This window comes from Microcebus murinus, chromosome 2, assembly GCF_040939455.1.
Source record: "Microcebus murinus isolate Inina chromosome 2, M.murinus_Inina_mat1.0, whole genome shotgun sequence".
In the NCBI taxonomy this organism is placed as follows: Eukaryota; Metazoa; Chordata; class Mammalia; order Primates; family Cheirogaleidae; genus Microcebus; species Microcebus murinus.
In genome coordinates, this window is record NC_134105.1 from 69,826,752 (window position 1) to 69,895,000 (window position 68,249).

The 68,249-nt window shown below is 41.6% G+C and overlaps 1 protein-coding gene and 1 long non-coding RNA gene across 3 annotated transcripts; both read left to right on the forward strand.

Moving 5' to 3' along the window:
- The first annotated feature begins 28,800 nt into the window (after positions 1 to 28,800).
- LOC142876857 (uncharacterized) lies at positions 28,801 to 33,284 on the forward strand. The gene is made up of 2 exons (XR_012923686.1): positions 28,801 to 28,898; positions 33,059 to 33,284. It is a non-coding gene; the product is annotated as an uncharacterized LOC142876857 (long non-coding RNA).
- A 9,969-nt stretch (positions 33,285 to 43,253) lies between these two features.
- On the forward strand, positions 43,254 to 60,099 carry LMO4 (LIM domain only 4). 2 transcript variants are annotated; one of them, XM_012749244.3, is made up of 5 exons: positions 43,254 to 43,897; positions 46,649 to 46,887; positions 54,154 to 54,250; positions 54,638 to 54,793; positions 59,394 to 60,099. In XM_012749244.3, the coding sequence occupies exons 2-5, from the start codon at positions 46,652 to 46,654 to the stop codon at positions 59,400 to 59,402; spliced, it is 498 nt and encodes a 165-aa protein (XP_012604698.1). In that variant the 5' UTR covers positions 43,254 to 43,897; positions 46,649 to 46,651; the 3' UTR covers positions 59,403 to 60,099. The 2 variants fall into 2 exon arrangements, with proteins under 2 accessions (XP_012604698.1, XP_012604699.1); XM_012749245.2 differs by lacking the exon at positions 43,254 to 43,897 and adding an exon at positions 46,288 to 46,440.
- The last annotated feature ends 8,150 nt before the right edge of the window (positions 60,100 to 68,249 follow it).

Genomic DNA, 68,249 nt, shown 5'->3' on the forward strand with positions numbered 1-68,249 from the left:
CCTTAGGCAAGTTACCTCAGTCACTCCAAGCCTAATTTCTTCATTTGTAAAATGGGTATAATAATATTATCTATTTTCCTAGCATTGTTGTAAGGATTAAAGTCACAGCCAAAGCCAGATTAAGAGCTGGGCCATCAGGGCAGCCCCCAGGGGGTCAATGATTAAGGGATGCCAAACACCCCAGGAATAAATGATAAACACGGTGCCAGGAACTCAGGTTTCTACACAGGAACCTGATGTATGTGGCAAGATGGAATGGGCCCAGTCCTGCCAGAGTGGACAGCCCCCTTCAGAGGAAGAGAAAAAAATCCCTACTGGCCAGCGTTGCTGGGTTGCACGGTGCCAATGGAGGTCCTGCCGCCACCCATGCTGAGACCAGAAGTTATCACTTGGTGAAAATCTGAAACCAAACGATGCCTGGCCCATGGCTGTGTTCTGTAGAACTACGCTGTTATCTAAATTAGAATCCTGATACCAGGCTTCCCAAGCAGTTGTCTGATTTAGAGAATCATAACAGAAAACAAGAACAAAAAATCACGGGAAACATTCTGTCAACATGAAAGTCAGAGAAATTAGATTTTTTAAGCAAAATCCGAACAAGATTTTACAACTCTATCAGTATGTTATCTCTATGCTTTGAAAAGAACACTATTCAGTTATGAGAGTAAAATAAGTGAAATGGAAGGCAATTCTAATTAAGTCAAAATGTTTCAGTGCACAAAATAATTCTCTTATTTTGAACATCAAGAAAGACATATGTGAATTACATTTGTAGCAAATTGGTTTCTCCCATCCTCAGCAAATGGCTGTTGGTCCATAGGACATTGGCTTGTAGTGGCACTAAAACGCGAGGCAACCCAAGCTGCCCAGCTTCTGTCTGGCCTTGAGCACAGCGCCCACCACACGGTAAACTCTCCATGAGCATTTGTGGTTAGAGTGTAAGCATTTGCAATGAGAACAACCTATTTTAAAGCATCTGGTTGTGAATTTCTGAGAAAATGTTGAGTCTGTGACTTCAGGACTTCAAACCTGTGACACAAAGACAAAGGAAGAAACAGCTGTTTTAGGTGTGATTTGGGGGACTTCTTGTCTGGTGTGGCCTCTGCATCTCCCATCCATCTTTCACCTACTCCTTTTTCCTTTGCATCTTTCCTTTTCTCCTCCTTTCTCAGTTCATGCTCACCTGCACAGGCCAACCCCCCGACACATGCTTGGTGCATGGCCTCAGGTATTGTGTTAGTCTGTTTTGCACTGTTACAAAGAAATGCCCAAGGCTTGATAATTTCTAAAGAGAAGAGGTTTATTTGGCTCACAGTTCTGCAGAGCGTACAAGACACGTGGTAGCAGCATCTGCTTCTGGTGATGACTTCAGGGAGCTTCCAATCAAAGCAGAAGGAAGGGCAGGCATGTCACACGGTGAGAGAAGGAGCAAAGAGATGGAGGAGGTGGCGCCAGACTCCTTTAAACAGCCAGCTCTCACACGAACTAGTAAGCGAGAACTTACTCTTTATCACGGGGAGGGCACCAAGCCATTCATGAGGGATCTGCCCCCATTACCCAAACACTTCCCACCAGGCCCCACCTCCAACACTGGGGATCAAATTTCAACATGAGATTTGGAGGGGCCAAACATCCAAACCACATCAGGTGTGCTAGCTTTTCTCTCCCCTTTTCTCTTCCACCTCTCCCACCTTCCACGTAGGATACTACTCAATACCCTGTGGAAAAGTGAATTATTCAAGAGAATGATCTCTGCATCTCCACACAAGACCTCTTGGTTGTGGTTTTATCTGGCTGTTTCATGCAAGTGAAATGAGGGTTGGTGGCAGAACAGTGGTCTGGGGGTCAGCAGGAGAGAGCTCCAGACCCATGTTTGCCTACGCCACCCAGATTTTAGCACAGTTACTAGGATTAAATGCATGCAATAGGCAGATCTCCTGGGCATTGAAATCTCTAGGAGCAAAACAAGGGAGCTGGACTATAATCTGTAGTGTTCAAACATTTTTGAAGGAGTAAAAACCTTTCCCACAAGCACTATTTTATGTGAAGTGCCAATATACAGAGCAGATGCAGCAGGAGACGTTCCAGAAGAAGGAGCCCAGGAGCCCAGAGCTTGCCTGCTCAGCCTCTTAGGACCTGTCCTCCCACCATTCCCACTCCCAGCTCTTTGGGGCTTTCTGGAATTTACCGGGGAATATCTGTGGACTATACGATCTCCAAGATCCACTTTTGATCCAAGGTAATTCCAATAGTGGATAAGCTTCTTGAGGGCAGGCATTGAAACTTATTTCTTAAAATTTATATTCTCACTTCATCTCCTTAATGCTTAGCAAAATGCTAGATATATGTAAGCAGTTTATATTTATTTACTGTAGTCAACTTCCTGGTGCCTAGAAAATGATTAGGGAAGTACTACTGTGTGCTTGTAGTTTTACAGATTTAGCCTGTTTATGCCAGTATTTCTCCTTCCACGCCTGGGTGATGTGAGCACTGGGTCAGCAGGAGATGCCTGTTGGGGGTGGTTCTTGGCTTACAGTTCCCCCTTCTCTGGGATTGACACAAACAAGGATTGCCACGGCTTGTTCTGGGCAGCATGACCCCATCATGACCTCCCTATCTCCTCTCTAGTCCTGGACTAGAGCACCTATCCAAACCTGGCAAATCAGAATCTTTCCGTGGGGATCTGTGAATTGGAACCAAGGTGGTTCTCTGGTGGTGGCAGCCACTGGATGCTGGACTTGGGGGGTTCCTGGGCCGTGTTCCCCACTGCATGGAGGCTGTCAGTCTGTGGGAGAGAGTGAAGCCTCCCTTAGAGAGGATGGATGGAGGGTCATGGTGGTGCTCAAACTCTAATTTCAAGTTGCTTTTGGGTCCCTGCCCTTATTCCCAATTATGGTCCAGGATCTTTCTAATTCCTGGTTTGACCTAAACTAGTTGGTTTGAGTTTCTGTCATTTTCAAGTAAGAGAATACAGACTAATACAAGATGCTTTCATTTTTTGGTGGTTCTTACCTGATTTCATATTAAGATTTCCACACTTTCTTCTGTGTCTCTACCTGAAACCCAGCTCATTATCCGTGCCCAGAAGTGCCACCTTCACAAGGAGATGCTCAAAGACCTAGACTAGTTGTGGGTGGCTCTTTACTGTGAGACTGGTTGGGGCCTCTTTTGTGTTAGCATAATGTCCTCTAGTAGCCCCTTGTCATACTTAGGGTCATCATGGCCATCATCCGTTTGTCTCCTCCCCTAGGATGGAACTTCTTTGAGGGCAAAGACACTGATCAATTTCTATGAGCAATTTCTAGAAATTTGATCAATTACTGATTGATTTCCTATGCCAAAAATGACACCTGGGACATTGTAGGCACTCAATTTCATGTTTTGTTTGTTTATAGCGAAATGCCTTGCCAGATGTTACAATCAGCTGTCCACCACTTCTTTTCTGCATGGAGGGGTCACCCCTTCAGTCACAAGGAGCAGCACCGTCTCCCTCCGAGGGTTGGGGAGAATCACCCAGGAGTCTCCCTGTGTGGCTAAAATGTCTTAGAGTCACTGAAAGTTGTTTCTCTTTAAAGGGTGGGTGTAAGGTACCCTAGAGGTGCTGAGCTCAGCTTACTGTAGAGGAGCATGAGTGAGTGAGTAACTCCAACATCCAGAAAAGGGGGTAGAATACTTTGGATGTTTAAAGTTTAAGAGACAAAACAAAGCAACTGAACTGCAAAGCGTAGAGCCCTGGGAAGGAGGGGAGAAGGTGGTTCTGGACCCCCGAGGCAGTAGACACTGGAACCAAGACCAGCTCAGTGCCTCTGAGGCCCAGGGATGTGCGTGGAGAGCGCTGGGCGCTGGCAGCCACAGGTGGGAGCAGAGGTCAGCACTGAGGAAAGGCGCCGTCTCCCTTGGAGGAGGCTGGCAGGCCTGTGCTGAGATGGGGACCTGAGAGGCACTGCTACCCGGGGAATCAGGTTCCCGTGCCAGACTATGCAGTACTGCTACTCCACTGGAGACTGTATTGCAATGGGAGGCTGAGGAAAGAGCTGTCTTTCATATTCTTCCAGAGCAGGTGGCTGGGGGAGCAGGGCGTGCAGGAGAGGCGCTGGAGGGTCCTACTAGTAAAGAGCTTCCAGCAATTGATTAGAAGCATAAAATGCTGTGGTCGGATTTTGGATCCCATTTTGGAAAGACAGATAATCCTGCCTACATGTTGAATAAACAAATGGGGTGTTTGGGTCCACTCTGTTGGATTGTATCACGAAATTTCAGTATAGCCAGAGGTCCCCATGGGTTTATTACAACGTAGAAATACCAGGCGTTTAAAAAGGTTTTGTGTCTCATAACAGTCCTGTTAAGATAAGCAGGGCAGTTGGCATTATCTCCATTTTAAAGGTGAAGCAATTATTGCTCAGAGAGACAGAGTGACTCGCCATCGCTGAGAGAACAGCGCGCCCTCCACCATGCTGAAGCATCTTCTTCCCCGGCCCCTAACGGCATCCTCTGCCTCCTTTCTTCCCTCGACTCTGGGGAACTGGGCGGTCGTGTGGAAGGGTGGGGAGGGCACTTGGCCCCTTGTCAAATAATCCGGCTTCTGGTTCTGCACGCCAGCTGGCTGGGCAACAGTAGGCAAACCCTTTTCCGTGGTTCTTTTATTATTATTATTTTAGCGTATTATGGGGGTACAAGTGTTAAGGTTACATATATTGCCCATGCTCCCCTCCCCCCTCGAGTAAGAGCTTCAAGCGTGTCCATTCCCTAATTCCGTGGTTCTTTAAACTTTCTTTCCCTCATTTTTGGGGACAAGCCAAATGGCCTCGAAGGTCCTTTCTAGCATGAACAGCTCCTGGATTTGGGGGTACAAAGAGAAAAAATGGCTCTAAGGTGGGGTGAGGGGAAAGACTGCCAGTTGTCCTCCAATATCTAGTCTCCTTTTATTTTTTTAAATAAACTTTAAATTTTAGAACAGTCTTAGATTTACAGAATTATTGGAAAAATAGTACACAGTTCTCATATATCCCACACTCAGTTTCCCATATTATTATAATAACACCTCATATTAGAATAGTACACTTGTCACTATTAATAAACCAGTACTATCTAAAGTCCACACTTCATTCAGATTTCCTTAGTTTTCTCCTAATGTCCTTTCTGGTGGTTGTTCCAGGATCCCATCCAAGATACCTCATTATGTTTATTAGTCACAGCTCCTTCTGCTACTCCTGGCTGTGCTGATTTCTCAGACTTTCCTTGTTTTTGATGACCTTGACAGTTTTGAGGAGCACCGGTCAAGTATTTTGTAGAATGACCTTCAATTGAGATTTGTATGATATTTTCCTCATGATTAGACTGAAGAAATGTGTTTTGGGGAAGAAGCCACAGAGGTAAAGTGACATTCTAATCATATCATATCAAGGGTACATACTAACAACATGATTTATCACTGTTGATGTTAACCTTGATTACCTGGCTTGAGGTAGTGTTTGTCAGGTTTCTCCACTGTAAAGTCACTCATTTTTTTTTTCTCCTTTTCCACACTCTACTTTTGGAAGAAAGTCACTTTCATAATTACGTGCTCCTTATGTGTAGCCCACACTCAAGGAGTAGAGAATTAGGCTCCACCTCCTTAAGGGTGGAGTATGCAAATGAATTACAGTATTTGGAATTTTTCTGCATGGTGGATTTGTCTATTCTCTTCTATTTATTTATTTAATCATTTATTTATACCAATACGGACTCATAGACATTTGTTGTGTACTTTGAGTTATAATCCAATACTGCTTCAGTTTATTTTGTTGCTCCCTTCTTTTATAGCAATAACCCCTAGAGTTTAGCTGAGTATGTGGCTGTGATGAATAAGAAGAACACATTTCCCAAAGTCCCTTGCAGCTAGGTATAACCACGTGATTAAGTTCTAGCCAGTGGGATGTGAGTGAGAGTGATAAGTACAACTTCCATTCTTCTTATGTGTTTGCTGAAATGTAGCATTAAGGCTGGAACTGGAGTAGCTGTCTTGGACAAGAAGATGACTTTGGAAATGGAAGCCACAGATAGTGGTGCACTAACGTAAAAGAGCCTTGGTCCCTGACCCTGTGGAGCTCCATACAAACCCTGGATGATGTGACTGTATGTTTCCTGAGATAGCAAAGAAATTCTATCTTGTTTAAGCTTCATAGTTTTGGATTTTCTGTTACCCACAGAAGACACTGGTCTTAACTAACACAGCGTGCACAGGGCTTGTGTATTCCTGCAAGTGTGTGCATATGTGTACGAGATGGCTCCAAGCAATGAAATTAATTTTTCGAAAGAAAATGTACTGGAATATTCTAGTTAGTTTTTAGAGAAGAGGATTTTTGTTTTATTATTAGTAGAATTATTAAACTTTTAGAAAGGATGTGGCTATGGGTAGCAGGATATTGTTTGCTAGCTATTTGGTTCTCTGACTTCCTCTAAGATTGGTTCTTTTATCACAAATAAAAGGCAAGTTCCACCCATTATCCTTTGAGTAAACCCTGTGGGCATCTGAAATCTCTTGGTAGATGATGCAGAATGTTCTATTTAGTAATTTAAATTGGATGAGTCTTTTGCTGTGTTTTTGAAGAAAGAGGAGAAGAGATTTTCTAAGAAAGATCTAGTTAGAGAAGTCTGCTGTGTCCCTGATGTGGGGTTAAACTGGTGCACATGGGATCGCTGTGGACTTTGGGCAAGGAAGAATGGTGTCTGTCTTTAAAGTAGGGGGGCGTTGTGGTTGAATTGTGCCCTCCTCAAAATTCCTATGTTGACGTCCTAAGCTCTGGTACTTCAGAATGTAACTGTGTTTGGAGACGGGGCCCTCAAAGAGGGAAAGATAAAATGAGGTCATTAGGGTGGACCCTAATCCAATGTTACTGGTGTCCTTATAAGAAGAGAAAGTTAGGACCTGGCTAATGGGGGTAGAATAGGGTAAACAGGGTTGGATTGTGAGCTCTTTATTAAGAGCTGGATTTGTCTCTGCCTCTCCAGTGGCTGGCAAGGAGTTGTAAGAATGAATGAATGAGTGTTCGAAGGAAAACCAGAATGAGATGAGTTACTGTGACATCAGGTGTCCAGGAATAGTTCTCAGCCCCACCTTCCTGCGGGTTTTCATGTTTAGCTGAGGGGTTGGGAATGGGAAGGCAGGGGAGGGACATTTAAGACGAAGGAAGAGAGTTAGCAAAGGCACAGGTTATAAAATAACCTGATGTAGCTCTGTGTTTTACAACTCTGATAATAAACACTAAACCACACATGGCTATTTAAATTTAAATTAGGATTAAAAAAAATTCAGTTCCTTAGTGACACCAGCCACATTTCAAGTGCCCAGTGGCCGCGTATACCTAGTGACTACCATACAGGACAGCACAGACATGGAACGCTTCCCTCGTTACAGGGAGTCCTGTTGGACAGCGCCCTTTCTGTGTGACAGGAGACGTGGCGGGGTTGGGTCAAAAAGGACATCTTATAGCAGGCCCGGGAGCCCAGGCTCATCCGCAAAGGGATGGGGAGCTGTGGAAAGTTGTTTTTTTGTTTTTTTTTTAATTGCGATAAAATATACAGAGCATTAATTTCACCATTTTAACCCTTTGCAGGTGTACAATCTTGTAGCATTAAGTACATTCACATTGTTGTGCAACCATCACCACTACCCATTTCCAGAACATTTCCATCACCCCAAAGGAAACTCCGTAGTCATTAAGCAATAACTTTCCATTCCCCCCTCCCCCTCCCCCTGGTAGCCACTGTTCTACTTTCTTTCTCAACGAATTTGACTATACGATGGACCTTAGAAATATAGAATAGTACAATACTTGTGCCTTTAGGTCTGGCTTATTTCACTTAGCATAACATTTTCAAGGTGCATCTATGTTGTAGCATGGATCACAATTTCATTTTCTTTTGAGGTTGAATAATATTCCATTGTATGTATTAATATAGACCATATTTTGTTTTTCCATTCATATGTTAATGGGCATTTGGGTTACTTTTACCTTTTGGATATTATAAATAATGCTAACATTGAACATTGGTATACAAATGTCTTTTTGAGTTTCTGTTTCCAATTCTTTTGAATGTATACCCAGAAGTGGGGTTGCTGGATTATATGGTAATTTTATGCCTAATTTCTTTGAGGGACCACCATACTGTCTTGCACAGCAGCTGCACTATTTTAGATTCCCACCAGTAATGTACAAGAGTTCTAATTTCTTCACATCCTCACTAACATTTGTTATTTTTCTGGTGTTTTTTTTTTTTTTTTTTTTTTTTTTAATAATAGCCATCCTAGTGTTGAAAGATTTTAAAGAGGAGGTTTGTGGATGTCCAGAATCCATCTTCCCTTGTGTGGTCACAGCTCCTGGTTTGCTTCAGAGGATTCTGCTTCTGCCTTCTCAGTCCCCATGGCCCAGGTGCAGTGCAGTGGTGGGGGGCGTGTACCAGGCACCTGAGCAAACAGTATTTCATCCCTTGGCCACAGCGATTGGCTCATAGGTTAACATGTGATTCCAGGACGGACCATACTAGAGTTACTCTGATATTATGCTGAAACTCTTGTGAACAAGGTTCTCTGCTGAGGTTGCTAAGTTGCTAGAATATACACCTGGAGCTGCTAGTCACCATCTTGCCACTGCAAGGAGAGACTTCCTGAGAATGAACCAACACCAAACCAGAGGATAGCAGAGCTGACAGTTGAAGACAGATGGACTCCTGTCTTCATGTGAGCAACCTGGTTCTGCTTTCCTAGTTACAAGAACTGATAAATTCCCTCTTTTGCATAAGTCAGTTTGGAATTGTTTTCTGACACTAGCAATCAGGAGAGTCCTGAGAAATACAGACTTATATAGAAAGATTTGCATTTTAAAAATATTTATTTGATGATTCCGTAGAGAAAAGATTTGAGAAGGCAAATCTGGAGGCAGAGCTCTAGTTAGGACGCGATGACAATAGACAGAGAAAGAGAAGTCTACGGTATGAAGCAGGGCAGTGCCTGCATGGGCAGAGACGAGGGCATGGGGTCAGGGACAGAGCCAGTGCTGCCAAACAGCGGGCCATTGGTGGCCTGTCGAGACAGACCCCTATTCAAAGCAGAAGGCCATTCAGGAAAGCAGAACCCTGGCAGGGAAATTCTGGAACCAAAGGGGACTATTTGGAGGATTGAGGAGGATTGAGGAGGATTTCAGGGGCAGGTGATTCTCCCTAGTAGGAAGCTTTCCATGCTGTTTTCTATTTTCACAGGACATAGGAGCCCCGAAGAAGATGGACTTGGGGTAATTCATTCACACACACACACACACACACACACACACACACACACACCCCTACTATGCAGGTAACCCACATGGCAATCTGGCAGCCGTAGCCGGGGTAACTTCTCCTCAGTTGCTTGAAGCAATCCCATCGGAAGAGCCTATCTGAGTCCTACCTCACAGAAAGGGCAGAAGCAATACAAGTTTACTCCAATTTTGTTAATAACATTTTTATTCACAATAACCTCTAAATGATATCCTATAAAAATGTAAATTATTTTCTCTGGTATCTGTTACTTACGAGAAATATTATAACAACATAAAGGAATTTTTTAAATGATCTAATTTCACATTTTATACCAAAATGTGGCCAGGGAGAAAGGTCGCAGTGACTGTGGTGTCTGAAAAATGTAGATTTCAATTTGCAAGTACTGGTGGCCTCAGAAGGATTGATTTAGTTGGTCAGGCTGCAAGAGATAGAGATTCCTTGCAGAAGTTGGGATAATGGATAGAGTTTCTTTTTTTTTTTCTTTTTGAGGATTTGAATTTTAAAAGGTGTTACTCAAAGGTTATTGCACATATATTTTTGTTCAATGATTTGTATAAATGGGTTCAGTTAATCAATACAGATCATTTATATTAAAATAATGTTATTTCGTTGGTTTCACACCAGCCCCTGAGAGGTCTGAAGAGTGAGGAATTTCATATTCAGGCAGCAGAGACACAAACAACAAAAAGCAAGGTGGGAGTAGAGATAAAGAAACTAACATGGCAGAGAAGGACCAGGGAAATGACAGTTATGGTGTCACAGAATCCGCAAGAGGAAGTACAACATAGCTTCCCTGAATCCGGTGGTCGTCTGAGGTACAGCAATCCAGGATTTCAGGGTTCAAAGGCATCAGGTAATAGCAGCCTCTCAAATAAATGTGCACTTTTTTTTGTTATTATGCCATGTTGCCTTTAAGGATCTGGCTGTGATCCATCTGCATGCACTTCAAAGACAGCTCAACTCATATTGCCTCTTAAGAGACCAGAACGGCTAGCAATCTCCCCCAAGGACGTCTTGCCCAAACCTGGATGATGCTTTTAGAGTTAAGCTCTAACTTTGTCGTTCTTACAGAGCTATGCCTTGTTTAATCATATGAAAGTATCAGTAGGTACAGAGTTTATCACACTTTGTTTTTTGGACATCCTAAGAACCGCTCTGACAACGGGGCTCTGAATTAAGTGTTTAACTTGGTGACCAGCAGATGGCGCCATTTGTCATTTATTGACGCTATTACCCATGTATAAAGCGAGTGGAATGGCTTCCTGCCTCTTTAATTTGGGTAGTATTATAAGTGTTTTCAACTGTTTATTATGCATGAGCCAAAATTCTATGAATGTGTAACATTTTCTCCCATATTTCCCTTTTTTATAACATCGCTTAAATTCCTTATTAATAATTTAAAAATGTTCTGGATTTTAATCACTTTTCTCATCACTAAAATATCTGATGAAGAGATGTTTTTTTCCCCTGCTGAAGGTGAGATAGAGGAAACCACCAGCAAGGAAGGAAGAAGAAAATCCCGCTCTTAAACTGGGCTCACCACCCCCCCCTCGTGCATCGCCCCATCTTTTCAGTTTAATTGAATAGTATTTATTTAATTAATAAAAATATCTGTCTAGTGCAGGTCTCAGAAATCCAAGGCTAGAATACACTGCCATTAATAAAACAAGTTTTTTTATATCCAAGTTTAATTATGGTGGTGTGTGTTTGATAGCTTGTTACTGTAAATAAAAGAGATAAAGGCAGCCCTTCACTGGAGTAGCTCGAGAGCTGTGAAATATGTACCTAATTAAAACTATTGGTGTAAGAGGCTAATAAAGTACATGTGCCTACTAGATGTCTTATTCTAATGAATCTTGGCTAATTTGCTTTGACTGATGAATTTCGGTGTTAGTGGTAGGGGCTGAATAATTATGAAATTTATCACAAGATACAAGGACTCATTAAGGATTACTCAGGTTGAGTTAGAGGAATGTTTTCTTTGTCAAGAACACAGGCCTTGACCAACATAATTATGGCAATGCCAAAGAGTAGCCGGATTCCAATCCAAACCCAAATGAATGTTCAAGGCCAGGAAGGGTGCGTATTTATGCATGGGGTGAGGTGGGGTGGGGGTGGGGGGGAGAGGAGACTGTGTGTCAGCTCTGGAAGAGACACCTGTGTGGTACTCACGCCTGAATTTTAAATAGAAACATTCAGCACCCACAGACCTCCTCCTAGATGGTTCTAATGACAATGACTCCCTTCTCGCCCTTTTATTGAAAACATTTCCCCACCCTTCATGTAGAAAAATGGATGAAGTTAGCATTATTTAGCAAGGACTCAGCTGCAGGAAGCCATGTTCAGCCCCTAATTCTTCTTTCCACCTCTACTGCCAGTGCCCCCCCCCAGCCCCCACCCCCACCCCCGGCCCACCTCCCTGGGACGCTTTTACGAGTTTTAGCTCTCTTGAGTCTCCAGGCTTATTAATTAATCTGATTTCATTACCTCCTGGGTGGTAGACTACAAAAGTGGGGCAATGATTGGAGTCCATTCAGCCAGTCTCACATAACCGCTCGCAGAATGCCCAAAAGGTAAAAAAAAAAATCTGTTTATCTTGAAATGGAAATTCTAATTGTTACAATGTGTGCCGCTGGCAATTTAGAGGAGAGCTGTCTTCCCAGGGAAGAACTGGACGTCCTGCTTCTCACCGCCCAGGAACCAGAGCAGAAGGCGAGGACACACTTGGACACTCCTCTGAGAACAACAGGACACAACTGTCCTTCTGTGGGCTGGTAGGACCCCAGCTCCGAGGATGTGAGTGACGGAGGGAGTGAATGAAGGTCCACTGTGAGCCTGGCTGGTTTCAGTCTCTTGCCCTGGGGACCAGGCAGGGGTGGAGCTGGGGGTGGGGTGGGGAGGGAGAGCAATGCCCCAGCAGGTGACACTTGATGACACCCCAGCTGGAAGTCTTGTCAAACAAATGGAGAGTTATTTACCCCCCTACCACCAGAGATGGCTGTTCGGGGGGCTTTTGACCCTGAACCCAGGGCAATTGCAGTGTGAGAGGATTTCCCTTCCTGTTCGGTATTGGCATTTGTATGAACAAAGACCCTTAAACTCTATGCCATCAAACTAGATATACAGACATATAGGGATGTGTATATATATATAGAAATGTACACATAAATATATGTTTCTAAATGTGACTTAAAACTAAAACGACCAGAAATTTAACTTGTAGGTGTCTTATCACTAAAGCTTTCAAATCAATTAGCCCTCTGCTTTGTTTTTCTTTCCCAAAACAACTTTGAAACAAACTTTTAGAATTTAATTTCCTTTAAGAGAAGCGTCAGACACGTTAAGTAGAATCTCAACCTTTACGCCAAAGACCAAAACTTATTAGATAACTTGGTGAATTTTAAAATCATTGTTATCTTTATCTTCTTACTCAGAAAGGCATCTCTATCAGAAAAAAAAGTGCCTCTGTGATTCAGGACAAGGCAAAGAGTAATGAGGGTCTGAGGTTTTCCTTTCTCGCTCCCCCCTTCCTTTTTACCCTTTTGCCTAAAATAAGTAATAATAATAATATTAAAAGCTCACCATGTGCCAGGCAAGTGCTTTACAGTGTTACAGTAATCCTCACAACAACCCTGAGAGGTAGGAACTATTATTACTTTTTTCATCTCACAAAAGAAGGAACTTTTGCACACTGGTTCAGAGAGCTGAGGGAGTTTTCCACACCCAGCCAGGAGGCAGGGAGTCATCTCCACCCTGGGTTTGTCTGTCTGTCCAGCTGCTAGGTGATGTTGTCTTCTGATTGAAATATGCTCTGTGTTACCTTGAGAATCTTCTAGAACTTCACCACAGTTTTGACATTCGTACCACTTAAGCAAAAATGACCCATCGCGCTAACACAAACTAATGCCAGATCTGTAGGTTCAAAGGAAGGCATGTAATTGGCGTCTGCGTGGAGGGCTTTGCTCAAGTGTGCTCAGACAGGAGGCTGGGCACCAAATTGGACAGTGAGGGTGTGGACATTGGCGGCCACTATATTGCACTTTTGTCTTCCTTCTGCCTCAGATCCACTATCTATAAACTGGGGCTGTTTGGACAGTTCAAATGTCAAAGGGTTGAGAAGCTATAATGAGAGGCCTGATAGAAATCCCCAAATAGATCTACCTGCCTCCCAAACCTTGCCTCTTCCCAAGCCATGATTTAGGTACACTGCTTTGTCTTTTATGGTTTCCTGAGTTAGTTGTTTCATACTAAAATCTGTGTGTTATAAGCCTCAGCGTGCATGATTTCTTAGGTTTTTAATTACAAAATGTAGTTCTGACCTATTAAATCATGTGTGAGGTAAATTTACCATAATATAGCCTTATTAATCCCCTACAATTAAGAATTTACAGTTCTTTTGCTGAACTTTTTATTGACTTTCCCATGAGGACACTTGCACAAATGATTGTGAAGAAACTTTTGAGCCCATAACCAGAAAGCCAGCAGAGTAGAAGTGCGAATATGGTTTAGAAAGTCACTTCGTACGTAGAGCTGGACTTCCTGTTTTCGAAAACAGTGTTTCATCAAAGCCTTACAACAACTCTGCGAGATAGGGACTGTAGTTCCTATTTTATAGATGAGGAAACTGAGGTACAAAAATGTGATGTCATTTGAGCAAGGTCACACAGCCACTAAGTGACAGAGCCAGGGTTGGAGCCAGGCCTTCCAGCTCCAAAATGGATGCTCTGAGCCAGAGTCTACACTGCCTCTTTCAATAATAATAATAATGATAACACATATACCATTTCCTATGCTCCCAGCACTGTCCTATGAGAATACATATTTATTATTTATTTATTTATTAGCTCATTTATTCTCATAACTCTATGAGGAGGGTACTATTCATTATCCTCCTTTTATAGATGAGGAAACTGAGGCATAGAAAGTTTACACAACTTGCTTGACGTTCCACAGCTGGGGAGTGGTAGACCTGGGACACATGCCCACGCAGTGGGCTGCAGAGTCCCTGCTCACAGCCCCACGCCGAGAACTTCCACCACCACTAATCTGCACCCCTTCCATTCTCCAAACCCTCCCTGGACTTTCCAACTGAGGGGCCTTTGCTACCTCTGTTCTCTTGGGCTGTGTGAGTCTCTCGGGCTCTGGAAGAAGACAGGCCTCAGCTTTCTGCATCTGTAAAGTAGGGGAAATTCCCTCCTCACAGTGCTGTGATGATTTTCTGGTATGATGTATATCCAAAGCTGGGTATGTATCGGCTGTTCGGAGAGTGGCAAGGCTTTTGCGTTTCTTATTTTCAAAGCTCGGTTCAGGTCCCTTCCTCTGCACATTCCTTCCATGGACAGTATAACAAGCTGACCTAAGAGTCCCCACAGCCCTCTGTGCACATCTCTACTTAGCACTAATCACCACTTGCTTTGTATCTCAGCTACTTCTCTGTGTGTCTGTGTCTCCCACCAGGCTCTGAGGTTCTTAGGGTCAGAAACTATGTCTTATTCATCTCCATGTCTCCAGATGCAAGACCAGGATCTTATGCATGCAAGCTGTTAAAATTTTTTTTGTGAATTGAATTGAAAAACAATATGTGGGAATTGTGGGCTCCGTTAATAACATGCTATTTGCTCCAAGTAGATCTCTCAGGAAGGCAGGAGGTCACCCCCACTATGGCGATTTAGAAACAGATCCTGGCTACCTGCTGCTTCATCTGTCCCTACTGCTCAAACCACCAGCAGCTTGCCTGACCGAAGCTTTCTTTTCTCGGTGTGTTTCCGGTGCTGCAACATCCCCTGTTGTCCCAGAAGTCCCTGGGCTGGGTCGTGTGAGTCCCCTGAGTGACTGGAGTAGCCCTCTGCTATAATCTGAATGTTGAGTCTCCCCAGAACTCCTATGTTGAACCTAATTCCCAATGTGATGGTGTTAGCCTTTGGGAGCTGATAAGGTTGTGAGGGTGGAGCCTTATGAATGGGATTCGTGCCCTTATAAAAGAGGCCCCAGAGAGCCCCCTTGCTCCCTCCACCATGCGAAGACACGTAGAAAACTGGGCCTTCATCAGACACCGGATCTGTAGGTACCTTCATCTTGGGCTTCTCAGCATCCAGAACTGTGAGAAATAAATTTTGGTTGTTTATAAGCCACCTGTTTACGGTATTTTGTTACTGAGACACCCTCTGTCACTGATCCGAGCATTGGCAGACAGAGCAGACTTGCTTCTCTAAGTCTCCTTCAATCGCGTTTTCCTGAGGCCCAGGAATTCTGATCTCTAATTTTGCATTAAGAGCGTTGCCTTCCAGAGTGTTCCAAGTGAGTGGAGGTGTGGGATACATTGTCAAAGTCTCTGCCCCTGAGCCCAGCACCCCTTGGCATGCCTGCTCTGGCAGCCTCCTAGCAGAGAGCAAGGCCCGGAACAGCTGGGACCTGGTACTAGGATCTTTTGACCTGGGGGAGGGGGTGTGGGGAGGGGACTATGCCAGCAGACAGGGCCAGGCCGTGGCTGACAGGGATGAGGATGAGGGTCCCAGGCCAAGCCCAGGGAATGGAAGGCCGAGGATGGGGAGTGAGGAGGGATGTCCCTGGAGTCTTCTGCTTCTTATTGTGCCTGGAGTAAACTTGGCTGAGGCCCCTCCTGGATTTCCAGCTGGTGACTGAGGGTCACCCTGCAATAGAAGAACCTTAACTCCTCCCTGTTGCCGCAGAGAGGAGCAGAGAGGGAGACAGGCAGTGCACTGTGGCTGGGAAAGACTCCGACTCGGGCCACACAGACCCAGATCGCCATTCTGGCTCTGTAAGGAGCTGGGCCAGTGACCTTTTGCAGTTACTTAATTCCTTTGTACCTCACTTTCCTCATCTATAAAATGGAGACATAAATAATAATGCCTCTTGAGATTCCAAGGAGGGTTTAACGAGATCTTTCATGGCAAGCACTCTAAATAAAGACAAGCAGTCTTAATGGTAGTCCCAGGAGGGTTCGATTTGAAGTGTTATCTGATTCAGGCTCCCTTTTAAAGAGCAGGAAATAGGCCCCCCAAGATCAGATGGCTCAGAGGAGGAAATGGGCCTATAAAGATCCTGTGGCTTGACACAGCCACATGGCTATGGCCGCACAGCTAAGCAAGTGCCACAGTTGGGCTTCCAACTCGGCCTGTGACTCGAGGCCGTGCTCTGTAAGACAGAGGACAGGGAGCAGCAGGCGTTGTGGGCTATTTCCCAGCCATCGTCATCACTGTGCTCAGACCAAGGGGCTGGGAATTCCATGAGGAGGTGGCTCTCAGATGGCAGACCGCCTGCCTTTTGGCTGCCTTAGGTGAGAATGACTCCTAGGCACTTACCCGCTGAACGTAGCCCAGTCCTCATCTCCTTACGGTGGTGTTTTCCTTGTTTTCTTTACAGGCTGGGCTTAGCCCTGCCTCTCTGCTCTGGGCTTGTGGGTTTTCCCTCCCCCCATCCTCCTCTGCCCTCCCTGGTTTCTATCAGGGATAGGCAGTGATTGAAATTATTGATTCAATCAGTTTATCCTCCTGCCGAGATGCATCTTGGCTGGATTGCTAATTCCGGGCCGAGCTGGCTTCGCCAGCTTAGCGCCAGGGGCAATTGGAGCTGCAGAACCTCCTGGGGTGTCATCAGTGAAGACCGGAGGACCCGACTGGTAATGGGCTCCCGGTTCCCAGTCTGGCTGCTGCTCCTGAATCCGGGGAAATTGAGACCCTTCCAGTTTCCCGAAGGCAAAGCCCATTAGCCTGGTCCATCGCAAAAGAGGCAAACTTTCAAGCTCCCAGTTAAAGTTCCAACAAATGGTTGGAAGAAACCTCTCTGACAATATTCCTTCCTATGGTATGGGATAATTTGGAACCACAAGAATGAAGACATTGCTGTTTCTTAAGTGATAATAAAAGCATCATTGTGGGGGCAATTTTGGCAGCCAAGTGACTGGACTTATTGTAAATGCCTTCCTATTTTACTAGGTTTTTAAAGTTTTTTTTGCCCGCCCTCATTTATTTTATAGGGATTCTGTGTAGCTGAAGTAATGTGCATGAATATTGCGTAACATTCTGTGGACGGATACAATATTGTAGAAATAATTTAATTGACGACCAGTAATGAAAAGAGCACTGGGTAAGTCGCTTGGGTTGCAATTTCTCTATATATTTTTACATTGCCAGGGATAGTGCTGTTGACATGAATAGGCCGGTATTGATTTCATTTAAAATTTTCAACATCTGAATGATGTGAGCAGTGATCTGTGGGAAGATACTGTGGAGTTGTCGGCATATCCCCTGCTAACAAAATGCCATTTAAAAAGGATTTTTCTATTAGCATTCACAAAGAGAAGACAGAATAAAAAGGGTTGTGAGAATGTTAAAATTTTCACTGACCAAAGAAATATGAAGTCACCATCTTCAATTTACTCTTAATTAATTGAGTTATTGGACCTTATATAAGCCTCTGTTAAATTCCTAAAAGAAAGCAGGCAGGGACCTTGAGGTGGCTGTATAGAATACTTTGTTTTCTAAAGGTAGCGACTTCAATCACCCCATGAGAAAGTCCCTGGCGGCACTCAGACTCCCCCTAGAAACGGATTTCAAATGCGGCAGCGACTCCTTAATGCTGCCCTGTTAATGAGTTCCAATTCAGTGGTTATGAGTTACCATCATTTAACAACAGTAGCACAAATTAGATTTTCAAACTTCCAGAGATGCCTGAGTCTACCGGTCACATCACAGAAGGTTGAGGAGAGACACACGCTGGGCAGGTGGCCTGAGCAGCGAGTTTTAAAAGGCAATCCCATGGTAACCTGGGGGCACCGAGTAGGGTCCATTTCTGGGGCATGAGGGTTTGAGGTGCTCTGCTTGCCCATCTTGGAGATAGGTTTCTCGTGAAAATGGGGACAATATGTAAGTTAGCAGTCCTTGCCTTCCTCTTTTTTGTTGGCCTGGAAGTAAGAAAGACAGGTAGGTGGACAGGGCTGGCTGTGAGCAGCCGTCTACGTCCCTGGAGAGGCAAAAAAGTCCCTCTCGAGCATCGTCAGCCTTCCTGCCTCTCTAATGACTGGCCTACCTTCAGCTTGGGTGCAGCAAAGAGATTTGAAGGGAAAATACAGAAAAGGAGCTTTGCAGAGTCACTGGTGACAGGTCTGATAGAAGAGCTATCTGAATGTAGTGCTCACCCTAGTTATGGATTCTTCTAGAAAACCGTTCTCCCCTGGGCTGCTTGGGGTGGTTGGGCTGCTGGGCTGCTCCCTTGCCTGCCCAGCTGGGCAGAGAGGGTTCTTCAACCTTGGATGAGGAGGCCCATGATGGAGAACCCAGCCGGTGCAGAAATGGAGGGGCTATCACTGCTGTCACTTTGTGGGGAATGAGCTAAGCCTGGCTTCAGTTCTGCCAGCAACAGGGGTGGGGGTGGCGGGGGGGGGGAGCAGTGAGGCTGCAGTGTCGGGGGTATGAGGCTGGAGAGGAAGGTACAGCATGGATTCTAGCCTTTACCTCAAGAACAACAGGACATCATGAAAATGTTCTAAAATCAGCAGAGACACATTGTTCTAAAATACATCCCTACGTGTCCAATATTTTTATTATACAACCTAGATTGTAAGACCATATATTATTTCCACGGAACTTAATAAAGCTATTCTCATTTAGAATAGAAAAAATATTTCTTTATTTTTTTTAAAAGCTGCATTGCATTCACATTGCTGACAGAGACTTTCAAACAGGCTGCTCTGATGCTGTCAGGCACTGGCCAGGTGTGTGCCTAGGCCTGGTACTTGTGTCAGACTGTGGTCTGTTCTAGTTTTGATTGTCCTCCCATCAGAGTCACAGAATGGGTCACGAAAGCAAAGATCTACCACACATGCTTCCTCAGGAAGCTTCCCTCCAAAGTCACACTGCAAGCTTATACTCTGGAATAAAGCCATCCCTTAAAATCATGGCTTGCCACTTGTACCCAAGAGTCTCCTCCAGCAGCTACCATCAGGCCTGATGTCCCCACAGTCAGACGCACTGCCTCTGCAAGGTCCCCTGAGAGTACCAGTAGGTGAGAGACGGGGGTGGTACTACATAATATTATGTTCAGGGACCCAGGAATCCAGAAATCCTTCCTCATCTCAGCAGAGATAGAGAACGAGAGAGAACAAGAACTGAATGGAAGTTAATACTAGCCAGGATTTTGGCCTCCAGCCCCAGTGGAGATCTGGAAATGCTGGGCTGGACCACATGGCAGGTGGACCCCCTCTGGTCTTCGTAGCTGTGTGCAGCCTGAGGCTTCAGCGTGCCCAGAGGTTTGCTCTCTTTCCTCCCTTGGCACTCAAGGTCCTGTTTAGGATGCTGGGAAAGGTTGAACCATTGCACAGCAGACAATAACAAGGCACCAGAGAGACAAAGCAAGTTTTTCCCAGTGCTAGCAGGGAGCTGGCTCACCTCGTCCTGGGCATTAGCTTCATGGGAAGCAGAGAGAACATTGAAGGAGAGGCAGAAGGTGAGGAGAAGAGAGTAACTATTCCATGTATATCCCATACCTTGCCACAGTGCAAGATTATACCCAAATGTCGGAATTTTTTTAGCCCCTTGAAACCAGAAGAATGAGATCCAGCATCCTATACCTGACTAATCAACTACCGTAAGTACTCATGTCCTTGAAACTACCCACACAGCATCCTGTTAATCCAGTTTCCATATTAACCAGGAACAGTTTATCAGTGTGGCCTAAGGTTGGGACAACATATTTAAAGTGATTTTGGGTATTTTGTGGACACAGGTATTAACATATATTGCTTACTTTAGAAAGAAAATTATTTTGTTTAAAATTCTTTCAGTCCATATTAATTTAAAGAGACTGTTTTAGTTGGTGCTATGTGTCTTTAATACCTTTTTAATAATTTAGTCTCCCTTTTTAAAAGAAAGGTAGGCCTCATCTTCCAAGCTTTCAACTGGCCACAGTGTATAGCATTAATTTTATAACGTGTTTTTATTTTTATTAATACATTGTTATATTTTTATTAATAAGTCATTATACTTTTATTTTAGATAAATAAAACAGATTGTTATCTTATGTTAATAATAGTAACAATAACCAAGAGTCATGTAATACTAGGTGCCAGGAACTGTTTTACATGTTTAATTATATTAACCCCTTTAATTCTCAAAACAACCTTGTAAGATAGACTTCTTATTATCCTCATTTTATAGATGCACAAATCGGGGCAAAGAAAGTATAAATATCTTGACCAAGTTCACCCAGTTAGTAAGCGGTGAAGCCAAGATTCCAATCCTATCATTTTGGCCCTAGAGTATGGGGGGTCTGTGGGGGTTAATCACATGCCACCCCAACCCTCTAATCAGTGGCTGCGTGTGAAATGCCCTGGTGTCTTACCTGCAGTCATCCCACTTAGGCAAGAGGATGAGTTCTAGGCCCAGAATCCGAGCTCTGGTTAAGTCCAGCTTGGCCAATTGCAGCTGTAAGACCACCATCACATCATTCTCTGTTTCTGAGCTATTGTTTCTTCTTTGTTAACACAGAGGTTAATAGTAATACCTAGCTTGATGAGCTATTGGAAAGATGAGTACAACTTTGACAAATGGTAGACTGTTATCCAGATCTTCTTCTAAATAGAGGAAAGAACATCTGCAGATGGAATACCTAGTTCACGCATGTCTCCTTCATTTACTGTCGTGAGAAACCAAGGGGGTCACCACAATTCTTATTGTGAAACAGGAATCAAATGGTACTGATCTCAAGGCCATCTATTTTATATGCTATTCAAGAACCTTTAGGATCAGTAAACTGTGTCCTTGAATGACACAACTATTTTCAGAGGTGAAACTGAATGATGTCATATCATTGATTTTTAAAAATCTCCACATTTGAAGAATATTTAAAAATATTATAAATGTAATTCATGTTTTATTATAGAAAAGCACTAAATATAGTTAATGAAAAGGGACTATCATTAGCACCTTGTTCTATAAACTTTCTGATTTTTTATACATATAGGTTATTATCCTTTATTTGAAATGTTGGGACAAGAAGTGTTTCAAATTTTGGATTTTTTTTTTGAAATTGTAGAATATTTGGTAAGCATATATAATGCAAATATTCCAAAATCCAAATTCAAAAGTTTGAAATCTGAAATGATCCAATGAGATTTTCCTTTGAGTGATAAATTAGCACTCAAAAAGTTTCCCTTGCCTTGGTCCATGTCTCTGAGAGGCAGACTTGCTTATTTCTGATGGGGAGACATTGAGGTTTCAATGGCAGACTCTAGCTTCTCTACTTCTGAAGATTGTAAATGAAGGGTCTTATGATAGCTGTCAAGAGCCGTTAGTGTAACAAGATATCACTCCAAAGTCAGGGGGGAAATTCTTTTGTCTATATGGAGTTCGATCCCTTTGTATATTTGGGGCCTCATCAAAGGGAAGGTTTGAGATAGTCTTGCTTGTTTTCCACATAAAACTCAGAAAATTGCTTGATCTAAAATGCAACTTGCATCTACTCCTTTCCATTCGTCATTTCTGAAACATTTTTTTAAGTGTTAAAGCTAGTGGAGTCACAAACTGCAATGTAGTAATAATATTTTAGGTGGACAACAAAGCATCCTGATCCAGAAACAAAGACAGAGCTGCAGTCCATGAAAATGGAAGAGAGGAATAAATGTTGCTTCTGTTCTCAATCAATCTGATCTTATCTAATTTAACAAGTTAAGCAGTTTTGAATTTTATAATTGTTCTAATGGGAACCAGTGGAGACATTATGTTATTCTAAGCATGTTCTGTTATGACAACAACATGGGCCTTTAAAGATTTTTTTATGTCTTTTATTCTGGGAGGTTTTTTCCGTATTTGAAGTCTTGCCTGGTGGCCAAACCCTAGTGTTCTGTGGCTCTGTGGAAACATGGGCTCACCTCCTGCTCCTGGGATCCCACTCCCTCCGGCTTTAATTAATACCGTACAATAAAATTCCTACTCTCCAGCCAAACCACCATCGGCTGTAATCTTGTCAGTTCTCATAAGCCAAACAGAAACACACACTTTTTCTTGTTGTTGTTCAATTGTCTGCATCTGCTATTTAATTTCCAGAGGAACCTCATCTTGCTGTTTTGTGCTCCCCTTTCCTCCCTTCTGTTCATTTATTTGCTTTTCATATTTTTTTCCAAAGAAAACCATAGGTAACAAGCCCTGTGAATCTAATACTGAAGATTCTAAAGGCAGATGCCTCAGTTCACTACAATCTAAATACTCTTTCCATATTGCAGCATATGAGAGGAATAAAGAATTTAAAAAGCTACGCTAGCATAACAGAGAGGGACTTTAGCTTTAACTAAAGCAATAATTGAGAACCAGCACATTCTCAACCATTCTCACATGTACATGGCAGGTTGCATTGCTTCAAAGTATCAGGGTTGCATTGTAATGCTGTTCTTCCTCTTAAAGTGTGCAAAAGATTGTGTGTCATGGACTGCTAAATTTGGCAATATCCTCTGTTTAAGGACTGAAACAGTCATATTTACATGCAAATATCTCTATTTATGGACCACATTGTACCTACCTGCCTTTTTTTATGGATCAGAACATCCTTGTACTTGTGGAAGGGATACTAAAACGTGCATTCAAATTATCCACAGCATCATAACCATCACCTAAGTCCTGCTAGCGAAGCCTCCTAGCTTCACTGACACCACCAGCAGCAGCCTCCAAATACAAAGCAACACGGCTCATGTGCTCTTTATGTTATTGGTATTATATTAGGGTATCATTCCTTAGGGTATATTAGGGTATCCTGCAAACATTTTTGGTACTTTAGTGCTAGAGTTTTTCCCTCACTCCCTCCCTCCCTTCCTCCCTCCCTTCCTCCCTCCCTTCCTTTCTTTCTTTTTCTTTCTTCTTTTGTTTTACTCAACGCAAATTCTGTGTACTGTGTTAAAGTAATGGAAAGAAACTCTGTATTGCTCTTGAGCTGGAAGAAGTAAACTTGCTGTTGAAAACCTCTAACTGTAAATTCCCTGGCTTTCGTGTGAATGGAATTTCACCTCTGATGCAGCATTAGTGGGGTTTTGCACTGAACTGCCTTTTGGGGTTTGATTTGCCTTTTAGAGAAGCTGGTGTTTGACTGCATGTTCAAACACAGCATGTATTCTTATGAGCGATGTGAGATTCAAATAAACACAACGAGTGTGTTCATTTTGATGACCTCCCCATCACACATTCAAATAAACACAAATGTTCTCAAATGTATAAAAGCAGCTGTGTTTATGTCAACGTGCAAAGCACCAGATATATACATTCAGATTCACTCGTCTATCTGGAACCATGTACCTCCGCTCATCATTAAAATTTAGTGGAAAATCATGCATGGGGCATGTGTAATGTGCAATTTTCAACCATACACACATCTCTAAACAAATTTTCTTCAAGCATGTTACTGACATTTGTTCTAATTGAGGATGAAGCCTGGAGAAACTTTGAAGTTTTTGAAAACAAAACAAAGCAAAATGCAAGTTGCTACCAGAGGGCATAGCGTTTCTAAAGCGTTCTGGCAGCACCGGTAAGTCACCTTTCTTGATATTCAGAACTTCAGAACAACCTTCTCTGCCTTTTTTCCCCCCTTTCCTTCCCTTTTTCTTCCTTCTTTCCCTCCCTCCCTTCCTCCCTTCCTTCTTTAGGTTAAACTAAACTAAGAAAAGTTCTTCCCTGCCCCACCTTCTCTTTCCTCTCCTTATTCTTTCCTTCCTTCTAGCAAAGCCATGCAAAATGCCAGCTCAAGAGTTTTAGGTTTTTTTCTTGTTTGCTTTAACCATCATAAATGTGAGACATGACAAATCTTTTCTTCAGAACCTCAGCTGGAACAGCTCAGCATTAATGCCGGGTTAAGCTGCACTTTCTGCCTAAGAACCAACTTTGGCTTTGTATGTCAGACTAAAACAACACTTCCATTTTGTATTTCTTCAAATACAAGTACAGTCTGTGGGTCTCTGGGAAACTCTCCAGCCTCCATTTTGCTGGCAGATAGCAGTAAATAGAATAAAAATAACACCTAAAGTTGATTGAGTGCTACCTATGTGTCAGGGACTGTTCTAAACATTTTGAATGTTTTATCTTATTTAATTCTCAACCTCTCTCTAAGGTGGCTACTCTTACTACCCTCATTGTACCCCTGAGGGAGAGCAAACAGGTAGTTTTCTCAAGGTCACAGGACCAACAGGTGAGGGAGCCATGTGGGTATACAGGTTTCAGACCTCTTGGTTTTTAAAAGAATCTGTAAATTCAAATATTTATAAGTGATTTCCCAATTTTTAAACGTTAGCAAAAAAATTTAAATTTTTAAGTAACGGTCAGCTAAACAAAATACATTTGATGGCTGGATTAAGCCCCTGGGCTACCAGTTTGCCTCCTTTGACTTAAGGGATACTGTCTCTGGTTTTTCAGTGTTACAAGACCTACTATTAATAACCCGATAAGTAGAAAGAAAGTAGGATTTTGAGGCAGAGAACTCACAGTCACTATCTGAATTCTGTCAATTTCTATTTAAATAACCTTGAGTAAGTCACTTCTATTCTCTGAGCTTTAGTTTCCTCACCTGCAAAATAAAGATAATTCCTGCCTTAGGAGAAGTATTATAAGAATCGTGTAATCCTCATAGCTCTTATGTAATATTTGTATTAAAGCATTTTGTAAACTCTAAGCTTTATATAATTAGAAACTGTTGTTATCATATCTTTACATCTGAATATGAATGGTAGGACATGCATATTTACTGAATTTGAGGAATTGTGCCAACACATCAGCCCTGCAAAGTTCACCAACAATTAGCCCCATTTTATACATGAAGACTCTATGACTCAGAGAGATTAAGGGAATTTCCTAAGGGTGCAAAATTAGTAAGAAGTGGAACTGAAATTCACAAGTTTGTTTGATTCCAAAACCTACGGGTTCCTCCCACCCTACAGTAATATAAAAACGTCTGTCAGTCATTACAAATTTTAGTGGGAACCAGTTTATACTTGTTGAAGTGCCAGCTTAGGGTTCTTCTAGCTCAAGTTTAGTATCTATTGATTAGGAAAGGAAAATGCACGCAATCTAGGGAACAGAGGCAAGGACAGAGCTGGGCTGACTGCATGGTGGACACTTCTCCATGCTGGGGATGGGGATGGCAGATGCCCGAGAAGACAAAGCCAGTTCTGACATTCCTCTGCCCTTCCTCCTGTGCAAGCCAGCTCGGGGCCAGGACAGTCCTGCGCTGCTGAGACCACGCCGGGAAGTCAGTCCTGTTGTGGTGTTTGCTACTATAAAGTTTACTTGCCTACAGATAAAAGCCATGTTTGCAGATACCTGCTTCTTCATTCCGGGGGTGACACTGGGACTGTCTCTTGTCTTGACCCTTGAGTTATGTCTCAGTTGGTTCAGAACACAGATAAGGAAGAGGGTTGCCATCGCATGGTCCTCTTAAACCCCAGCATGAGGATGAGGGGCTGGAAGAAAGGACTTACTCTTCTTTGTCTTTGGGGGTCTCCTGAGTAGTCCACCTTCTAAATCTAAGCCATTAAATGAGTGTAAAACTTTTCCTTTACCTGAGGAACTTTAGGACTAAAATGATTTCCATTTGTTGAGGATGAGGACAGGCAGCTTCCTGTGCAAGCCCAAGGCCTATGGCAACTTGGGAAAACCGATCTGGCTCTTTGTAAAAGTCATTTGGCTCTAGTGAGTCTCCTTTAGGGTAGAACCTTTACAATCTGGGGGCTCTTTTTACAGAGTTCAGTGACCTGAGGGGGAGGGGCAGCTCCTTTGCAGCTAATTTCTGTTAAAGCTCTATTGCTAATTCTCTTTCAGTCATTAGAGAGGAAAGAAATGTAACATGGCGGGTGTAACAAATATCTAGCCCCATGAAATTATAGGATGGATGGTTTCCCCAGAAGATTCAACAGTGGTAACGATAACAATAATCAATACAAATTAGGGACATGCTTCTGTTTTAATGCACTTAGTAACCAGATCTCTTGTCCTTAAATAGGTCTAAAGGAGAACTGTGTTCTCCTAACCTATCTGAGCGCTGTTGTGAAAGAGGTGTGCATGTGTGTGAGCGTGCGTCTGTGTGCCTGCCTGCGTGTGTGTGTGTGTGTGTGTGTGTGTGTGTGTGTGTTCCCTTTTCTCTTAGGGATTCTATAGCTTCCTTCATTCTTCGCCTCTCTCATATTACAGAAAGAAGGTAATTTTTCCTGGCCATTTACTAAAGCTCATTAAAGACTGGAGAGAACAAACAATGCTACTCCTCAGAGACTACCATTCAAAGTCACTCTACAATTCTCTGTTCTAATACTTGAGACAAATTAATTATTCCTTAGTGAAAAGTGTATAATTCCTATTCTTCATTTTTGGGGGGTAGGGAATAATAATGGGAAGTTTATATCTGAGTGAAAAGCTGTCTGTGCTGAAGGGAAATGAGAAAAAATGTGTGTTCTGAGCAGAGTAAAAGCAATTATTCTAATAATAATTCTAAGAATATTAATGTCTTTTTAAAGTAGATTGCCTTCAAATAAACACAGAGGTTGAAGCAATGGGAGGCTGGTTTATTTATTAATCATTCCAAATGTGCATTCTTCTAAATGAACAACTGCACTATCAACTTTGCTGGCACATATTAAATTTAGTTAAACAGCAACTTGCAAATGTCTCAAAACTTTTGTAACCAGAGACTAATTTGTTTAACACATTTAAAATGTTATATTGATGTAAAGCCCTACATATTAAACTTCAAAGGGAAAAGCTCTTGAGAGTTCCTCATTTTAAAGACTACATGCTGGAAATGAGATAGAGACAAGGCTCATTCTCTTGTTTTGTTTTGTTTTTAAATACGAGGCAGTCTCTGGGCCCTGGCCCTCATCCTCAGCACTGTGTTTGGTCATCTGCAGAACAGCAAGTATCTAACTGTGGGGACTGTAAGGCGATGGTTAAGAAAGGTCTAGTGTTTCCCTTTCATCTCTATTAATTAATCCTGGCTCCATTTGCCCAGAGTACGTTGCTGTTGACATCACCTTTTCCTTACACTTTAAAGAGTCCCAGGAGAGACCGACTGCAGAACAAAACTGGACAAAGAGTACATTTGGTAACCATTTTATTTCTCAATTACCAACCTAAACGTATGGAAAAGATTTGCTTGCTATCCGATTTACACAACAATTATGCTTCAAAAGTTTAGAAATAAATAACTTTTTTCTTGGACTCATTAGTTCGTCTACCAATTGTAATTGGTGTCAACTAACGAGTTTGCTCCATGGCTTGCCCTTAATTACTGATAAAAGCTAAATTGCAACTCTAGCCAATCAGAAACTAGTGTATTCATGAGAGTATAGTATTCTTTTAAAAGCTCTGTTTGTCCTAATAAGTGGTTTTGTGTTTGGCTGAAACCTTCCATAAGCCCCCTTAACGTAAGCAAAAGACTCTTAATAACTACATACAGTGAAAGAATATCATTACTGCCCCCATTCAAACAGATGAAACAAAGGGAACGTTTTATAAATTTCAAATATATACATCATGAATTTAGCAGACCCTAAAATCTCATCCATCTGGTGGAAAACAGATACCCCTAAGATTGATATTGAGAATTTGTTTCTCTCTCAATGACTACATTTATTTCAAAGTTTCCCTAGCCTTCTGAAACAGGCCGGTAAGAAACAGGGGAAACCCAATAGAGGCATGAGGCATGTTAAATCCTAACAGTATAAACCAGGGTTGGCTGAGGCCAAAATCCCACATTAAAAATAATAGGCATTCTGGAAACAAGAGTGTTAAGAGATAGCATGTGGTGGAATCATGCCGCGAGGGAGGCCTTGGGACTGAGAAAGCCTAATTGCAGAAACGTCCTCCTAAAGACAGCTCTCTTTGTTGGTGGTGGTGTTTTCAGAAAACAAAATAAACCTCTTCAGGACTATTGGGAATTCTGAAGATTGGCTCTTGCATTATAACAATTAGGATGCTTTTGGCTGTAATGATTAGAAAACCCAGTTAAAAGTGGCTAGGACAATAGGGGGTATTTATTTCTTCACATAATAAGTTAGAGACCCAAAGTTTCCGGTTTGATTAATTCATGGACCCACTGACATCATTAAAGACAAGTTCTTACTATCTTTCCACCCCGTTTGCCTCACTGTGTTAGTGACTCCCTTCCTGGTCACAAGATGACAGGAGGGCAAAGCATCTGATCCTCACATAACAACACCTAATGGCAGAAGAGACAGGGCTATTTTCCCCACTACTTTTTTGTTTGTTTGTTTTAATAAACAGCAAGGAAACTTTTCCTGGAAATAACCTGCAGCTGACTTCTCTCACACTTTATTGGTCAGAACGAGGTCACATGCTTTCTTCTAAGCCAATCACTGATGAGGATAGCCCCAGGCTTAGAACAATCATGATTCACTTCCGGGGCCTGTGCAGGGTCCCAGGTTCCTGTAAAGCGATTGGCACCTTGATGACCGAACAAAACAAGGGTTCCACTAGAGAAGAGAAAGGGGATGGTAGTGAATGATTTGTTGGAAAGATAAACAACAGTGTCTGTCACTCACTCGACATTATCGTTCCAAGTAACCATTTCCAATGACCTCCAGTCAAAAGCAAAGGGTCAATGTAAGAATGAATTCAGAAGACAGAGTTGAGCATCGGGTTCAGTCTGTTGGGGCTCTCATACTTGTTTTCTTGACAAAGTATCCTTAAGTGAAGGGGACCACGTCCTGGCTCTGGAGAGGGGTATAGAGGGCCAAAAGGTGAGGTGGGGGAGTGCGACCTGGGGACCAGGGTACGCTCTGCCACCAACTCTGCTGGCTGATTGCTACTGAATCCTGGACTTCTGCACTTCATTGATTTCACTGTGAAGTGAGAGCGTTGGACCCGAGGATCCCTAATATTTCCTCTGACTTTGGAATTTGATAGATTTTCCATTTTATTCTCTGCCATCTGGTATGTCTCCTTTGTCTCTTTACTCTCCAGCTGATCCAAATGGCATGCCAAAATTCTCTTCCTGCCTTAAGATGTTTCTTATCCTTTAACTCTTTCATCTCAGACTGAATTAAAAGAGCTCAGAGGACAAGACACCTTTGTATGCTTTGCAGAAGTGTCTTGTGTTCCTTGAGCTGTCATTTACTGAGGGCCTACTCAGTACTGTGCTGAACACTGTGCAAAGTGCTTTGCTTACACGGAGTGTGCCCTCTGCCATTATTGCCTTATCAGTTTTGCTCCAGTGGCTTTTGATGCTTTCAGATTTTTTTTAAGAGAGGCAAAGTAGCATTCCTGAGGTCGAGGTAATGCATGTTTAGTGTAGCATTACTATGAGGATGAGGCCAGGCCTACTCCCAAAGAATTACAATTTCTGTGAATAAGGCAGCACTCTTCGATTCCCAACCCCACCCACCCACTGATTTTATAAGCACAGTTTCCATATATGGCAACAGAGTCAGAGGAAGTAAGAGAGACAAGTTCCTGTAACTTGTCTTGGTCCTGGAGACACATAACAATGGAATGTTTAACTTTAAGGAACTTTAGGAAGCCAAGTGAGGGGCGATATCACCAGAGAATGGAGAAGCAGAAGATGAGTGATCCAGAAGATCTCTCACGTGGAGAATTCTCTTGAACACATGTTTTAAAAAATAAAAATTCCCCAGCATTATTTTCCCTTAACATTGGGTCAGTAGTAACTTTTTAGCTTTTATGCATGTGATCAAACGGTGTTTATTCTTCTGAGTTTGACAAGCAGGTGGCTCTAGTATTTTAGAGGAAAAAAATTCCTTTTTTTTTTTTTTTTACTTGACAGCATCTTTATTTAGTTTTAGAATTCTTTAGGGTGTTGAACTTATTGGAGATGGGAGTGATTATTTTACAATTAATAATATACAAATGCCTGACAATCAGTTCATCACAGGATGAATGGCAACAGCAAAAAAGCAGCAGATCACTTTACTACATGTGCCCAATATAGTACCAGCTCTAAGTGATGAGGTTTGGGATTTTTATGTAACAATAAAAAGTATTGGCAGACACTGTTTATTGCCTAACCATCAGCCATTTCCCTGCCCCCCTTTTTTACTGATCAAGTCCTGATTTTTTTCAAGGCAGAGATTTGTTGATTCCAGGAAAGGTGTTTCTCTCCTCAGCCCAGGAATTTATTCAGGACTGGTCTAGGGCTGAGCACATGACCTTGTTTTAGCCAATGAGACATAAAAAGGAAGGAAGTCCGTGGATACTTCTCTTCCCTAAGGAGCCATCTTGCCAAATCAGTGATCTATTTTTCAACCATCATTCTAGCCTCTCAGAAGCATTTGCAGATTGGACTAATGTCAAATAAAAGAAAGCAAAGCCCCTGCCCTCATGGTGTTTATAAATAAGTATATGTTAGATGTTGGGACAGGCTATGAAGAAAAGAAAGCAGGGTAAGAATGACAGGGCACAGCAGAGCCAGGATGCATTAGGTATTGGCAGTGGAGCACAATTTTGTGTAGGTGAATCAGGGGAGGTCTCAATGATGAGAAAACATTTGTGCCAAGAGCTAAAAGGAGCAAAGGACCTGTGCTTTGAGGAAAATAGAGTTCTAGGTAGAAACATCAGCAGTACAAAAACCCCGAGGATGATATGTGTGAGGTGTGGTTTAGACGTAGGAAGGAGGCCAGGTCGTCTGGAGTATAGTAGGAGATGAGATCAGAGTTTAGATTGGGGCAGATGGGGAAGTTGGGCTTTTACCTGCATGCTATTGGGGGGTTCTGAACAGAAAAGGGACATGATCTGATTGACACTTTAAAAGCCTTCTTCTGGCTGCTGTGTGGGAATAAATTCCAGAGCAGTAAGGCAGAAGCAGAAAGACCCCCAGACAGAAGGTTCTTGCAATAATCAAGAAAGGGATGATGGTGGCTGGAACCACAGAGATAGCAGAGGGGGAGGTGAGACATTATCAGATTTTTAGTTTATTTTGAATATCTGAGGCAGATAGAATGATGGTTTCTATTTCAAAATTGACATTGAATTCTTGTGCCCTTGACAACTCTTAGGTTGCTCCATGTTTTCATGTTCCATGGCAGCTAAATTCCATTCTGCTTCTGAGAAGTTGGACAGGACACTCCCCACCCCCACCCCCAGTCTCTCACCCAACAAGATTCTCCTGCTCACATGCTGAGTTTATCTCAGAAATAACTAAAATATTACTTTTCGCTCCGATCTTTCTGTTTTAACTCAGAAAGGAGAAATAACAAATACTGAACCTCTCAGTGTGTGCCAGACACCAGGCTAGATTCTTTCCATATAGCAATTCATTTAATTTTATTACCTACCTGATACAATAGGTATCATTACCTCCATTTTAAAATTGAGGAAGCTCAAATCATAAAAGTTAAGTAATTGCTCAAGATCAGTGTCAAAGCTGAGGTTCAAAACTTGGAATTCTACAAAGTTTTACAGGTTGAAGAAACCTTCCAAGGCACACTCCTATAAGTTAATAAATTAGTGTGTGCAACATTAGCTTCTAAACCCATAGTTCTCAACTGGGGATGGTTCTTGCCCCCCAGTGGATATTTGGCGATGTCTGGAGACACTTTTGGTTGTCACACTGGGGATGCAAAGGGTTGCTACTAGCATTAGTAGGTGGAGGCTAGGGATGCTGCTAGAAGCACAGGAAAGCCCCCAACAACAAAGACGTATCCTGCCCCAAATAGTGCCAAGGTTAAGAAACCCTGTTCTCAACCATTATTAGGTCATTGAACTGTCATAGTAGAAGCGACATAAGTTTTAAGACATTTATTAATAATCTTTCATTAAAATTTCAAAATGAGGAAGTTTCTGTGGCCAGAACATTTTTAGTGTGTTGGTTAGGGCAAAATTTACAGTAATCCGAGGGAGTTTTACCCATTATGTCCTATGGCATAATGCCCTGTGCCCATATAAACTCAAAAGTACAACAACATCCCCTTGCCTGTCATGCAACGCACGTTCGTGGGGAACCTGGCGCTAAATCATTCGTAGACGACCTGCTTCTGGGTCAGGATTTTGTACGTAGCAGAGCAGCTCCCTTGCTGCAATCTATTGAAAGTCAGCCCTCGACACAAGGGTTTGAAAAAAATAAAAAATAAAAAAATAATCTTTTAAGAAAAATAATTTACAAAAGTACAACAGCAAAAGTATACTAATTAAAATTAATAAATGTCTACAAAAGGTGACTGATTAACTTGCCAATTGCTATATAATTCAATTATTATATAAGCGCATTCAAATTGTATTTACTATGGGATGGGTTTGATATTATTTGGGTAGATATTTCAAAGGCTCCATAGAAGCTCCATAGATATTTCTAGGCTCCATAGAAGTCTGGTAATAGCTCTACAATCATCATTTTAAAGAGTAAAATCAGGAAACAGAGCAAGGCTATACCTGAAGAAGTGAGATGATAAATTCTGCCAAGATTGGAGAGAAACACACTTCAGGTGACAGAAGCAGCACATGCAGAGGCTCTGGGGTGGAATGTGTGTGGCAGCTCAGAGTCACCGGTGTCACTAGAACGGAGGGAGAGGGACAGAGAGTGTAACAGATTTAGATTCTGATCTGAGCACAGTGGGAAACCATTGGAGGGTGTTAAGCAAGGTTGTGTCATAATCTGATAATGTTTTTAAAAAAATTAACTGGAAGAACTGACTAAAGGGATATGTGGCAGAAATTGCTACAAGCTTACCCCCTATCATTCCTCCTTTCGTCTAGGAAAGTGCTTAAAGACAGCTAATGCAGCTCTCGTCTTCTATTTCTTCCTCCTTTAGAGTTGAAATGGGGACCCAATAGCTAAAGCTTCATCATGAGATGACCTTGAGGATGGAAGTCGTGTACTAGGATGAAACCTTGTAATGGGATGAGGGAGCAGACAGGTGAAAGCTGGAGGCCCTGGTGAAAGACAGGTCCCTGGTGACACTGTGAAGTTGTCAAAACAATGCTGGAATAGTTACTTCCAAACTTATGTGAGACACAAATAAACTTACCTTGCTCAAACCTTTGTTAATCTTTTTATAGAGATTCAAAACCAATTCTAACTGACACAGGAGACAAAAGCGGAAGTGAGAGACTAATAAAGAGATTCCTGCTGTAGTCTGTGTGAGAGAAGAAGCTGACATGGGCCAGAGCAAACGGTGGAAGTGGTGGGAGGTATAAGATACCAGATATACTTTGAAGGTAATGTCAATGGTATGTGCCAATGCAATGTGTAGGAGATTAGAGGGAGAGAATGAAATCAAGGATGATCTCTAGTTTTCTGGCATGAGCAGGTGAATGGGAGTTGTCCTTTCCTGAAATGGGGAAACCTGGAAAAGAAGGATTCTATTTTGGACCTAAACATAATAAGGTTGAGATCTGCATTGAACATCCAAAGGGTAAACTTGAGAAGTCAGTTAGATATGTAAGTTTGGAGCTCATGGGAGGGATCTGAACTGTAGAAATACATTTTGAAATTTTCAGTATATAGAAGGTATTACACAGCTATGAATGAGACCACGTAGAGTGAGTTTAGATAGAAAATGGGCCAATGATTGAGCCCTGGGGTGCTACAACTTTAGAGGTTATGAAGAGGAGGAAGAACCAATCTAGTACCTGAAGAAGGGAAGGCAAAAAAGTTGGAGGAAAACCAGAGGCCATAGGAGAAAAAGATTATATGGAGGACATTAGTGCTATCTCCAGCACCTTGAACACTGGTTAGCCCATAGTAGGTGCTCAATAAATGATGTTTGAATGTATGAATGAACAGGGGATAGAAAATTTTTCATCAAGGTAAAAACAACAAGGAAAACCACAAGCACATTTGTGTAAGTCAACTGATGCAGATCCTGCAATGTCCTGTGCCTACCAGACTGGTTTCCCCACTGCCCTCCTGAACATCTGTCCATAACAACTTCAATGTGCATAAGTAACATGAGGCATGTGACCTGAGAATTCCCAACAGGAGACTCTCTTTAGGGGTTTTGCAACTTGAGAAGGTAGCCCAAGGAAGAATGGGAACAGTTGGAGGTCATTTGTCTAGGCAATACCATACTAACCACTCTCCTGCTATGAGATCTCTGTTGAAATTCCTACTTCATAACTCTTTGGAGCTCCTCTGGTTCTTGCTTTTTCCCAGACTGGTCCTCAGGCCTGGTATTAATTAAAGAATTCTTGATGTTCATTCAGGAACCCCTGATATCTTTTAATATATTCCCTTGAGCATTTGCTTGTAACCTCAAGCCCTGACTGATACACATCCTGATTGCAGTGAGGACAGGCCAGCTTTTTGCCTTCAGGCTCTGCTAGGGAAGGGGATTGGACAATAAGGAGAAAAGAGAATAATTCCTAGTGGAGGGAAAGGGGTGGCAACAAAGTACCTTATTTGGCTTTTTCTCACAGCATTTGTATTAGTTTTCTAATGCTGTATAACAAATTACCATACACTTAGTGGTTTAAAACACCACCCATTTATTACCTCAGGGTCTCCATAGGTTGATGTTCAGGCATGGCATAGCTGGGTCCTCTGCTCAGGGTCTTGCCAGGCTGAAATTGAGGTGTCAGCTGGGACTGCCATCTCATCTGAGACTCAAGGTCCCCTACCAAGATCACTCGTTGTTGGAGGGAAGCATGTCCTTAAGTTGTGGGACTGAGGTCCCCATTTCCTTGCTACCTGTTGGCTGGGGACAGCTCTCAGCTACTAGAGGCTGCTCACAGGTCCTTGCTTGCCATGTGTCCTCTCGCATATGGCGGTCTGCCCCTTCCAGGCCGACAGGAGAGCATCTTCTGTAGCTCTGAATCTCCCTCATGTCTTCCATCACTGACCTCTAGACTCTCTTTCCCAAGTGCTCACCTGATTAAAGCACTTCTACCCACACTCCAGGAGAAGGCATTGTAGAGGCATGCACACATGTGGGCGGGAATCTGGAGGCCATCTTAAGATTCTGACTACCACAGGGTTCCTGTGAGGATGCTACTTGGAGACATCTATTAATATACTGCACCCCTAATTATCATATGTGTTCAAAGAAGATAAGTCCAGGACAGTTGGCTGCAATAGCTAACATCCATAGACAGAGCTTTTGTCCTGTAGGATATTCCTGGGGCTTGCTGGAGAGCAATGCATTTGGGTGCCGGTGTGAGGACTTATTAGTGTTTCTAGGACAACTGATTACCCTGTGAAGTAGATGGTTGCTTTTTTGTGTGTGTATGTGGGTGTGTGTCAAGGATACATTTATTTGTGCATTTGGGGGTGTTTGTTTCTTTAAATGGCATAGCCTTTCCAAGCTGTCTTCTGATTGGAAGACTCACACAACAATCTCCTCTGGTCAGAAAGCAAGTGCTCTCCAGACGTGGGGATATGGCCAGGGTCATTGCCACCCCACACCCATCAGGAAAAGAGATCATTCTCCATCAGCCATTTGGCAAAATTGAAACAAAGTCATTGTAATATAACAGTGTCATGGGATCCATGACACCTGCTTTAAAAATAAATCTCCTGGCTTTGTCTTTGCCTTTATTTTCAATAAATGCTCCAGTATTATTGCCACTGCATTAATCTAGCAGCAGGAAACCATTATCCTATGACAACAGTCTCTCCCATTAACATTATCTTTTAATTTTAAGATTGTTTAGATGACTGCTAGAAGCTACTAAATTAAAATAAAATGAAGAAAGAATTATTTTCTTTAAACCAAGTGTTCAGTCAAGTTACCCACCCCAATCTTGACTGCTCTGGCAAAAGAAACACCATTATTTTTGCATCATATTACTAAATACTATTTAGGAATAAGCTGGAATTTCTAGAAATACTGAGATGTTTTAAATGTCATCTAGGAAATAACCATTACAGTTTAAATTATTATATTGTTTTCTGTATAGCATATATTAAGAGTTGAAAATATTGGTTATTCTTCTAGAAAGCAATTGTTGTAGTAAATAAAACAATAATCAAATCACAATAATGAAAAGTCAGTAAAGAAATAAAGGAAAAACTGGTCTGGTGGAGTTTACCCTGAAAAATAATTGAATTTGGAGAACTCAGCAAAAATGAGACAGGAGGAAAATAAACCTAAAACTAAAAGAGAGTTGTGATTGGTGGTGATTGTTATTTAATGTTCTGACAAATGAACTTCAAAGTGACAGTTACATCATATTAAATTATATCTGTAACTTTTATATCAAATATATTATAAACTTTTTAAAAATAATAACTTGCCTACTGTCCATTATTCCAGAAAATTCACTTTTCTTCTGTCAGCCATATCCAAACACTTGAAGAGACCCATTTAAGTCTTTCAGTATTTGTTTCACTCTACCCTCATCTGTTCCAGTGGTCTCAGGGCTTTCTTTCCAAAAGGCAGAGGCTGGTATAACTACAAATAAGGAATATATCTAAAATATATCTAAATAATTATAAGAATAGTGATATTATGCATTCAATAGTTGAGATCTGTGATCCCCCACTCCCATGAAGAAACCACACAGACAAAAATTAATAGAAACTGAGTTATTATTTCAATAGAAATTGTACTGGAACAAAAAGAGAAATGCTTAAGTTGCGAATTCCCCTATACTGTTAATATAGTCAAGTAGGCCATCGATATGTGTCCTATTTACTGATAGGTGCAAAATAGGTGGTGGGAGATCAATCAAAACTCCCTTCCATAAATTACCATGACTTCTAGAAATTATCAAAACTTCACTGGAGTGTCATATGGAGTCTGCCCAGCAATGAGTTATAGTCAATAATTCATTCCCTGACTGAGCTGATAACAGGCAGATATTCTAATAATGTGCTAGGATTTACTACTGGACACAAGCAGTAAGTAGGAATTTCAATGCAGTGTTAAATGTTATCTCAGTGGAGAAAAGCAATAAAAACAGGACAGAGAGAGGCATCTGGGTACAATGGTTGGCTGTTTTAACCCTCTAATTAGAACAAACATGTATAAAGGTAGTGTTGTTTAAGTTTTCCTTCTTTTTTCTGAAGCAAATTGTTTCCAGAGTATTGTTCTGTAATGACTTCTCCTGGCCTTTTTGCCAGAGAGCACAGCAGATGGCTCTGAAAAAACGCTGAAAAGAAAGTCTATTTTATTCTTCAGTTGTTTTCCCAACCTTGAAAATGGCTTCACTGGAATATTTTCCTTTTAAAGGAAACTTCCAAAAAATTATTATCTTAGACTAAAGGTCTTAAATATATTTTCAGTGATTTCTTATCACACAGAGAAATCGACAAATTTGCTTTCTCTGTCAGAATGTTTTGAAGCTAGAAAAGAAGTGGTGATTCATCAAAAACAATTTTATTATGAAATTTGATTTATGTTGAGAAATATAAATGACGACGTTATAATGTGTACCTCTGCGTGGAGGGAACACATTTTAGTCAATTGAGTTATCCAATTTTATTATTTAAAAAAATCCATATCTGGTTGTTCTTTTTATTCTAAAAAATTTATGGCAGTGTATAGAGTAGAAATGTGTGTTTCTCAAGTCTATGGACAGCTATGGATTGTATTCCCCTAATTCCAAAAAGGTCATTCATTACAATTAGATGAATAAACATTATCATATTTTCATCAACTTTTTTCTTGTGCAAATAAAAACCAGTGTTATAACATTACTATGTTACAACATCACTATGAAAGAGATTCATATTATCAAGATTTGATGATAGTTCTGAGGCAAATTTGGGGGATTTGTAAGGTCCTATTCCTACCCTAGTAAACCTGTTTGAAGAAAACGAATCATTTCCTGTCACTATATTAAAGTGGCCTTGTTACATCAGACAAAATGCTGGGTCACAGTGTGTTTTCTTCTCTGCCATCATCTTTTCTACTTTTTCTATACCTTTAAAATACTACATTTTATTACAAATCTACACAGAAGAGAAGCTTAGTTATATCAATATTATAATTAAAAGTGACATTAACAAAAGAAGTTGTGGTTTGGGACACTTGAAATTTCTGAATTTGTGGCCTTTTTTTTACTAAGAATAGTTAGTGGGACCACAAGGGAGCGTGAATTAAGTCTTAATGCTTTAGTTTCATTATCTATAAGTGCTTATTTCCATAGTCTTGGAGAGGAATAATAATTAATTTGAAATGAAATTGCTTTTTTCTACTGGATTTTAAATTTTAATATATATTCTTAGTAATAACCACCTCACATACATACAAATGGCCCAGTCACCTATATATATCCACTTTTGTAACTATTACAAAATTAAATTTATCCATGTGAAGATTTAACTAGACTTACTAAGCATTGCCTTTTGATTCACTAGACCATTTAGAAGACCCTAATGAACATATACTCACATATAATCTGATAATTTATTTGCAGTGATACATGCAGGATATCACTTGTGCTTTTGAATATTGTTGACAGAATTCAGTCCTAGAAGCAGATAGTGTAAGCCAAATAATTTTTTCTATGATAACATCACTGTGAAAGAGATTCATATTATCAAGATTTGATGATAGTTCTGAGGCAAATTTGGGGGATTTGTAAGGTCCTGTTCTTACCCTAGTAAACCTGTTTGAAGAAAATGAGTCATTTCCTGTCACTATATTAAAGTGGCCTTGTTACATCAGACAAAATGCTGGGTCACAGTGTGTTTTCTTCTCTGCCATCATCTTTTCTACCTTTTCCATTATCACCAGGAGCTTCCAAAGTCCTAATCAAATAGAATAATTAAAAGCAATCTCTACCTCTTAAATTATATTTCCAATCTCAATATCGACGCTGTTTTATTTTCCTCAGTGATCTGCTATTTTTATTGTGATAAAATCAACTTCTTGACTATGCTTTTATAATACCCTCAAAAGAGGAGTTATGATAGAACTTCCTAAATGCTGATTAACATAATTTGGTGGGGTATTTACCAAATGCAGTCATCTGGATTGCTTTAAACAAAAAAAGAAAAACAAGAATTATCTAATAAGGCAACTACTATATCTACCCCTTTATCCCATGAAACATTGAGTGAGGTATTTATAAGGGATTTTGAGAAATAGTAACACAAAGGCAGGCATGAATTCAAAGTATTATTATCAATATTTTAAAGCTAAGATATAACTCTTTGAAATACAGGCTTTTGGAGATGTTGAGTTTGATGTAAACTTCTATTCTTTTTTTTTTTTTTTTTTTTGAGACAGAGTCTCACTTTGTTGCCCAGGCTAGAGTGAGTGCCGTGGCGTCAGCCTAGCTCACAGCAACCTCAAACTCCTGGGCTCGAGTGATCCTTCTGCCTCAGCCTCCCAGGTAGCTGGGACTACAGGCATGCGCCACCATGCCCGGCTAATTTTTTATATATATATCAGTTGGCCAATTAATTTCTTTCTATTTATAGTAGAGACGGGGTCTCGCTCTTGCTCAGGCTGGTTTTGAACTCCTGACCTTGAGCAATCCGCCCGCCTCGGCCTCCCAAGAGCTAGGATTACAGGCGTGAGCCACAGCGCCCGGCCTAAACTTCTATTCTTAAATGCAGCAGCATCCCTTAAGCATTCCTGACTCCACTTGCTGTGTGATACGTCCCATGCCTGAGCCCACAACAATGCAAAAAAACTGGCAGAGGACCTCACTGCCATTCCTCTTCTTTGGGTTTTCTCTATTGGTAACTACAGTTCCCTCTTATCTCCATACCTTTCACACTTTGCAATTGTTGTCCTAGACTCAAGCTTTTCAGATTCACTTTGGAGGAATCTTTTAATTGCAAGGGATCTCTGTGATGGCAGCAATAAAGGTGGGCATATTAAAAAAATTTTTTTCCTTCCTAAAAGGACTTCCTTCAAAAACAGTTTTGCAGTGACTTTAAAAAGATAAAAAAATTTTTTTTTCTTGAGAAAAAGCTGGGGCACATTGTCCTGGAGCTTGTCACATCAGCATCAAATAGGCTGGACTTTCTCCAGGCATTGAAGGTAACGTGGGTCTGTGCAGAACCTCTGGCAGTTCATGGAAGATTCTCAGACAACTGTCACTTGGAGAGTAGGACAATGATTATGACCGAAGGACTTAAATGAAGAAGAGGCAAATAATTCTGGGGCGAGCAAGGGGAATGAGGACTTGATCTAGGATCAGTATGATTCCTACATTTAGTTAGGATTCAAGCAAGAAACAATTTGACTTTATCTTTCTTTTCCAAAGCACAGTATTTTTATTTCTCATTGTAGATAAGTAGGCTGAATGATGAATGTGTGACTCAGCAGAGGTTTCTTGAACTGCAGGGCACAATAGAACATTCTGAGTTGGGCAATTTTACTGTATTCTAGGAGTATTACTTCAAACATTGATTTTATATTTGTTTGAAGAATACCCGCATACACAACTCCTTTATCTGTAACGAATTTGTGTGTTTACGCTGTTTTTATGTGTAGCATAAGTGGGAATAAAAGATTGACACTGCTACATCACACAAGTAGGCACTTTCAGACCGCAAATCTTGCTGCCCAGATGAGAAGGGACTGCTAAATGCAAAGAATGCAGAAATAAAGACTACCCAGAGGTGGCGCTGTGGTTAAAGTACACCTGAATTTTGATTACAGAGAATGTATTTACTCCCTGCCCCTCAGAAGAGAGACTGTTAGCCATTATCGCTTTTGTATTTCTATAACCACAACATAAGCAAACAAAGCTCTCTGGCAATGCACTGCCACCCACTCCAATCCACCAGGACATGTGTAAAGACCTCGGTCCACACACAATTAGAGCCCAAACATTAAAACCACCTCCTAAAAGGTAGGCCCCTGGTAGCCTAGAGATTTATATTCAAAGTTTTATCCATCCTTCCCTCCTTCTTTACACAAAAACTACCTGGATTCTCTGGAGAATCACTCAGTGATATCTGAACATGTGTCTGGTTAAATTTCTAACATTAGTTTTAAAAATTAAAATTTCATTTTAGCGCACATACTTTTGGAAAATACTGAAAGTACCATAATTCATTATAGATCTGTGTGTTATGTGTTCTGTTTAAGAAAATCATTTTTAAAAGGAAAAATAGATATTATTTGGCTTAATTCTCTTCTTTGTAGATGGGAAAATTAAGGCTGAGGGTAGAAAATGTACTTGCACGTGACAAATCATAACTTAATTGTAGCCCACTAAGATCTGTGTTTTGATTATTACAAATTATTAACAAATTGAAAATGAGGGAATTAAAATGTATTATTTGTTTATGGGATTTCTTTCCACATTGGGTTTAACTGAGTTTTTTTGACTAACCTCAAGGAGCATTACATCTTTTGAAACTTGGTCTTCTTTAACCACCCCCATCTGCAGCCATTTTCTGTACAAGACATTTTAATTACTATTATAGTTTTAATGATTTTTTAAAAAATGTTTTTCATATGTGCACAAGGTGAATTGATCATAACGATGAAATTTTAAATACAACTCAATAAAATTAACTCATTTAGTTTTAAGATACTAGAATAAAGAAACTAGTATTGGAATTAGTATTTAAAATGTTCTCTGCCTGATTTAGAGACAAAAATTACTCTTTCTTTTGTAGCCTTAATTTTGATGGTTTGAGAGACAGAAATCCCCTAAATAGACACTAAAACTGTAGATGTTTAACATCTGCATTGTCTTCCCAGATTCTCCTTCAGGTTTCTTTCCTCAGTCTAGCAGTACCGTGTGTAATACAATATGAAAACCTGTCCCACAAGGCTGGTTTTACTTAATGATACTTAGCAGAAGGGCTTTGCACTTTCATGATAATTTCTACCAGAAAAATCTCTCTGGAACTTACTAATAATAATCAGACCTAATATTAGCCTCAGATTGGAGATTTATTAAACCTATTTGGCAGAGTAGATAAAGTTGAATGACTACGTATTCAAGCATCTAGGCTGAGCTTCAGCCCTGGAAAAAAAGACTTTCAGGCTAGCACCCTAAAAGCATTCCTCAAAACTTGATTTATACTGGAAGTGACATTTCTTACTCCCCAGAGGCTGTGAGATTGCAAATCTTGCAATTACTTTCATTGCTTTTGGGGACTATGAGAAATTCGGCCTCTCATCCTCCACAGTGGAGAGGATAGTGGGGCAAACCTTTCTCCCTTAAGTTTATGTCAACTCTGAAAATAAAGACTGTGCTCCATTATATTAGCAGCAATTGACAAGTAGCTATGAAATGCCCACTAGGCACTTAGTTTATACCCGAGTTAATGGGGGCATGGGGGTTCTTAGGGGGGTGGAGGGATAAGTAGGCAGTATTTAGGTAGGAACTATTACTTCTCTTTCTGCTTTTACCTTAACTAAGTTTCCATTGAGGTTCATAAATCTCCAACACCGTGAATTAAAAACAAAACCTCCGCCAAATAACACCTCCTCTGTGTGTGTGTGTGTGTGTGTGTGTGTGTGTTTGTGTGTGTGTGTGTGTTAGTCCACTGCTCTAAGATTCAGGAAGACTCATCTTCCCAAACAGGAAGAGACCCATTTCTGAGAAAGATGTAAAGTAAGTTTCCTAAGGGTCTCTTCTCGGTGCTAGGGGAGGCAATCCCCGAGGGACGAGCGAGTGCGGATTCTAAGGGTCCCCGCGCTCCGGGAAGGCAGGTGCGGCCCCCGCGCCGCTCCCGATCCCGGCCGCGGAGGGCAGCCCGCGCAGGGTCCCCGGAGCCCGGGGCCAGGGTCACTTCTGCCCACCTGATTCGGGCCCTTCCCTTCTCCTTCGTCGGCCCGCTCCGCCGCCTCACTCTCTCCCCGCCCCCCCGAGTCTCGTTTCAGTCATCCCTTTGTCCTTCCCCGGATTGGCAGGTTTTATTATTCCGCCTGAACAATCCGGCCGCCCAGTGGCTGAGGGTCGCTGACGTCGGCGGCAGAGCCGGGGAGTAGTTGGGATTTTGCTCTGTCAGTAACACATGTGTAAGAGCCGCGGAGGGAGCGAGCGAGCCGGCTAGAGGCCAGCGCCGCCGCCGCCGCCTCCGAGCCCGGCAGCAGCAGCCCGGGCAGCAGCCCCGGCAGCGGCGCAGGCTCCAGCGCGCCGCGCCCCGGCCGGCCGCGGCCCCGACCCCGGAGCGCCCGCCCGCCGCCCCCGCGCCGGCCGCCGCCGCTCCCGCGGCTTAGTCTCTGCGGCCGCTCGGCCGGAGGTGCGGGGAGCTCGGCCGAGCCGCCGCCGGCCCCGAGCGAGCGAGCGAGCGAGCGGGCGCGCGGGAGGGAGGAAGGCGGCGGAGGAGGAGGAGGAGCGGGAGGAGCGCGGGCGGGGGCGGGGGCCGCCGGGCGGGGGAATATACAAAGTGAAGCCACATTGCCAAACTTGCAGCAGCGATTGCAGCAGTTGCTGCCGCTGCGCCGCGCCTGAAGCCGCGCCGCGCGGGCCGAGGGCTCCTGCAGCTGCTCGCGCGCAGCCGGAGGCGGAGGAGAAGGACCAGGACTGAGACTGACACTTCTGCTCCCGGCCGCCTGCCACTTACGCGGGGGCCCCCAACCCACCCCAGAGCAACGCGATTAAAAAAAAAAAAAAAAAAAAAAAAGCAGCCCTGAGCCCCCTCCTCCCCTTTCCTGCTTCTGCGAGAACTCCCTCCCTCCCTCCAGTTCCGCCAGCCAAGGCGCCCCTTCCCTGGAAGCCGAGCGGCTTCGCTCGCATTTCGCCGCTGCCGCCTCTCGCAATATTGCAATATAGGGGAAAAGCAGGTAAGGGGGCGGCTGGGGAGCCTCGGGCCGGGTGGGGGGGAGAGGGGAGGAGGGGGCCGACTCGGGCCGGGGCTGTTTTCTTTGGCTTCCTTCCCTTGACCGTCCCAAATTGCAAGTAAACAATACGTCGGTATTGCGAGAGTCTGAAACTACCGAGGCCGGCCTGCGAGCTAGCTGGGAGGGCAGCCCCGGGCCGCCAGCTTTGTAGCGGTTCCTGCTTACAAAAGGGTTCTTCTTGGAGACGGGCTGGTGGGGACCCTAGAGGGGGGTGGGGACATTTCTAGTTCCTAAGGGAAAGGCGGAGGGTGCCTAGATGAGCATTTAAGTATGAGAAGTAGTGTGTGTGTGTGTATATGTGTGGATGGGGGGGTATAGTCACGACCCCCCTTCTAGTAAACACTGTTTTTGAAACAGTGGCAGAAAGGATCTAAGTGAGCAGGATTCGGTATTGCTGGTTCTGTTAAAAAATTCCTCTTGGCTTATAAGTCTTTTGTTCCAATCCAGGAGGAATCCAGTGAATCACCTAATTAAAATCAAGACATGAATTAAGCATCCATTTTTGTACTACAAATTGCCAGCGCTACGTTTGTCCCTCCCTTGGTCTCCATTAAAAAACACCAGAGACGTTGTTAAAGGGGGGCAGATTTTGCCTCTAGCTGCCAGTTCTGCTTTCTATTTCACTGACTATCCCAGGACCTAAATTGCTTGCCTATGTAATTACTAGAGTATAAGCCTATTTAACTTAAAAGCTTTCTTTTTTTTCTAACTCTAAATGAAACTTGATGAGGGCCCGTCCTTAGTTATCAGGGGAGTCAGTTTCTGGTCAGTCCTCTTGATTCATCTCTTTTAGATTTAATCAGCATTAAGGTATTGCTTGTCCTTAAGAGCTTTAGCTAATGGGGTTACTGGATGCTTTTCTCAGTGTAATGTTTCCTTTTCAAAAAAATATACATATATATTTACCTCTCACCAAAGATGGGGGCGGGGAAGAGCTTGGAATCTCCTCCCTCTCCCCTTTTAAAAAGGAATTCGGAGCGATTAAAACGTTGGGGGAAACAGTTTAAAGACCTAGGGCAGGAAATGCAGATTCATTTGGGTTAGGGCTGAAATTGTAACAAAAAGCAATTCCTCGAGTAAATGCATCAGATAAATCAATTTACATAAAGGTATGATGCATTCGGATAAATGCAATGCTAATGGGTTTTAGAGTGGTCCTGTTTCCAAAGTCTCAGGGTTTTGTTACAGCTTAATTGGTGCAGTTCTTATTCTGGTTTATTGTGCGGTCAGTGGACACACGTTCCGGGACTCTTTCGGAGGAAATGTGTTTAAAATCGGCCTATTTAAGGAACTGGAGTCCTTGTTTCGTTCCCTCTCCCTCGTTTTTTTGCAGCAGCCAAGTTGGGCCAGGGACAGGCAAAGTTCGCCTTCTCCCCTCTGAGGTATCAGCTGAATGTCTTGAGCAGGTAGCCTGGAGCCTCTGGGGGAGCCCACACTCTCGGCTTACAGAGGACAAAGACAAAACAGGCTGCTTAATTGGCAGTAAATAACTTGATCTTTTTATAGAATAAGTGACTGGAGGAACACTAGGACTTTATTGGACTCCGGATTGGAGGCAACAAATTAATCGGTTTAGGCTAAGCTTTATAAATTGATTCCTATATTATACCCCAGTTGCTTCTCTTGTGGCATTCATTTGAAAGAGTGGGGAATTTTTAAAAGCAGTTTTTGGTGACAGCAGGACTGGCTCGAATTTAACTTGTGCATCTCTTAATAGTGCCTTCTCGCATATTATCTGTACACCCCCCCCCTCTTTTGGAGGAACAAAGCTTTAGCATTTAAATTGCTGATCAAGGGCAGATTAGTGAGACCAAAGTGGAGAGTGTTTGTATAGGAAGTTAACAGGCATCCTAAAGTTCAATGATCTATTATTCTTGCCTGTGTCCTGAAAACCCAGAGAAAACACTCATTGATCTTCAAAATGAAATGAGATTTGGAACAATAATGGGAGATGGCGGTCACCACAATGGCATGTGAAAGGTGCTGCTTAAAATACGAAAAACCAGTTTCGCAACTTTACACACGGCACCCCCCTCCACCCCCGCCACCTTGCCTCCCCTCCCACCACCGAGCTCTCCGGCTCCCGGTCCCTCCCTCCTTCCCTTTCGGAAAACCGAACTATTTCCAACTTGTGAACTGCAGCTGCACTTCGCAGGGCAGAGCTCGGGAGGGAACGTGGCTCCGGCAGGGCCGCCGCCTCCCCACTCGGGGCGGCCGGCTCTCGGGGCGGCGGGGGCCGGGGAGGGGCCGGGCGCGGCGGTGGGTGGGTTTGACCCTCATTTGCTGGAGGCGGGCGGCGGCGGAGGGGAGGCGGGGGCGGGGGCGGGGGGCGGAGGCGGGGGCCGGGAGGAGGCGCCGCGAGGGGTGGAGCGCGCCGCGGAGCCTCGCTCGCGGAGTTTTGACAGTACCCGAGCTGAAATTGTCAGCGGCGGCGAGCGCTGGAAAGTTGAGAGGAGCTCGTGGCCCCAGAACAAAGCTTGAGAAAAGTAAACAGGCGGCTGCTGCCGGCGAGCCTCCCTCCTTCCCTCTCCCCCTCAGCCTCCTTCCCGCCCTTGCCCTGCTGCTTCCTTCCAGCAGCTCCGGGGGAGGGGAGGAGGGGAATGGGCTTGCTTTCTCTCCGGCGGCGGCGATTACTAACTTTTGCATCGCCCCTGTTTTGTCTGTCTATCCCTGTCCCCTTCCCGCCCTCTGCAGACCATGGTGAATCCGGGCAGCAGCTCGCAGCCGCCCCCGGTAACGGCCGGCTCCCTCTCCTGGAAGCGGTGCGCGGGCTGCGGGGGCAAGATTGCGGACCGCTTTCTGCTCTATGCCATGGACAGCTACTGGCACAGCCGGTGCCTCAAGTGCTCCTGCTGCCAGGCGCAGCTGGGCGACATCGGCACGTCCTGTTACACCAAGAGCGGCATGATCCTTTGCAGAAATGACTACATTAGGTAAGACTTCGCTGCCTTTCCCCCGAGATGGGCGAGCCGAGCAATGGCAAGGCCAAAGTTAGCAGGGTTGTAAGGAAAGGATCGGGCACCTATGGGAATACATTGCAGCCTTCACCTCAAAAACCTTCTGGTTGGCCGAATTCAAGGGGTTCAGGAAGCCCATGTTAGTCTTCCAATATTTGATGACAAACTAATGGCAAATAGCATACTACCTAAAACTTATGTCCATCTGGTGGGACTGGGCCATTAGGTGTGAAAAGATTGGACACCTCTGGACCAAAATTTTAAGTGGTTAGCCTAGGCTAAAAATAAACATTTCAAGGGGGTGTTAAAATGCGTTCTTAAAACAAGGTAGGAACCCACAGAAAAACGCCAGACAAAAGATTGACTTAAAAATAAAAGTGTAGTTAGTGAGAAAAATGATTTGTCTATAGTGATTTATTATGATATTTACAGAAGCACCTTTAACTTTTTTTGAGTGGAAAGCTGTGACTTGTTCTTTGTGCTCCTTGTGAAAAATGCTAATTACCCATCAGTTTAAAGACTTGACATTCTAATAGCAAGAGACAAAAAAAATAAAAATAAAAACCAAAAACCCCCCAAAAGCCCAAAACCCCAAAACAAAATCTAGTGGCAATTTTTCTCTTCTTACTGTTACTTGGAGGCTTGTAATGCTCAATGTTAGTGTGTGGTTTGTGATGTAGAATTTGCAGTTTTTTCAATTGAAGAATGTTCAGGTTTTGGGTTTTTTGTTGTCGTTTGTATCGCTGTCCTTGATCCCCAAAAGAGATTTAGAAAAAGAGGCTATAGAATTATACTAATCTTGCATTTTAAAGCAATGTATAGGAACATTCATATGTCCGTGTAAGCAGTCTTTTCCAACAAGTTTCAGTGCAATTAATGGAAAGAATTCAGGAGGTCAGGTGCCTATAGGATCTTTTCAGGTGAACTCAAGCTACTTAAACTCATTAATTTGAAAGGAGGCATTTGAAGGATTACACATTTAATTTGAGTAAATGGTTTGATAGACTGATGCACATGAATGCTTCTAGGAGGTGTTCTGTTTCAACATCCAGTAATTAAAAAAAAAAAACCCACACGCACACCGTTGATACAAGAAAACTGCACACTTTTAAGAAGAATTCCATTCTATATAAATTTCTGCCATAAGCCTTTTTCTTTATAGTGATTAGTAGAAAATTTTGTTCTTTCTTTAGTGTGGGTAAATCAGTGGATGGTATATTTTGTTCAAAGTTTAGCTCCACTGTGATTTGCCTTACTCTGAGGCTGATGCTGCAAAAGATCCCAGTGCAGTTCAGAGCAGAGTATGGGTATGTTTACTCCAGTGATATCATTAGTGTAAAATGATGGAGAAAAATGACATTTGGTTATTTTGATAATGCAACCTATGTCCACTCCTCTAGCATCCTTAATCAGTCAAGTAAAAGAAATATAGGAAGGGAGAGGGCTTTTATTTTTAAATTAAGATGGCAACATTAATTTCACTAAGTGTTCTTTTAGAAGTAAATGTTGGAAAATCAGCAGGAACATGAGTGTAATGCTTTCTGGTCCTCCTTCCAAGCAATGCCATGAGCTTTGACAGTATTGTAATTAAATAGAGAGCAAAACTGTGGTAAGAAAGGAGTGTGGTTTGAAGTGGAAAAATTGACGGTGCTGTTAAGATTAGGTATATGGTACAGATTCATCTCTTTTCCAAGTGCCTGCAAAAAAACCCCCTTGCTTCTGATTACAGCTAATTAAAAAGAAGATGGGTCCACTTGTATTCCCTGAGGATAAGTTTAGGCAAGTAGGTTCCTGGGAATCCTGTCCATTCCTTTACCTGTATTTGGGGCCAAATATCAGTGCCTGTTTGGTGTTTCCTTGTGGCCTAATGGAGCAATGGAGGATGTGTGCCCAGCCCTGAGCCTTAATTAATTGGGTCCATGTTCTCACTTCCTTTCTTTTTTCTTCTGAATCTGGGAACTGGAGCCAGCCTGGCTTGCTCTTGAACTAGATGCTACCCTGAGAACCTTAGATTTGTCCAGGAGAGATGAGTTCTAGCTCTGTACCAAATTGATCGCCTCACACTTTGCCCAGGGCTTACCGGCAGCTGAGCCTCTCCCACCCCGCCCCCCAATTTAGAAATCTCAGAAGTCTTCCTTCAGTGTTCCCTCTCTTAGCCCACCAAGATGCCTAAAGGGTGGGAAGGTGGAAGGTGGGGAGGCACCGCCATCCTATTCCTCTGAGCTACCCCCTCCCCAGGCTCCCCCAAGTCCACTTGTTGGCGGAGCTTTCTATTCCTCGCGGACCGCTACTGAAGAGTGCAGTAATCCGCTTGCCTGCCGCCAGGTGAAGGGGACCCCTCGGCCCGGCTGGGACCACAGAGCAATTTATTAAGGGGCTTTTAAACTGTCTGACTTTGAGGTTGTGGTTTTTTGAAAACAACCAAGATCTGGCTAAAAAGCTGCGGGCGAGCTGGGAGAGGCCGGCTGGGGCGCGGGTTGGAAGGGGAGGGGGCGCTCTTCCCCGTCCCCTCCCCCTCCGCGGCCAAGTGTCGATTGGGCAGAGCTGGCTCCTGCCTCTCCCTCCAAGATTGCAGATAAAGCGGCTGCGTTGCTGCAGCGAATCCGCACAATTAAAAGCTTTAATTAGTGGCTCCTCCATTTTCTTAGTTCTGATGGGCTTTATCTAATGAGATCTGGTCTCTGGCTTAGATCTGCTCCGAATGACGTGTCCGCAATGAATGAGAGCTGCGTCGCAAACAAAACATTTAATTAACAAAATTGGCCTCTAAGAGGGAGGGAAAGGCTGGAGGGGGTGTGGAGAGGAGGGGGAGGGTGGGTCTTAAAGGGACCCACGCCTGCCTAACCCCCCCACCTTACCAAAGTCGGCCAGCCCCGGAGCCGGCCCCCGCCCCCACCGGGCCCCGACCCCTCCGCTCTACCCCGGCGCGGTGGAGCAGCTTCGGAAACTCCGCTGCTCTTTCCCCGAACCCTCTCTCCTCCACCCCCACGTCGGGCCCGAAGACTGGCGCGGAAAGTGCAGCGAGAGGAGGAAGTTCGGAAACCGACGGGTGGGGCCCCAGGTCCGGGGAGGGCGAGGAAACGCGTCGGCAGCCCGGGTGGCGGCGGGCGGCGAGCCCTTCCTCGCTGGGCCCAGCCGGCCGGCGGCCCGGGCCCGCGAGGGGGCGAGCGCAGGGCAGGAGCCCGGAGAGCGGGTCGCGCTTTCTTCCCGGTTCACGTGGCGCCCGCAGCCGCAGTAAGCACCGCGCGGCCGGGGCGGGGGCCTGGGGCGGGGGCATCGGTGGTGGCGGAGGGTGTGTTTGGGGAGGGGGCAGCGTTAGGAACGGAGGCGCCGCCAGGCAGCGAGTTCATTTCCCTGGTAATCAACAGCAAGCTGCTATATTCAGAGAATGCTGTCCCTTTAATTGAACAGGCTAGGTAATTAAATGGCACTTTTCCAATAGGACGTGCTAGGTAAATCTAATAGTTGGTTATTTAATATCACTTTGAAGTCTGCCCACTCAAGCACAATGACAGCACAGGAGCATGTGAACTATTAGCTAGGAAAAAAAACCCAGGATCTCAAAAATTAATTAAATCGCATGCAATTTAGGGGGAACGTTTATCTTGATTTGTCATAACAGAATTAATTCAAGGCCTCCAATTCACTTGGGGGCAGATCTGTTACTCTGAATTAACCAAGCGTAATTTGGCTGATTTTTTTTTTTCCTCCCTCCCCTCTCTAATGCAGCAGTTGCGATTATGCACAGCCCCCCTCTTAAGTATCAATAGCTTCTGGTGCTTTTAAGGTGCTTGGTCTCTAGTTATTCCGAAGTACCTTTAATGGACTTGGCTCCAGGCATAATTTCTGGGTTGCATTTCTTTGTTACATTTAATATAGCTGGTGCAGAATTTAGATTAAATATAGGAACCTGCTGGAAAACCAATTGCTTCTGGATCAGTAGCTGTGGATGTGCATTTTTCTCCTCAGATAGGTTGCTGATATTTACTTGCAGGTACAAATGTATACCTTTCAGCCACTCTTAGAAACGTACCTCTCCTTGTCTGAAAGCAGTTTAGAAAACACAAGCAGGTAGTGCTCCATATTGCGTGTTTTTTGCTTGAAGTAATAATGCAGTTGAAAATAAGCCCACCTATTGGTCATTGAAGTTACCGAAAGATGCTAAGCATTGATATTAAACTAAAAATACCTACTTGCTCTCCTTTCTTAATGTCAGCAAGGAGAGTTGGAGCTGAGCGGGCCTAACACTACGGGGTGTTTTTCAAATAGGAGCACAGCGCTTTTAAAGTGCAGAGGTTTGGTGGGATTTCTTCCCATCTTTTCCCTTTTCCCCATATAAGGAACCTCTTGATGTTTGTGATTGATTGCATTGCCCAAATGCTGAAATATTAACGACCTTCTTGGACTGAGGACCCAAAGAAAGGAAACTGAAACCGATTCTGTCATCACAATTAAAGACTCCCCTGGCTTTAATTAGCCTGACCTGGGGTATATCTCCCCGTTGCTTGAGTTAAAGAGAAAAGAGCCCATTATAGTCCAGTCTGAGACCGATAGCTACTTAATTGAGCACCTAAAGCCTCAAGCCTTTTAAATCAAACACTGTCCTGGACAGTGCCCCTGGTTAGATAATTAACTCTCCAGCGCACAGAAATGTTGTTAAAAAAAAAAAAACACAACTTTTCAGAAAAAGGGTGGAATTCTAATGGTAGCCTTCCTCTCTGGTAAAAGGGGATTAGTATGTGTATAGACATGTAAGTTGTTCTGCTCCAAGGCAGCCTTAAAGCTGTAGGCATGGAAAGATCTTAAACTCCATTAATACCTTGTCCAGTAGCACATCAGCCCTGGGTAGATCTTGGTCATTTTCAAACTTTGTAACTGTAATTTTTGACACTTTAGGAATCCCACCATTTTGTGGCTGATTGCTCTGAAAGGTTATGATAGCAGTCCTGGAGAAAATAAGACATATGAAAAGCTTTTGGATTGCATAGGGCTGCCCTGATTATCAAAATACACTTAGATTTTGAAGACATACAACTGACTTTACTCAGGGTGAATTGTTAAATAAATGAACACTTAGGCTGGGTAATCAGATCAGTACTGTGAAAGGGTATTTTTGAGATGGAATGTCACTGTGTACCTGTTGGTAGTGGCAGCCATAATTATAGACTCTTATCCATTAAAATACTTCTGGATTGCTGTAAGAGGATATTTGGTCCTTAGCCCTGGTAGGATTCTGTTCCCCACCCCACTCCCAATTACTTTCCTCCCCTATCCTCAGCATGTATTGCTAGGTTGACTGGTTTTTAACTTTATTTTTACCCAAATTGTTTGAATTTGGTATCCCTCTTGGGGACTGGAATAGCACTGCTGTTGTCCATAAACTCTTTCCTCTTTCCTCCGGGCCATGCTAATTCTCTGGCCACCCTGCCCTTCTGAGAACTCCCCTCTGGCAGCAGTGCTGCAGGTGAGGCACTGGGAGGTCCTCATCAATGTTGCTGAAGTGGTCCAGCATTCGGAGACAGCAGCCCAGAGGCCCCTTGAGCTCCCACATAGTGCGGTCCTGCGGCTAGAGGTCCTGACAGTGTATTATTTCAGCTTTCTTTCTATAACTGTTCTGATTCTGCAAGAACGTGTCAATGTGTCGTGGATTTCAGACTAATTAGTTTTGAAATGGAGTTTTGATTGAACTCTTCAAATCGATGCTGCTGCAAAATTTGTTTCTTGGGCTTCCTATTAAAAGCCATCTTAAGGGGCAGTTTTACTACTCTCCCTGTCGTTCAGTCAATACATTTAATAACAACTTACAGGCTATTTTCAATAAAGTGGCGACAACAAATTAGTAGTTTGAACATGACAAGCCTCTTCTGCAAGACCAGATTCTGAAAACTCAAAGCAATTATTTTTATATAGAGGCATGCCGCAATCATTCAGATTACGGGGTGTTCTATAGGAACATGTCTCCTGGTTTGACACAAACTGCATTTTATGACTTTATTTGGACAAGGAGGAAATGCAAATATTAATATTTATTATGACACCAATATGTTAATTTGTAAGTCCTATTACTTTGTTTTTCATTATTGAAAAGTGCCTCTCTGACCCTGCTTAGTTGTTCCGATATCACCTTTCAATGTGAAATCATTTCGGTCTGTTTAATAAATATTTGTGGATATTAAAGAGGGAAGCCCAAAAGCAAATAAAGCTTCCCAGCTTGAGTCTACAGATTCCGCAAAAGTGAAAGTTCAGTAGTTATTAAAATATTTTGTTGTGCCTGTAGAAGGATATAAGGCATTATGTATATGGTTTTCTTCAGTATAGCATACTTCCTTGAGCTTTCCCCTCCTCTGCAGCCTTTTCCTTCTCCCCCTCCTCCCCCCCATGGCAGATGTTGTGGTCTCATTTGATTGCATAGGAAAACTGCAGTGATACAGCAAACACCCAGAGAGATATGATGACAAATGGGTCCAGATCCCGGTAAATTACTTTCTGCTCAAATCGAAATTTCATTCAGTTTGTTGCTAGCAGAGATGAAGTAATCTAAATTGTGGACTCAGGAGCAGATAGAGGGAAGTTGGAGCAAGCATTTCATTATCAAGAGAGAGAGAAGGTTAGGATGAAAGAGATGAGCAGAGGCAAATCTTAAGTGTTGACACCATGATTGAAAAGGTTAACCCATACACATTATATATCAACCTGGATAGCAGAGAGTTTCTAATGGAAAGTCTGCACTGATGGAGGTTTACGGGAGTTTCAATACACTGAGCATGATGTCTTCTTAGATATACAATCAAATCCTCTTAACCCTTTTGATGACTCATATCTCAAGATATGATTAAAGTACAAAAGAGTTCTTCATATAATTTCAAGGACACAATGCATTTAAACTCCAGTCATGAATTGTATCTTTTTTTTATGATGAACCCAGTAATCTGATAAAATGTGTGTAGAACAGAATTGTTTTGTATTTGCTAGAGGTGTAAGTCAATATTTTGATTAAATCCGGGGCATCCTCTTTCTCTGTGATAGGCAGAAGTTAGTTGTCCCCCAAAAAGGAATTTTCCCAGATTATGTAAATCACTCAGAAAATTTGAGGCTCACGCCTAACATTTCAGCCTCTGTCAGATACATTCTAAAGGGAAGGCCGTAGTCCGGGGGTATTTTTCTCTCTTTCTTTCTTCTTCTTTTTTTTTTTTTTTTGGTTTAGGATTATTCATTGATGCCAACCATCATTCTTTGTTTCAGGTTATTTGGGAATAGCGGTGCTTGCAGTGCTTGTGGACAGTCGATTCCTGCGAGCGAACTCGTCATGAGGGCGCAAGGCAATGTGTATCATCTTAAGGTAGCATTTGAACCTCTCTTTAAAAAAAATATTATGCCTTTCCTACATGGGGACAAAGCATTTCTCATTAGTATGAACTCTGTCTTCTCAAGCTGCAACCACTAAAAAGAATGACTGAAGCCGTAGCATGGCAGTGATGGTCGCACACCCCTCGCATTCCCCCACACCGCATAAGCACGCGTGTATTTGTCTCTTCCCCCTTTAGCCTAGTCCAATTTATTGCGTTTTGGCTTACTATTTTCTGGAATCCTGTCAAAGGAAGAAAAACACTAAACCCTAAGTGACTCCGTACTTGACAGATACCTGCTTAAAAGCAGGTTATAAACTTGTAACCAAAAAAAGACTTAATTTGTACTTGTTTTCAGTGAGTTTGTTTTTCCCTTTCAGTGTTTTACATGCTCTACCTGCCGGAATCGCCTGGTCCCGGGAGATCGGTTTCACTACATCAATGGCAGTTTATTTTGTGAACATGATAGACCTACAGCTCTCATCAATGGCCATTTGAATTCACTTCAGAGCAATCCACTACTGCCAGACCAGAAGGTGAATACCCAGCAATTACTAATAAGCTTTGTTAGAGCAAGTTGGGAGGTTCAACCTCTTAACCTAGGAAGGGTAGTTTTTCTGGGTGGTTGTATTTTTGCTTGCCCTTTAGAAGAAATGTAGAGTATTAATCATGCATAGAGTGGTTAGAAGCAGGATAGCTGATTAAATTGTGAATTCTTTGGAGTTAAAAAAATCTTGGCTTGGTTATTATATCTGTAGCTTCACTCATGTTGAACATAAGATTATCACATGCAAAGTCAAACAAAACATAAAACTACCACATAGGCAGTTATTTAATTCATTTGACAATTTTGAAATTCAGAAACATGACGTGATAGGTTATTGTGGGAGGAAAATTAGAACATTTATGGTAGGAAAAGGGAATAAATGTCTTTGTCATGAAAGAATGATTTCTGCATTAGTAATAGCAGTCTGGACACCTGCCTTCCAAACCCAATTTATGGTGCATTTATTTTTAGAAGAGCAGTTTTACAAAACATTCTGTAATTCCAGAAGAGAGCATTTTTGTTGATTGGTAGTTCCGCAAAATTTGAATAAGTTACTACTTTTTAAAACAGAGTTCTTGTTTTTGCTAACCACTTTGTGCCACTAATATTTCCATTAAAGATTATGTATCTTGATTCACAACTTGAAAGTCCATGGAACAGAGTTAGAAATGAGGAAATTATACAAGTATACAAATCATGTAGTATTAGAACGCACGAGGAAAAATTGGTGATCAACAGTTGTCCAGCACCCCCAGTACTGGATAGTTTTAGATCTATTTTAATCTCCTTAATAAGTCCTATAGCTATGCAAGTGAGTGCATTTTGATAACTGCTGTGCCTAATTTGTAACAATTACTGTCAACCTTCAGTTAAGAGACTGTTCATTCCACACTGGCCCAGAAAAGAGTGAAATGTATGACTCGTTCGCATAATTTTATTCACATCATATTTCATACTGATTATGTATTGATGACATTGATTCATTTACTCTTTACAGCGCCACTTGCATGGATATTAAATCTTATTGACCACAGATGAATTTTAATTTCAGATTGGTGATAGATTTTTCCATCAGCTCTGATAGTATGTTTGACTTTTTCATCATTAACCCAGGCAATCACACAGCACTGAGTTATTGCATTGAAACAAAAAGTGCACACTTCACTTGGTAATTCTTTATGGATTTACAATAGGAACTTCATTAATGTCTGTTGTAAGGATCACAAAAAACAACATTTATCTGCAAATAGGACTTTAGCAAGCTCCAAAAGTCTTGGGGGGAAAAAAATAGGCTTCTTTGTCTTCTGTAATGCATTTTATTAATGCTGGGGGGTGGGAAGGCTGACAAATATTTGAAAACTTTTAACCGTTTAAAATTATACTGCCATATTTTAATGCTTATATTTGTCCTTTTCCTTTGCAAAAGTTTATAGGGTAAATACATTTTAAATGTATTTTCCATTTTCTTATTTAGTGTTAATTAAATGAAATTATGTGCACTTTTATTTATTTAATTTACTAATGTGGGAAGCTACATAGAATAACCATTTTAGGAATAAAAGTCCAATTTTTTATTATAAATTAACCAGGCACCAACAATGAGGCATTTGAAGCTTCTTTAAGGAGTGCCAATACATATAAATACTTACAGATTTTTATGATTTGAATTCTAATGAAATGAGTCTATAGGGCAAAGTTGAGGACAATGAATGGGCAACATAAATATTTTGAGATACCTATTTCAAGATACAGGCAAAGCCATTTGTAGTTATACTTGGTGGCAAAAAAAAAAAAATGCTAGGAATAAATTGGTAGACCTCTTCCCCACCTCCTCCAAGGTAAACGCTTAATTTTTCCCAAAGTCATGTCTTCATTTTTTTCCTGGTTTTATACCATTTCTTCCCTGACTTAGCACAGTACTGTATTAAAACTGAATGTTAACGGCTCACCAACATGCATGGCGAGAATTGAAGGATGTAGAGATGAGACGGAAATTGTAGCTAGGTTGTGAAGCAGTGAATACAGGCAATAATAATGTTAGCTAGGGACGTAGTGCAAAGGACACCTAAGAAATATGAGCAGGGTTTCAGTACTATCTTTTTTAAGTATAAGATGGTGTAAATTTAGAGGTGTTAGAAGGAAAAACTGGAGAAAAAAATCTGGTTTATGTGTTTACGGGATTACACGTATGGTGCTTTCCATAGAAGTCTCCTGTTTTCCACATCATTTTCAGCAGAGGAGTGATAGGGTGTTCATTTTAGAGCACTAAATAATATTTTAGGCAATGAATAAGAACCTACTAGTATATACTTTCTTAACGTTAGAAGCCAAAACAGAGACAGGTGGCCTTCAAAAATTAATAGCTCTTAAAAGGCATAAAGAAATACAACGTAAAGGATATGTTCTTGTCAGACATTGGTGAGAAGCTGTGTTTTGGGGGTGATGTTAATTAAGAACATTTCCCCGTTGGCATAAATGTCTCACATTTTTGCCCTTGGTGCTCAGCTCACCATGAGCACAGTCAATTCACAAGGTAGTTTTTGTAAATAAAGGTTTTGGGCAAGCTGAACGTGGTCCAGAGAGATATTAATGAGAGGGCAAGGGGGAAGAGTTAATGAAAACACACTTCCTCGTGGAACATAAACTGCTTTTTAGAACTAGAGAATGCTTTAAAATTATTTTCCCAAAACCCTGTGGTGTTTCTTTTCTGGTGACGATGAGAATGGGGAGAAATGACAAATAGCTCCATTTTATTATTTTCTTTTCTCTCGTTCTCCATATTTTTGGTAGGGGAAATTGGACATTTATTTTGGCTGCTTTCCTTCTATTCGCAGAACCAATTACATTTTCAGTGCATTATGCATAGTAAATATACTCAAGCATCCCCTTGCTTAAAAGTAATGAGTCGATTATTTGTACATCCCTTCTTTAAAGGCAGTTAATTGTATGGAAAGTACAGGTCCCCATCATCTGGTCCCTTTAAACTTTCATTCTCCTGAAATTTGTTCCCAGTGTCTGGGCTGTGTAGTTTAGTTGTTGTGCTGCATCATTAGCTTTTGTATATTCTGAGAGAAATAATTTTAAGCTTTTATATCATATAGTGATTGAAATTTCAGATTTCAGATTCAATGAAATCTCAGGCCACTAGTGTTCAAGGATCTACACAATTTTATATATAGCCTGTATCATTTAAAGAAGGCTTGGCTAAACCTCGAGAGAATATTGCCTTCTAGAGAGTTAATGTAAATTGGGAATTGTGGCTAATTTTTTTCTTTTGTAGATTGCTGCCTGCTCTGGAATTTTTTTCTTCTACTCAAAAGTATGATGGTGCCATCTAGAATTATCTGTGCTTTTCAGTAGCATAAGAGATCATATTTCTTTAGTTGGAGGAAAATTTAGTGAGTGTTGTAGCTTACATATCATTTCGCAGTTCCCCCATAGTTACATAATTGGTGTTGTGTGTGTCCATCCTAGAGGACATTTGATGCTCATTTATTAAATATGCTTGCTGGCTGCTGCCGCATCTTTGTTCTGGACAGACAAATTACCTTTCTCACACTGAGCTTCCACTCTGGGGAATTAAGCCTCCACCACTTTAATTAGCTTGGAAGTAGGGGGTTGCAGTTCCTAATAGACTTCAGGCTTTTAGTAAGTTAGGGAAAGGGTGAAACGAGAACTTCCTGGGAAGCTCAAAATGTCATTTAAAAACCATAAAAACCTAATATATATTATTTCATTTTGGTAATTGCAAACAGATTGTATTTGACGACTGTGTGGATTACCATTTCTAACTTCGACGTTGAAGTTAGTCTTGCCCTGACTATATTCCTTAATCTATCACAAGTCATTAACCATTATATATATTGATTGATATATTTGTAATATTCATGTAACTTAATGTTACTTAAATATAACAGGCATAGCAGGTAAGAAATATTCAGTGAAAAATATCTGAATATTTGTACGTATAATTTTTCATACACACACCCCCATAGGTAGAACCAATATGGGTCAATAGATGTCACCTGGGAACATCAGAATAATAATAACTGCCAGTATTTGTTCAGTGTTGAAAGTACTGTAATATAATATGTATTATGTAATAATCATAACAGTTTTACTGTCTCCACTTTAAAGTTGAGGAAACCGAGGCACAGACAATTCAAGTAACTTGCCAAGAAGGTTACACAGTTGAGCATATTAACTTCCTAGGTAGGAACTTGGCTCAGGATGTCCCCGTTATTAAAAAAAAAAAGTTCAAGATCCCCCTACTAGGTAATTCATTCCTTTTGTAGAGAAACTTACTTTTAACACAGTCAAGCAATTCATTGTAGAACTTTACACCAGAAACTTTCTGAGAGTCCATTTATTGTCTCATTTTCTCTGCTAGTAAAATTGCAGAAAATGTTATGCTTTAGTTCTTCACTGCCGGAGTAAGTAGCGTAGAAAGCCTCCATCAAGTCACAGTTGGAAAGTAATCTAATAAAAGAAGATTAGTGAATGTGGAGAAGACAAAAGCAGTCATATTTGAGTTTAATATCTCTCAAATTTAGCATTTTAGCTAAGATGCCCATTTTTATTTCTTGCAGGTCTGCTAAAAGGTCAGAGTAATGCAGAATGCGTGCCTTCATCTCAGATTTTGTTCATCACAGGTGGATCCCGTGTGTCTTCAGTAGACAAGTCACCTTTGTAGCTAGCACCAGTGCCAGCTCCATGCCATTGCACCTTCTTTAGTCTTGATTGCCCTTCCCGCATTTATTGGTGTATTAAAATGACTGAATATGAACATTAAGGACTCTATGAACCTGGGCTAATGGGAGACTGTAGAGAAAATGAAAAAAGATCCACCAGAGGACATCTTTGGGGGGGGAGGGAGCTTGGGGGGGAGGGAAATGACTAATGAAGCTAATTAAAAGAAGCATTCAAATCTGCTTTCTACCCTCATTAACAATTAGCAGGGCACTGGCCAGAGTTTGTACCCTGTGTTTTACCTTAACAACATTCTATTTGCTCTTTGTATATTTAAGTGTTGTAAGGAAACGTGTTTCAATCAAAACTGAACATGAGATAAAGGAAAGAGATGTGGCTTTTGTGATATTCTATCACAAACACTTTTATTGTATCTCTGTAAAATACAATGTATGTATGCATGTAAGTGTTTTTGTCCTAATGTTGCTACTCCCATGGCAAAGAAAAAAAAAGAATGAAAAAAAGAAAAAAATTGGAAAAAATCAGGCTCATAGAAGCTACTGTGTAGAAATTTCCCCTTCTAATTTGCTGAATGAAGAAAAAATCTTTTATTTGTGATATTTTCAGAGACATTTGCTCTAGTATGGTGTATTTAAATAATAAAAACTTAAAAGAAAAAATATTCAATGGTGTTTGGGTTTAAACACTGCTTTTTCTCTTCTGTATTTTGGACAAAATTTAGTTTTTTAAAAATTTGATAACAAGCTCACTTTAAATTTGAGGGGTTGAGGGGAGGTGGTATGTATATTTATTTAGCTCTGGGCCAATTCAGTATTCTTCGAATTACTTAACCATGCCATTTTTGGCAGGGGTACAAAGCAATGTTTCTGAGTCCTTTTTATAAGTTCAAATATTCTGTTAACAGTACCTCATTACACTTCCATATCACAGTGAATCTTTTGTGTTTATGTATAAATACTTGTTTGATTCTTCAGCTATTCTGTTGATTCTTTTTTCTCAATAGGAAAGCCTTGCGTTTTGGTGAAAAGCATGTTAAAGAATATGGCACAAGCATCTTGTTCTCTCATCAGTTTTATAGCTTTTAAAGGAAATAGCGTTTCTAAATCACACCCGTACTTGTTTTGAAGTTGCATTGGTTGTTAGGGCCCAGAGCTCTTCTGCAGTGGTCTTCGGTGGGTGAAGCAGCAGTTTCCTGGTGAGCTTTTAGACTCGTGTGGTCAGTCGGTCAGTTGGAGGAAGCTTTTTATGTTTAGCTCTTACACGCCTCGCCTCTACGGACTCTTCATTTCCATGTTTGTTGGAGGAGGATTCCGGTTTCATTTAGTAGTAGTCTTGAGATGCTGAGTTGCTATTTCTGGCAGCAGGGTCCCCAGCAGCACCCCTGCACTGCCTGCGGAGCTGCCCTGCAGAAAGCATGCCACACGGGACTCAGTGCGCCGCGGCCGGTGCTGATATGGGGAACACCAAGCGGGCCTGCATGCTAGGGCCGTGCTGCCAGGCGCCTTAGGTGTGCTGGAATCTCAAGTCCAGGTTCTGTCGCAGGCTGATGAAAACCAGGTGTGTTTATAATGCTACTTAAAATTTTCCTTCTAAAGATAGCATTTATTTTCTCTTGTTCCAGAAAAGCCCCTGATATAGACCCTCCCTCTGAGAATAGCAGCAGATCATATAGAGAGGTCTGTCCCAGCACATCTCAACCAACAGCCGGCTTCCCTTTTGTTGAGGACTTCTGTGCTCACGTCCTGCTTTCAAAGATTGCAGGCCAGGAAGAAAAATCAGTTGCTCAAACTTCAAACCTCCTGTAGGAGAATTTAAAGGCAGAGAGTTAAAGTGAATAGTTTTGTTAGAACTTTATTAAAAAAGAAAATACAAGGAAAAAAATAAAGATGAAGAAAATCACATGCGTAACAATGTTTGAATTAGATCCCTGGGGGAGTTTCTTCGGACTAGTTCTGGTTCTTGTTTTTTTGTTCTTTAAGAAACTTCCTAAAGGAAGTTGGACTCCTCAGGATGGTAAAGGGGAAAATGTGTTAATAAGATTGTAAGCGTCATCTGTATTCTTTTTGGCATAAGTACTCATGTCCCATATAGAGTAGAAATTCAAAGGAGGTGCTTAATAACTTTTAGTAAGTAATACGGTGTGGCATGTAGTGATGTGGAGGGCTAAGGTCGTTACAGACTTTAAATGAACTATTATATGGCTGAGTCCTCAAGCACTGCTGCGTATTTAATAACGAGCTTCTAAAAGCATTTCTTACGTTGCAGACCTATAAGATTACAAATGTCACTCATGTTAGTATAATCCACATGCAAGTGATGAAGCCTTCTCTTTGATGTGCTAAATTGGAGAAGGACTAATGGAGCTATGAATATACAATAGAACATATTTAAGTAGTAGTCTTGCTTTAGGTAAAACACTTCCTTGAAACCAGAGGCATTTCAAACAATAAAACCCTGCTCTAATGTGGATGGAAAGCCACTAAAAACACTCCGGTTTATTCTGATGTGAGCAGTGATTGTGTGCAGTTCCTTCCCTTAGCCCAACATTGCTAGGGAAAAAACAAAACAAAACTGTGAGCTTATTCCGCCTTTCATCCATTGCATTTGTGATGTTATTAGTGAGATGTACGCTGTTCTTTTGAAAGGACTTATTGAATATTAACCACGTCATAGAGCAAGATGGCCCCCAGTCCCTACAAGCAAGTGCAATTAAAAATAAAAGCAAATGTTACTGAGCCCTGCTGAACTGATAAAAAAAATTATGTTTAGGATACATATAAATATCTCAATCATGCAAATTGTCATTCTTGCTAATGAAACAATTTTGCAAAAAGATTGTCCTCTAAAAGGGTTTAATGTTTTTTACCTATCTAACTGTCTAGTTAGATTTACACATCCTGCAAGGCAGGGGAGCCTGAAGCCTTTCCAAACCAAATCGTTTGCCACAAGAAACTATTTCCAGCTCTTCATGATTTATTAGGAAATAGTTTAACATGGACTGTAGTGTCTTATAAAATACAAAATGAGAAAACTGTCAAACCAAAATGAAGCCTGTGAAATTGTCATCTTAATATTAACTGTATTTAAATTCTTTCTTTTGCCCTTATTAACACTGATATTTGAAACAACTAATCATCTAAAATGAAGCTCTTAAATTAAATGGCTTTAAATGTCAATATAGTAAGATTCTAATGTGTGCTACTATTTATATAAAATATTTCTTAGGGCCAATAAATTATGTAACAAACAGTAAATCTAAAAGCTGTATGTCAGGAGTCTAGATAAGAGGTTTCATATAGCCTAAATAATTGTATTTAAATAGAGAAGCAGTTTTCCAAAGACTCCTTCACCTTTCATCAGGGAATTCTATCCTGGGTGCTTTCGTACCTATGACTCCCTATGACTCAGTTTGAGAGATCACCGGAAACAAACTGTTTACAAGTTTATGTTACTTGTCACTTTGTTACTAAGACTCACCTATTGTCAGTCCAGCCAAGTCACAGAAATGCTTATTGCAGTTAAATAGCAATTTGTTTCCATGAAACTGCAATTAAAGTATTACTGAGCAGCCATTTTAGATTGGCAATGCTCTGAACGCATGTTAAACAGCCAACACCTCCCACTTGCAGAGTCTGAGCTCTGACTAGCAGCAAAGTTACCACGTTCACCGACGTTGGGTACCTAGTTAGGCGGCATTTGTAGCCCTCCACTCCCATCATGAACATGCTGAGAGCAATGACAAGTTGGGGCTGATTTTTGGAAGGTGAACTTGCAGCTCACCTCGAATACTATTTTCAGTTGCACAAGTAGTGCTTTATGCTAGATACGTGCACGTTTCCTAGAGGGAATGTTTTCAAGTTCAGATTGATTCTGCTGAGAATGGACTGCAACTCAGAGGCCTCAAGCCAATAATGTACTACAGGTTCTGACATGTTACAGCTGTGTAAACAGGGCCGTTCTATCTCCTAAATCACAACTAATAAAGCATAGGATGAAAATCAATTGATTCTGTTATAAGTTCTTTGAATGACACTGGAAAGTTGTTTAATGACTCTCTGTTAGAATGGACAAGCCTGAGTTGAGCCACCAAAGTACCGATTTTAATCGTCTCTCTCCCCTCAGAAACAGGGCAGGACAGCCTTTCCTGCGTATTAACATCACCACCACCAGATCAAAACCTGCTGGGGAGAGGAAGGATCTGGACTGAATTCTTCCTGTGGATCTAAAGTGCAGGATTTGTTGAGTGAGAAAGGTGAAGTGCAGAGGTTTTATTGAAAATGCGAAACATTGATGTAAGATCCTGAGAGAGGAAAGGATTTCAGAGGTGGTGCTTTAAAATGCAATTAGCACTGAATTCTAACTAGTTCGGAAACAATCATTAGCTCACAAGAACAGGAGGCATCTCAGTTTCCTTCAGCCCAGAAAGATCCCCCTATCTTGAGTCAAAGGGTTTTACATCTTCAGTTTTTTTCAAAAACAATTTTTATGTTTGTAGGCTTTCACCTGTGTTGTTTGAGCTGTAGTTTTTTTTTTTTTTAAGGGGAAAACATGAAAGGGTTTCTTCCTAAATTAATTTTTCATTTTTGGTAAATTGAATGTTTTTAGGAACTGTAAAGAAAAAATCTGAGGACAAACTGAATTTACAAATGAAGATTAATTATGAAACCTGGAAAGGAAATTGATTTCTTGGGCTGCAATTGTATTACCTTTTTCTTTATTTAAATAAGGTTTGATAGGGATGGGTGTGTCTTAAATTCTACATATTCCTCTAAGGTCTCTGATTCAATTCCTGTCATCAATCATGGAACTTATACTTGCTATAAGCCTTACATCTTTAAGTATAATGTTTAATGTAATAACTTTATCTTGGAGTTGCATAATGCTTTGTAAGTATATTTACACATCAACATTTATAATGAACAAGTACTTACACATGCAGTCTCATTCAGTCCTAATAATAATCCTTTTAATTATTATTACCTCAGTTTTGCTGGTGAGGTAACTAAAGTTCAGGGAGGTGATTTATTAAGCAGGGCTAAGCCTGGAGTGAGGTGAGTGGGCACTCACTTTGAGTATAAAATTTAAAGAGGTGCCAATTAACTCAGTAATTAAGGTAATGTTTTAATGCAGTGTTTTTTTAAATAAAATCAATGCAAAAAATGCATGATGAACAAAATATCACAATTTTGAATAAAACCAGGATCAATCTTACTTATCATTTCTTTTACTTCAGCTTCCAACATGACAGGGCACTGTTCTTAAGGCCCCAAGTGCCAGATTTTCTATTTGAACTCTGGCATTTTGGTAGAATTACCTTATAAATTGTTAGACTGCAACAATGATATACTTTATCCTATTAGCTATAACTAGTTTCTTTTCCCCTAAAAAAATTAAAGTGTTGTGTTTTATCTTTATCCAACCTGAAATGCCAACTCATTTAGATTGTCTGCATATTTCAGCCTTGCTCTAAAAGTAATTTCTTTTTGAGTTTTGAGAAATCTCAAGTACTTCATGCTGACTATTTAGGTATAATTGATAACAACTCTGCCCACAAGTTGTCGTTGAGGGAAAGAACAAGACTTCAGTAATTATGTTAGTTCAGAAAACAAAATGGATAAATATATTCCACATAAAGTAAGAAATGCTGTGTTTAAAGTCTTTGAATGAGCTGTGGCTTGAGCCACATAAAAGACCGATGAGTTAGGTTATATAAAAGTCATTAATACTTGAATAAGTAGAAAAGAAGTAATACACATGACAATTTTTATAGGAAATTTTTACATGTTTTAGTGTGATGTGGAAAGCAGACATACTATAACAGAACTAATATTTTTATTTGTTGTTTTAAAATGGGAGAGCACTGATACATTCACAGAGAACAGATTATACCTTTAATTATATCCAAACATAATTCTGAACCAATTTTAAAAATGCTGTTGACTGTACTTCCTATTTCCCATTAATTGCTAGAGTCCAAAAAGATGTAAAAATTTGTAAATAAATGACTAGCACAGCATTAAATCCAAGCTTTTCTTACAAAGAGAAAAATAGTTAAAGGAAAATGTTGATCCATTTTAATAAAACATTCTTTGAGGTTGATATAAAGGTTAAGTAAAACAGGCTTTTTTCTTGCATAGATTGTTGACTGCAGTGGATTTTGGTGCCAAAGAGCAAAACTCCATAAGTTTTATATGGTATTTCATGGAATATCTGACAGCCCAATGTCCTTTTCAGACTATCTGTTAATCTTTTATTCTACTATGTGCAAAATTATACTAATGTTAGCCAGTATGTGTTTTGTTTTGTTTTGTTTTGAAAGAGTCTCACTGTATTGCCCAGGCTAGAGTGCCGTGGCATCAGCCTAGCTCACAGCAACCTCAAACTCCTGGGCTCAAGCAATCCTTCTGCCTCAGCCTCTCAAGTAGCTGGGACTATAGGCATGCACCACCATGCCTGGCTAATTTTTTTCTATATATATTAGTTGTCCAATTAATTTCTTTCTATTTATAGTAGAGATGGGGTCTCGCTCTTAGGCTGGTTTAGAACTCCTGACCTTGAGCGGTTCTCCCACCTTGGCCTCCCAGAGTGCTAGGATTACAGGCCTGAGCCACCTCGCCCAGCCTGCTTGTTTTTTTAGTCTGAAGACTAAATTACCCTTATCATTGACTATGGATGGATATATATATATATCCTCCTTAGATTAGGTTACAAGGACCTGTAAAATACTTGTAGATCACCACACCTATAGATTTAAATTATAGAATATCAATAGAAAAGAGCAAGACACTGTGTATTTGTTGTGTGTACATTATGACCTAAGCTTATGAAATCAGTAAGTTAAGTCTGGTGACAACATCAATGGGTAGGCAAGATTCCTACCAGGTAGTGAGGCTGCAGGACCCATATGCGTAACTACTTGCTTATACTACTCTCTGGTATGACCAAAACCCATGATACATTCCATTTTTTCAATAAATGCCATCTGTACCCAGAGCTCAATAACTGGTAAAAGCAATAGCTTGAATACTGTTTATTGGTATTTTTTTTTTTTGGCAGGGGGTAGAAATAGATGATTTTGGAATTTATAATAGATAAAATATTTTTTCTCAAAATTTTAGGCTGTGGGAAAATTTCTATCATGAAAAAGAGGCAGGTAGGGAGAATGGAAAGAACAATTGCCTGAATAAATTGCTCTTGGAGGGAGGTTGAGCGGCTGGGATCTCTCAGTGCAGTTCTGGAAAAGGACTGTATACGTTCCCAAACACCCCTGCCACACAGCTCATTTCAATGATTTTGTCTTATTTCATGACTGTCAACAAGACCGTCTGCCCTCCCCATACAGGTGGTGTTGCTGTGCATGGTAAAACTCAAGCTATGCTTTTGTGTCTTTCAAACCCGTGTAAGGCTGTGATATGAGGAGGTCTCAGACATTAGCAGAGTTGGCAGTTTTTAAGAGTCGATATGATACAGCATTTGGTGACACTTCACAGGCGAGTCAGGGAGAGCTGAGGTGAAATGAAAATTGCAACAGAAATAAAGCAGACTCCAATGTTCTTGATGAAGTTTGAGGTACCACTGTGGCAAGAAGGGCCTCCGGTTTGTTAAAGCTAAACAGCCTCTGGAAATCTAATCCTTCCTTACTCTGAGAGTGGGGGGAGCCAGTTGGGGGCCAGAAGAAATGGAGGGGGCAGGTTTGAGCTTTCTGATTTGTTACTGAGTGAAGCAGGCAGATAAACAGGCTTGATTTTCAAAGGACAGACAATCCTAAATGGATTTCTGACTCCTTGGTTTTTAGCCAGGCCTTCCTTTCTTCATGGGGATGAGTGTAATTCACAAAACTCCATTAACATCTTATGCTGAAAGCAATTGTTTTTTACCCTCTTTGAATGGTAAAATGTGTTTTAAAATTTAAAGAAAGTGGGGGTGGGGGTGGGGGGAGAAAGGATTCTGGCTGGGTTTGGAGCTCTTTAAAACCAGACCGTCTTTCCTGTGGGCCAAGTAAAGGTGTAGCTGTAATATTTTTCACCTTAAGTTGTATTCTATGTTTTTTTAGCCTGGAATTTGATTTCCAACAGGCCTACCAAAGGATTCTGCCTCTGGAATGCCCTTATTTTACATGCAGATGGCATGTTAATGAACTCATTACTGTGTATTTTATCCATCTCTGGATGCATTTGTGACATTATTTTTCAAAACAAAATGAGGTTAGGTGGTTGGTTAGTTGGGACTGATGAGAATTGGGTGATAAAGTTAAAAAAAATTCTCAAAACACTACTAACTTAGAGTTGCTGTTGGACATTGTATGAAACAATCCCTCTCCCCGAAAAAGGTACTTCAATTTCCCTGCATTCCCAGAGACTCAGAAAATTGTATTCCTTCCAGAAGATGTGTGGTCAAATTTCATTCTAAGACTAGGTAATTCTGAGTTTTCTTTTTGATTCCTTGGTTATCTCTGGGCATCTTGTATATCTTTTTTTTTGCTTAGGTTTCCACACCATGTTACCAACCAAGGGAGAGAGAGTATTCATTGTTGTCTTAAGGGGAATGCTATGAAAATTAATAATGGACTATTTAACTGTATTCTGTGCTTTGTGCTTATTAGAAGGGTGTATCCTCACCTTTCTTTATTTTAAAGCATTTAATAAAACACATATCGTCCAGTATGAAATAAGCACCAAACTGGAAGTCAAGAAACACTTGAATTTTAATTCTAGGGCTGAAGGGAAGTCAAATGG

What these genes read in the sequence shown, in the direction of transcription:
- LMO4 (XM_012749244.3), top strand. Translation starts at nt 46,652, where the DNA reads ATGGTGAATCCGGGCAGCAGCTCGCAGCCGCCCCCGGTAACGGCCGGC. An exon ending in TGCAGAAATGACTACATTAG is followed by an intron (nt 46,888 to 54,153) that starts GTAAGACTTCGC and finishes TCTTTGTTTCAG; the next exon opens with GTTATTTGGGAATAGCGGTG. An exon ending in GCAATGTGTATCATCTTAAG is followed by an intron (nt 54,251 to 54,637) that starts GTAGCATTTGAA and finishes TTTCCCTTTCAG; the next exon opens with TGTTTTACATGCTCTACCTG.